The 53,205-nt window shown below is 42.8% G+C and overlaps 2 protein-coding genes and 1 long non-coding RNA gene across 3 annotated transcripts; all 3 read right to left on the reverse strand.

Annotated features, from left to right (window-relative positions):
* Positions 1-8,285: 8,285 nt before the first annotated feature.
* crbn (cereblon) lies at positions 8,286-27,460 on the reverse strand. The gene is made up of 11 exons (XM_064966250.1): positions 27,341-27,460; positions 26,653-26,759; positions 26,199-26,401; positions 25,794-25,943; positions 17,309-17,471; positions 16,874-16,936; positions 16,576-16,660; positions 15,904-16,019; positions 13,405-13,469; positions 12,155-12,286; positions 8,286-9,970 (listed from the first exon to the last, which is right to left on the reverse strand). The coding sequence occupies exons 1-11, from the start codon at positions 27,411-27,413 to the stop codon at positions 9,787-9,789; spliced, it is 1,341 nt and encodes a 446-aa protein (XP_064822322.1). The 5' UTR covers positions 27,414-27,460; the 3' UTR covers positions 8,286-9,786.
* A 2,914-nt stretch (positions 27,461-30,374) lies between these two features.
* Positions 30,375-31,905, reverse strand: LOC135539972 (uncharacterized). Its single transcript, XR_010455694.1, has 3 exons — positions 31,811-31,905; positions 31,219-31,241; positions 30,375-30,695 (listed from the first exon to the last, which is right to left on the reverse strand). It is a non-coding gene; the product is annotated as an uncharacterized LOC135539972 (long non-coding RNA).
* A 4,814-nt stretch (positions 31,906-36,719) lies between these two features.
* LOC135539973 (proliferation-associated protein 2G4-like) lies at positions 36,720-49,592 on the reverse strand. Its single transcript, XM_064966251.1, has 12 exons — positions 49,444-49,592; positions 46,204-46,332; positions 44,436-44,541; positions 42,425-42,494; positions 40,473-40,629; positions 39,813-39,891; positions 39,073-39,151; positions 38,802-38,935; positions 38,516-38,610; positions 38,293-38,420; positions 37,981-38,034; positions 36,720-37,882 (listed from the first exon to the last, which is right to left on the reverse strand). Exons 1-12 carry the CDS (start codon positions 49,526-49,528, stop codon positions 37,817-37,819), a joined length of 1,182 nt encoding a protein of 393 aa, XP_064822323.1. The 5' UTR covers positions 49,529-49,592; the 3' UTR covers positions 36,720-37,816.
* Positions 49,593-53,205: the final 3,613 nt, after the last annotated feature.

Genomic DNA, 53,205 nt, shown 5'->3' on the forward strand with positions numbered 1-53,205 from the left:
GCTACGGGGTGATAGTCATTTAGCTCAGTTACCTTAGCTTACTTGGGAACAGGAACAATGGTGGCCCTCTTGAAGCATGTGGGGACAGCAGACTGGGATAGGGATTGATTGATTATGTCAGTGAACACACCAGCCAGCTGGTCTGCGCATGCTCTGAGGACGCGGCTAGGGATGCCGTCTGGGCCTGCAGCCTTGCGAGAGTTAACACTTTTAAACGTTTTACTCACGTCGGCCATGGAGAAGGAGAGCCCACAGTCTTTGGTAGTGGGCCGTGTCGGTGGCACTGTATTGTCCTCAAAGCGCACAAAGAAGTTGTTTAAAAAGTCTGGAAGCAAGACAATGCCCGCAACGGGGCTGGTTTTCTTTTTGTCATCCGTGATTGTCTGTAGACCCTGCCACATACGTCTCGTGTTTGAGCCGTTGAATTGCGACTCCACTTTGTCTCTATACTGACACTTTGCTTGTTTGATTGCCTTATGGCGGGAATAACTACACTGTTTGTATTCGGCCATATTTCCAGTTGCCTTGCCAAGATTAAATGCGGTGGTACGTGCTTTCAGTTTTGCGCGAATGCTGCCATCAATCCACGGTTTCTGGTTAGGGAAGGTTTTAATAGTCACAGTGGGTTCAACATCTCCTATACACTTCCTTATAAACTCGCTCACCGGGTCAACGTATACGTCAATGTTGTTCTGAGGTACCCGGAACATATCCCAGTCCACGTGATCAAAGCAATCTTGAAGTGTTGAATCCAATTGGTCAGACCAGCGATGGATAGACTTAAGCACGGGCACTTCCTGTTTTAGTTTCTGCCTATAGGAAGGAAGCAACAAGATGTAGTCATGGTTAGATTTGCCAAAAGGAGGGTGGGGGAGGGCCTCGTATGCATTGCGGAAGTTAGAGTAGCAATGGTCGAGCATAGTACTTGCTCGTATACTGCAATCGATATGTTGATGGCATTTAGGTAGCCTTGTTCTCAAATTAGCTTTGTTAAAATCCCCAGCTACAATAAATGCAGCCTCAGGATATATGGTTTCCAGTTTGCATGAAGTCCAGTGAAGTTGAGTGTAGATCAGTTCCAAGATGGCGTAGCAGTCAGACGTCTTGTCGTGTCCCTTGTATATATCGTTTTTTTAAAACATATTTTTCTTCGCATATCTTTTAAAACATTTTGCGAAACCTCAACATCTAAATACTCTCCTGCAACCCGCCTCACCCAATGTAGCGTGGATCTGCTTTTTTTTCTAAAGTATTTATATTTACTTCGGATCCGGAACCCCTCAACTGAAGCTAACTACCAGCTATCAGTCAGCAAACCATTGCTAGCGGTCTTCAGCTAACCCGTCATCAGCTAACCTTTAGCTCGGAAATCTCTCGCCAGTTCGAACAACGCGACTCTACCCAGAGCATAACGGACCTATTATTTTTTATTATATTTATCCCCGGATTCCCACCGCAAACAGAACATTCTCATCTGGATCTTCACCACTAGCTAACTAGCTAACTGCAACCCCGGATGATTACTCCTGGCTAGCGTTTCCAACCACTTAGCTTGAAGCTAGCCCGGCCAGAGCTCCTGTGCTACCACCGAAGCATACTCCTGGGCTACAATATCAGGACCCATGAACGGTCTATCGATGTCACCGCATGAAGAGGCATAAACAGACTCAACCCCTTGCTATCTGCTTGCTTGCTAATTCGGCCTGCTAACTGCTAGCTTGCTCAGCCCCTGTCTACTAACTGCTAGCTTGTTTAGCCCCGGCCTACTAACTGTTAGCTTGTTAGCACAGGCCTGCTAACTATCTGAATCGCCGCGTCCCCAGCCAGCCCAACCACTCACTGGACCCATATTTACTTTCAATCTCTTTTCGATTTTTAATTCGATTATACCTCCCGGTAACCTGCCTCACCCAATGTGATACGGAATCTGCTGTTATTTTTAATTTTTAGAACACATTCAAGAACCTCCAGAAGCTAACCAGCTAACTAGCTACAAGCTATTTAGCTATGGTTAGCCACTGCTAGCGTCTTTTACCTTCTGCACAGCCAGACAGTTTTTATTTACCTGGATAATACTCGCCAGTCCAGCTTCCATGCCCCCTGGACACTGATCGCTTGGCTACATAGCTGATGCATGCTGGACTGTCCATTAATCACGGTACTCCATTCTGCAACAACCTGCCCGCTTGACCCTATCCCCTCCTCTCTTCTCCAGACCATTTCCGGGGACCTTCTCCCTTACCTCACCTCGCTCATCAACTCATCCCTGACCGCTGGCTACGTCCCTTCCGTCTTCAAGAGAGCGAGAGTTGCACCCCTTCTGAAAAAACCTACACTCGATCCCTCCGATGTCAACAACTACAGACCAGTATCCCTTCTTTCTTTTCTCTCCAAAACTCTTGAACGTGCCGTCCTTGGCCAGCTCTCCCACTATCTCTCTCAGAATGACCTTCTTGATCCAAATCAGTCAGGTTTCAAGACTAGTCATTCAACTGAGACTGCTCTTCTCTGTATCACGGAGGCGCTCCGCACTGCTAAAGCTAACTCTCTCTCCTCTGCTCTCATCCTTCTAGACCTATCGGCTGCCTTCGATACTGTGAACCATCAGATCCTCCTCTCCACCCTCTCCGAGTTGGGCATCTCCGGCGCGGCCCACGCTTGGATTGCGTCCTACCTGACAGGTCGCTCCTACCAGGTGGCGTGGCGAGAATCTGTCTCCTCGCCACGCGCACTCACCACTGGTGTCCCCCAGGGCTCTGTTCTAGGCCCTCTCCTATTCTCGCTATACACCAAGTCACTTGGCTCTGTCATAACCTCACATGGTCTCTCCTATCATTGCTATGCAGACGACACACAATTAATCTTCTCCTTTCCCCTTCTGATGACCAGGTGGCGAATCGCATCTCTGCATGTCTGGCAGACATATCAGTGTGGATGACGGATCACCACCTCAAGCTGAACCTCGGCAAGACGGAGCTGCTCTTCCTCCCGGGGAAGGACTGCCCGTTCCATGATCTCGCCATCACGGTTGACAACTCCATTGTGTCCTCCTCCCAGAGCGCTAAGAACCTTGGCGTGATCCTGGACAACACCCTGTCGTTCTCAACCAACATCATGGCGGTGGCCCGTTCCTGTAGGTTCATGCTCTACAACATCCGCAGAGTACGACCCTGCCTCACACAGGAAGCGGCGCAGGTCCTAATCCAGGCACTTGTCATCTCCCGTCTGGATTACTGCAACTCGCTGTTGGCTGGGCTCCCTGCCTGTGCCATTAAACCCCTACAACTCATCCAGAACGCCGCAGCCCGTCTGGTGTTCAACCTTCCCAAGTTCTCTCACGTCACCCCGCTCCTCCGCTCTCTCCACTGGCTTCCAGTTGAAGCTCGCATCCGCTACAAGACCATGGTGCTTGCCTACGGAGCTGTGAGGGGAACGGCACCGCAGTACCTCCAGGCTCTGATCAGGCCCTACACCCAAGCAAGGGCACTGCGTTCATCCACCTCTGGCCTGCTCGCCTCCCTACCATTGAGGAAGTACAGTTCCCGCTCAGCCCAGTCAAAACTGTTCGCTGCTCTGGCCCCCCAATGGTGGAACAAACTCCCTCACGACGCCAGGACAGCGGAGTCAATCACCACCTTCCGGAGACACCTGAAACCCCACCTCTTCAAGGAATACCTAGGATAAGATAAGTAATCCTTCTCACCACCCCCCCCTTAATGATTTAGATGCACTATTGTAAAGTGGCTGTTCCACTGGATGTCAGAAGGTGAATTCACCAATTTGTAAGTCGCTCTGGATAAGAGCGTCTGCTAAATGACTTAAATGTAAATGTAATGTAATGCTTGTTTATGTTTTATCTGTCGGCCCCAGCCGCACTCAGGCTCTGTGTGTAGTTAATCCGACCCTCCCTGCCTTGTCAACGCCATTTTACCTGCTGTTGTTGTGCTAGCTGATTAGCTGTTGTTGTCTCACCTACTGTTTTAGCTAGCTCTCCCAATTCAACACCTGTGATAACTGTATGCCTCGCTGTATGTCTCTCTCAAATGTCAATATGCCTTGTATACTGTTGTTCAGGTTAGTTATCATTGTTTTAGTTTACAATGGAGCCCCTAGTTCCACTCTTCATACCCCTGATACCCCCTTTGTCCCACCTCCCACACATGCGGTGACCTCACTCATTACAACCAGCATGTCCAGAGATACAACCTCTCTCATCATCACCCAGTGCCTGGGCTTACCTCCGCTGTACCCGCACCCCACCATACCCCTGTCTGCGCATTATGCCCTGAATATATTCTACCATGCCCAGAAATCTGCTCCTTTTATTCTTTGTCCCCAACGCACTAGGCGACCAGTTTTGATAGCCTTTAGCCGCACCCTCATACTACTCCTCCTCTGTTACGCGGGTGATGTGGAGGTAAACCCAGGCCCTGCATGTCCGCAGGCACCTTCATTTGTTGACTTCTGTGATCGAAAAAGCCTTGATTTCATGCATGTCAACATCAGAAGCCTCCTCCCTAAGTTTGTTTTACTCACTGCTTTAGCACACTCTGCAAACCCTAATGTCCTTGCCGTGTCTGAATCCTGGCTCAGGAAGGCCACCAAAAATTCTGCGATTTCCATACCCAACTATAACATTTTCCGGCAAGATAGAACTGCCAAAGGGGGAGGAGTTGCAGTCTACTGCAGAGATAGCCTGCAAAGTAATGTCATACTTTCCAGGTCCATACCCAAACAGTTCGAACTACTAATCTTAAAAATTACTCTCTCCAGAAATAAGTCTCTCACTGTTGCCGCCTGCTACCGACCCCCCTCAGCTCCAAGCTGTGCCCTGGACACCATTTGTGAATTGATCGCCCCCATCTAGCTTCAGAGTTTGTTCTGTTAGGTGACCTAAACTGGGATATGCTATACACCCCGGCAGCCCTACAATCTAAGCTAGATGCCTTCAATCTCACACAAATCATCAAGGAACCCACCAGATACAACCCTAAATCTGTAAACAAGGGCACCCTCATAGACGTCATCCTGACCAACTGGCCCTCCAAATACACCTCCGCCGTCTTCAACCAGGATCTCAGCGATCACTGCCTCATTGCCTGTACCCGCTACGGAGCCGCAGTCAAATGACCACCCCTCATCACTGTCAAACGCTCCCTAAAACACTTCTGTGAGCAGGCCTTTCTAATCAACCTGGCCCGGGTATCCTGGAAGGACATTGACCTCATCCCGTCAGTTGAGGATGCCTGGTCATTCTTTAAAAGTAACTTCCTCACCATTTTAGATAAGCATGCTCCGTTCAAAAAATGCAGAACTAAGAACAGATATAGCCCTTGGTTCACTCCAGACCTGACTGCCCTCGACCAACACAAAAACATCCTGTGGCGGACTGCAATAGCATCGAATAGTCCCCGCGATATGCAACTGTTCAGGGAAGTCAGGAACCAATACACGCAGTCAGTCAGGAAAGCTAAGGCCAGCTTCTTCAGGCAGAAATTTGCATCCTGTAGCTCCAACTCTAAAAAGTTCTGGGACACTGTGAAGTCCATGGAGAACAAGAGCACCTCCTCCCAGCTGCCCACTGCACTGAGGCTAGGTAACACGGTCACCACCGATAAATCCATTAGTATCGAAAACTTCAACAAGCATTTCTCAACGGCTGGCCATGTCTTCCGCCTGGCTACTCCAACCTCGGCCAACAGCTCCGCCCCCCCCGCAGCTACTCGCCCAAGCCTCTCCAGGTTCTCCTTTACCCAAATCCAGATAGCAGATGTTCTGAAAGAGCTGCAAAACCTGGACCTGTACAAATCAGCTGGGCTTGACAATCTGGACCCTCTATTTCTGAAACTATCCGCCGCCATTGTCGCAACCCCTATTACCAGCCTGTTCAACCTCTCTTTCATATCATCTGAGATCCCCAAGGATTGGAAAGCTGTCGCAGTCATCCCCCTCTTCAAAGGGGGAGACACCCTGGACCCAAACTGTTACAGACCTATATCCATCCTGCCCTGCCTATCTAAGGTCTTCGAAAGCCAAGTCAACAAACAGGTCACTGACCATCTCGAATCACACCGTACCTTCTCCGCTGTGCAATCTGGTTTCCGAGCCGGTCACGGGTGCACCTCAGCCACGCTCAAGGTACTAAACAATATCATAACGGCCATTGATAAAAGACAGTATTGTGCAGGCGTCTTCATCGACCTTGCCAAGGCTTTCGACTCTGTCAATCACCATATTCTTATCGGCAGACTCAGTAGCCTTGGTTTTTCTGATGACTGCCTTGCCTGGTTCACCAACTACTTTGCAGACAGAGTGCAATGTGTCAAATCGGAGGGCATGCTGTCCAGTCCTCTGGCAGTCTCTATGGGGGTGCCACAGGGTTCAATTCTCGGGCCGACTCTTTTCTCTGTATATATCAATGATGTTGCTCTTGCTGCAGGCAATTCCCTGATCCACCTCTACGCAGACGACACCATTCTATATACTTCCGGCCCGTCCTTGGACACTGTGCTATCTAACCTCCAAACAAGCTTCAATGCCATACAACACTCCTTCCGTGGCCTCCAATTGCTCTTGAACGCTAGAAAAACCAAATGCATGCTTTTCAACCGTTCGCTGCCTGCACCCACACGCCTGACTAGTATCACCACCCTGGATGGTTCCGACCTTGAATATGTGGACATCTATAAGTAAGTAGGTGTCTGGCTGGACTGTAAACTCTCCTTCCAGACTCATCAAACATCTCCAATCGAAAATCAAATCCAGTCGTCTTTCTATTTCGCAACAAAGCCTCCTTCGCTCACACCGCCAAACTTACCCTAGTAAAACTGACTATCTACTGATCCTCGACTTCGGCGACGTCATCTACAAGATAGCTTCCAACACTCTACTCAGCAAACTGGATGCAGTTTATCACAGTGCCATCCGTTTTGTCACTAAAGCACCTTATACCACCCACCACTGCGACTTGTATGCTCTAGTCGGCTGGCCCTCGCTACATATTCGTCGCCAGACCCACTGTTTCCAGGTCACCTACAAGTCCATGCTATGTAAAGCTCTGCCTTATCTCAGTTCACTGGTCACGATGGCAACACCCACCCGTAGCACGCGCTCCAGCAGGTGTATCTCACTGATCATCCCTAAAGCCAACACTTCATTGGTGAGGGAGACTTTTATCTCCCTCCTCAACTTCAAACATCTGCTATCTGAGCAGCTAACCGATCGCTGCAGCTGTACATAGTCTATCGGTAAATAGCCCACCCAATTTTACCTACCTCTTCCCCATACTGTTTACATTTATTTACTTTTCTGCTCTTTTGCACACCAATATCTCTACCTGTACATGACCATCTGATCATTTATCACTCCAGTGTTAATCTGCAAAATTGTAATTATTTGCCTACCTCCTCATGCCTTTTGCACACAATGTATATAGACTCGTTTTTTTCTACTGTGTTATTGACTTGTTTATTGTTTACTCCATGTGTAACTCTGTGTTGTCTGTTCACACTGCTATGCTTTATCTTGGCCAGGTCGCAGTTGCAAATGAGAACTTGTTCTCAACTAGCCTACCTGGTTAAATAAAGAAAATAGTGAAATAAAAATAAAAAAGTTTGTTGACGGCCATCTTGGCATCTGCTTGTGGGGGATATACACGGCTGTGACAACCGAGGAGAGTTCTCTTGGGCGATAATACGGTCGGCATTTGATTGTGAGGAATTCTAGGTCAGGTGAAATATAGGACTTGAGTTCCTGTATGTTGTTACAATTGTTACAATCGTTAATCATGAAACATACACCCCGACATTCTTTTTACCGGAGAGAAGTTTATTCCTATTGGCTGTACTGACTCCGACAGCATGTCCCAAGTTAGTTTGTTTCACGGAAACATGGCTATGTTACAATCCTGGATATCTCTTTGGAAAGCAACTCCACCTGATTTTGTTGACTTTGTTAACTAGGGACTGAACATTAGCAAGTAAAATACTCAGAAGTGGTGGGTGGTGTGCGCGCATCTGAAGCCTCACTAGAAGACCGCTCTGGCATCCTCTCATCCTCTCCTCTGGCAGCATTGTTTTGGGTCAGCCTCTAGAATCAGTTCTAATGCCCTGGGAGGTGCCAACAAAGGGTGCGCTTTGGGAAAGTCACATTCCTGGTCGTAATGTTTTGATATAAAAATGGCTGCATTGGACCTTTAAGGTTTACCAACTGGGACATCACATATAAACACTTAAAAAACAAAAAAATCTTAACAAAACTCAAAGGGAAAAAAACAACAATCTCAATCGTATTGTAGAACATTTCTTATTGCGTGGAATTACTTTTCTCAAATGTTGATAATCGAGCTGAACAAATCAATCATGTATTACATGTTCTAAAAATGGAAATACACGGCAATGGGAGGGGCAAGAGTGTTGAGGTTCTACATAGATAAATCAGCTATATCAGACCAGAATTGCTACATTGATTCTTATTGGTTACTTATAAACATGAGCCAAAATAACCTTGTACATCAGCAAGGAATACAATTCTTAATTTAAAACAAATACATTGATCTAAACAAAAATATAGTTACGTAGGTAACACTTGATATAATGTTGCCATTTTCAACCAATACAGGTTAATTAACACAATGTCCCATTTAATTGTGTGGCTCATTGGACCATAGGCACGCCATCCAGCCATGCCCTTAGTGCAGCATCATCACATATAGAACCATGGCGAAAGACTGAAATTCTAGTATCTCCGGCTCCACTGCCTTGTGCCCTGCTATCCAAGTCTATATTACACCAGGCATCAAACCAACTCTAGTCTTCACTAACCAGAGGTACTCCTTGTCTTCAGAGGAACAGTGTCTTGCAATTCAATGGGCCTCCACCTGTTTCAAAATAGAAACCTCTATCTCTACATGTGTATTACATATAGTGTACATTTTAGACAATGTGAAAATATGAAAACCAATCAAATAATATATTTCCACGCATTTCAAAATAAAGCAATAGCTTCCTTACATTGTTCATGTTCCGAATTCCTCCATCATATGCATTCAACGGGCATATGAAACAAAGGCATGATACATCCTTGTAAAAGCAGTATACTTTCATATGTACGTACACCGTCTAAACCATGGATTTGACATGGTTTAACTCTCTATGACCGATCCAGCTGAACTGAGCTTCTCTGAGAAACACATCAAGGACAAACAGTGGACCTGAATCACAAGTGGCTTTCTATTGATTGGTTTGTTTAGAGATAGATTATGGGTACTGAAGGTCCTCTTGATGGCTGTCTATAAGCCTATATACACCTAGCTGGATACCGCATGCAAAGTCACACCCACTATGTTTAAGAGCAAGTGGCAATGCACTGGTGCGTGCCGTGTCTGTGGCAAATAGCATAGAAGCTGGATAGACAGACCACAGTAGACAGCCATACAGACAGGTCAAGAGTAGCATGCTATGGGGAAAATATGCTGTGTTGCAGAACTAATCTCTTGCTCCATTCCCCACATCTATCTGTAGATGTGCAACGCATTCCATCAGCAGTGTCCCTGCAGTCAGGAACAAAACACCCCTCCCACCTCCTACTTGCCGCCCCCCCCCATGTTAGAAAATGCCATTTTAAAGCAGGATGACCTTTACACTAATATGATGAATGTGCTGCAATGGCTGTCAGGGGGCTGGGCGGGACGCATCGATTACTAAAATAGAGACCCTTGCCCAGTGGACAGGGTGGGGCGATCGAAGAGCCATTGGGGACATGTGGGGTGGGGAGTTCCCCATGTTGTCACAGGCAGAGCAGGCGGGAGCCCTCATCCCCCTCCTCACCCTCAGTCTGGGGGATGCGGGGCAGCATGGCCGAGCGGGTCAAGCCCCAGAAACGAGGAGGGGACAAGTCTTTCTTGGTGGCTGTGAACTTCCATCCCATGTGTGAAGCACAGGTACGACACTGAGCAATCGTCCAGGCATACCTGAGGGGGAAAGGAGAGAGGAAAAACAGAAAGAACATATTAGTCCTCATGCATTTGTGCTACATGCCACATGTCTTATTATTGTTGTCATAAAGCCTTTGTTGGCTTTCACGTGGGAACGGCGGCGGGAGATGGAAGCAAGGCACACAGACAAACCACTCCCCTCCAGCCACTCATCTGACACCTGTCAAATTAAGACGTATCCCAGTGTCCTCTTCTTGGCAACAGCATACCATTTGAAGCAGCTGCCTGACAAGTATCACCCAGCAGCACTAGCAATTCAAATCGGCTGTATACTGACAAACGCCAGTATACAGCCTAAAACTGCCATCTTATGGGTCTGTTGCTCTCTCTACAACAAGTCTTCTCAGAACACCTTATGCTAACAGGCTGTAAAAGCACCCTTCCCCAGAAAAGCAGTGTGGCACAGAGAGGTTGAGTGGAGCAAAAGCCCTTTCTTCCCCCTCCCCCTCCATACCTCCCCTCTGAGAGGACTTGAATAATACTCAGCTTGAACAGTGCCAGCCCTCAAGGAGAATAAGTGGAGGCCGTTATTACTGTCATTATTATTACTGGAGGCAAACACCGGCACAAATGCATTGTCTCAGGCAGAAAATGCATAATGGGGATCATTTTAGAGAAGAGCACTGAGGAGTGGCGCTGGTTGAAGGAGCCTTATGTTACAGAACCACTGAGAAGCCCATGGAGCGCTCCACTTCTCTCCAAACAGTTCAGGTTCTACGTCAATACCTCGGTCAAGCCTGATGTTATGTACCCAGGCACCCACACACACAGCTGCTGTATGTGTAATGTATCCCCGCAAGGAGAACTATGTAAAAAAAAAAAAAAAACATTTAGCATATTGACAACATACCAAAAATAACAGTACACCAAAGAGGCCAGACGCTTTCGTTTTCAAGTCTTTAGCAGCTTAGATTATTCCTGGACCAAATAAGGTATTAAAGCGCAAATTAACCCAAAAAAACTACTTCTCTGGTAGAAAACGGCCTGTGTGTATAATTTGAGTCAGAAACATGTATTCTTGTGTCAAAATTGACTACAAAATGTCAGTATTGTCCCAAACTGAGATTCGCGAGATGTAAGCTTTCTGTGGGTTGGGTTTATTTTATTTCAATCCTGCCAACATGCCCACAGATGGCAGCACCCAAGTAATCATCGATTGAAGTGTCCCCATAAAAACAAATCCAGCGCATCGGGGGTGCATTGCTATTTCTAGCTGTTCCCATAGACTTCCAGTCATTGAGCCCACGGCTTTCGCATCTTGGCAGAAATATATATTTACAAACATGACATGTTTTTTTATTTATTACATGCTTTACATACTTTTTTTGAGATGGCGGGAACAATTTAGCAGTGGTGGATCACCTCTGCCTAATGAATATAGGGAAACACTGAATTTGAAGTGCAGCTGCACACGACCCAATTGTAATGCCCACTAAACACATGGGTGTGGAACGCACACTGACCGTGCTAAATTTGATTTCACTTTGGATATACCTATGGGGCTAGTTAGGATAGGCTATCCAAAGTCAAACAACTTTTGCAATGGTCACACACCGGCCAACTGAAGCCAATTGGCGAAAGCTGGTTGGCCTAGGATACTTTCAGAATGTTACATCTTCGCCATACCATCTGATTTGCGCTTAGTGGGACTAAAATTTGTTTTTCAACAGGACAATGACCCAAAACACACCTCCAGGCTGTGTAAGGGCTATTTGACCAATGAGAGTGATGGAGTGCTGCATCAGATGACCTGGCCTCAACAATCACCTGACCTCAACCCAATTGAGATGGTTTGGGATGAGTTGGACCGCAGAGTGAAGGAAAAGCAGCCAACAAGTGCTGAGCATATGTGGGAACTCTGTTGGAAAAGCATTCCTCATGAAGCTGGTTGAGAGAATGCCAAGGGTGTGCAAAGCTGTCGTCAAGGCAAAGGTGACTACTTTGAAGAATCTCAAATATAAAATATATTTTGACTTGTTTAACACTTTTATTTGGTAACTACATGATTCCATATGTGTTATTTCCTAGTTTTGATGTCTTCACTATTATTTTACAATGTAGAAAATTGTAAAAAATAAAGAAAAACCCTGGAATGAGTAGATGTGTCCAAACTCTTGACTGGTACTGTTATTGTGCGTGTCATGTAAAGAGAGGCATTACCCTGGAAACCAGCTGTGGAGTGTGGACGGCCTACCGACCAGGTTGAGGTTGCTCGCTTTGTAGACGGTCAGGGTCTCATGGACGTAGCCGTGGGGGTTGACGTAGGCTGCCATGGGTCCGTACAGAGACAGGCTGCAGGAGGAGAGAGGAGACATGGTACAGATTTTTTAAAGTGATTGTCTAAATCACATTGTACAAATAGCAGCTGAATTGACATGCAAACATTTTTAAGTATAGAAATATACTAAAACTACAAATATTCTAAACTTATACAAACATACTACAATGACCACAGGCCAGGTGGCTACGGCTGTGGTAAGGTACAGGTCAGACCAACTGAATGGGACAGTAGACAGAGAGATGGTTATGAAACTGAACTAGATGAATGTCAAACAAGAGACAACTTCTGCTTAATCCTTCCTTCATCGCTCTCATTTGAGCAGAGTACAAATGCACCTACAGCATCATTAATCTAGTGTGTTTGAAACGTATACTGTATCAAACACATCAGTCATCAGTTATGTACACAGAGTATACCAAACATTAGGAACACCTTCCTAATATTGAGTTTCACCCTCCCTTTTGACCTCAGAACAGCCTCAATTTGTTGGGGCATGGACTCTACAAGGTGTTGAAAGCGTTCCATAGGGACGCTGGACCAGTTGACTCCAATGGTTCCCACAGTTGTGTCAAGTTGGCTGGATGTCCTTCGGGTGGTGGACCATTCCTGATACACACCGGAAACGGTTGAGTGTGAAAAACCCTGCAGTGTTGCAGTTCTTAACATACTCAAACCAGGGCGCCTGGCACCTATTATCATACCCCGTTCAAAGGCACTTAAATCTTTGTCTTGCCCATTCACCCTGTGAATGGCACATATACACAATCCGTGTCTTAATTGTCTCAAGGCTTCAAAATCCTTCTTTAACCTGTCTGATCCCTTCATCTACACTGATTGAAGTGGATTTAACCAGTGACATCAATAAGGGATCACCTGGATTCACCTGGTCAGCTTGTCATGGAAAGAGAAGGTGTTCTTAATGTTCTATATAATCAGTGTATAGCTGCCCGTTCCCAAGTAGGGCTTCAGAGAACCAAAAATGGGTCTGGAGAAGCTCATTGCCTCTGCTTTTGGGTCCCTGTGTTTCGCAACACTCATCACACACACTACCAGCTCACTCTGACAACCAGTGTTAGACTACCTGACAGACACAGAAACTATTCAGAGTCTAGGTGCATCTCTCCCTCACCTGAAGATCTCGTTCTTGGTGGTGATCTCTGTATCTTGGCACTGCTTGCAACACAGCGAGGTGCACTGTGGGAAAAAAAGACCACTATAATGTGACTTCATGTTCAAACCACCAGACCTCTGTAGCAGAAGCAAACATCCCTGTAGTTATTGTACTAACAACCACCTCAGAATGGCCAGGTGTTTCTCTTTATAACCCTCTTTCTCAAGGCAGCTGCATGAGAGTGCGTATTATCTTCAGTCAGAGGAAAGAAAGCCAGCTACAATAATGAAGCTAGAGAATTACCTCACATATCCATACTGACACACACATCCATCATCTCCTAACAGTCATGCCCATAGAGATTCTGCTGTTCTAATATTATCCCATTCTCATTTCATTTCTATGACCGTGCTGGAATCATGAGAGTACAAAATCTGGGAGTGTACAACAGGACTACATTCTCATGAGCCATGTCTTCGTGTGTGAGGGAGTCTCATGCTCAACCATCCTTATGTTTATGTATAGAAACTCCATGCACTTCCTCCCTCACTCCCTATATTTATTTAACCTTTATTTAACTAGGCAAGTCAGTTGAGAACAAATTCTAATTTACAATGACGGCCTACCCCGGCCAAACCCGGACGATGGGCCATTTGTGCGCCGCCCTATGGGATTCCCAATCACGGCCGGTTGTGATACAGACTGGAAACAAACCAGGGTCTGGAGTGACGCCTCGAGCACTGATGCAGTGCCTTAGACCGCTGCGCCACTCGGGAGCCCAAATATGAATGAACAGAGAGAGGATAAGGAAGGACATTCGGTATACTTGTTCCTTTCTTTACATTTAGACAATTGCTGTTATATTCCAGACATAATTCCACTTTCAATTCCCGCAGAAGTGGACACTAAGCCTCTCTGCCCAGTTTTCCTGCTGTGGCTGGTGAACGCAGTGCGGAAGCAGTTTTAGCCCTAAGTCCTGAGACTTATGCCAGAGCACCTTTTTCTGTTGACGTTGGAACTGAAGGGAGTCTTTGAGGGACAATGAGAGACAAGCAAGCAGTGGTGCAGGCTCGGAGTGATCAGAGATGAGGGTGATGATGGAGGTAGGGTTTAGGGAAGTAGCACTGTAACAGCTCTCAATGCTTCAGAGAGTTCACAAAAGAAGGCAGCATCTCCAACCCACCGACTCAGAGGGGAAATTATCATCACTATACAGTATATAGTCAGTGGCTAAATATATTGAACAAAAATATAAAACCAAACAAGTGCTGGTCCCATGTTTCATGAAAAGTTCCATACACACAAAAGGCTTGTTTCTCTCAAATTTGGTGCACAAATTTGTCTACATCCCTGTTAGTGAGCGTTTCTCCTTTGACAAGTTAATCCTTCCACCTGACAGGTGTGGCATACCAAGAAACTGATTAAACAATCATTACACAGGTGAACCTTGCACTGGGGACAATAAAAGGCCACTCTAAAACACAATGCCACAGATGTCTCAAGTTTTGAGGGAGCATGCAATTGGCATGCTGATTACAGGAATGTACACCAGAGCTGTTGCCAGAGAATTTAATGTTGTTTTAGACAATTTGGCAGTACGTCCAATCGGACTAAAAACCGCAGACCACGTTTAACCATGCCAGCCCAGGACCCACACATCCGGATTCTTCACCTGCAGGATCGTCTGAGACTAGCCACCAGGACAGCTGATGGAGCTGAGGAGTATTTCTGTCTGTAATAAAGCCCTTTAGTGGGGAAAAACTGATTCTGATTGGCTTAACCTGGCTCCCCAGTGGGTGGTCCTGGCTCGCAAGTGGTCGGGCCAATGCCCTCCCAGGCCCACCCTTGGCTGCGCCCCTGCCCAGTCATGTGAAATCCATAGATTAGGGCCTGGGAGGGGATAATTTTTATGTTCAGGGTATATACATAGCTTAGAGGGCAGTTGCACCTATAGCGTTTGTGGGGAGGGAATGAATTAATTTCAATTGACTGATTTCCTTATATGAACTGTAAATCTTGAAATTGTCACATGCTGCATATACATTTTTGTTCAGTATATAAACACTAGAACATTAGAGGAGAGGGAAGAGAGAGGAGAGGGAAGAGAGGGAGACAGAGGCGTTTGCCACAGAACAGCAGGGAGGAGTAGGGGGTCAGAGATTAGACAGATCAGTCGGGGAGTCAGTCGGTACAGCTGGATGGATGTGTGTTGTGCGTTTCGGGGTACATATCAAACCGTGTGTGGGTGGTCAGTGCCATCATTGATCCTTGGGGCGTCCCTACCCATAACCAAAACCCTAAACCATTTTAAATTTACCTCAACTTTAATGGGGTATGGACGTCCCAAGGATTTCTGATAGCACAGACCATGTGTGGATAAGGCTCTGTTTCTCACAGATGAACAAGTCCTTGCCTGGTCCATGTGTTGAGCAGTGTGCCTGGCCTTTATGTTGTAAGGTTTAGTGATGTGTATTTCTTGCTCTGTGTGTGGGCGCACATGTCTGTGTCTGTGCTCACCCGGGCCATGATGTCCAGCTCACAGCGCAGCCTCTGGATGGCACTGCCAATCTTCAGCAGCTGGAGCCGAAGGGCATCATCTATGGGCAGACAGGCCGCCACTCTATAGGAGAAATCTGACAGGAAGGAGGGGGAGCAGGAATATTACAGTTCAGGATTTGAATTCCGTGAGATTGTCAGTAGTACTCTAAAGATTTTAGGTGGCATAAATACTCTGAACAAAAATATAAACACAGCATGTAAAGTGTTGGTCCCATGTTTAATGAGCTGAAATAAAAGATCCCAGAACATTTCCATACACACAAAACGCTTATTTCTCTCAAATCTTGAGCAAAAATGTGTTTACATCCCTGTTAGTGAGCGTTTCTCCTTTGCCAAGATAACCCATCCAGCTGACAGGTGTGGCATATCAAGAAGCTGATAAAAACAGCATGATCATTACACATGTGTACTTTGTGCTGGAGACCATAAAAGGCCCTGCTAAAATGTGATGCTGTGACCAACAGATTCATATCTGTATTCCCAGTCATGTAAAATCCATAAATTAGGGCCTAATGAATTTATTCCAATTGACTGATTTCCTTATAGGAACTGTAAATCAGTAAAATCTTTCAAATTGTTTCATTTATTTTTTTGTTCAGTGTATATACATAGCTTAGAGGGCAGTTGTACCTATAGCGTTTGTGGGGAGGGAATCATCCTTGAGGTTCTCGTCCCACTCATGGAGCTGTCTCTTCACTCTCTTCATCAGAGTCTCCTGGGAGACAAACACAAGAAACCATGTTACAAACAGGATGTGTGTCATAACAGTCACTAAACTCACAGTATTTCTCTGCATTATGGAATAAATCAGCTCAATCAAGTTCCAATGGAAATGTTATGTCTGTACACACACAGTAGTTCTATCTAGCCCTGATAAGTTAGCACACTAACCTACAGAGCAGAGATGAGCAGGGCATTCAGTACTCACAGAGTCATAGAGGGCGTAGACCCAGGGAGGCCACGAGGTCATGTTGGCACAGTGGAACTTCCTCTGAAGAGAACAGAGGCAAACACACAGACAACAACACCTCAGCAAGAGGACTTCTTTATTCATCTTCATTGTTGAACACAAACACTGGGATGCAAGGTCGCATTCAGGAGTGGGCAACTGTATAAAGACCAGATATGTTTCCTTTTCCCAAATGACAAAGAAGCATGTCTGTTCTAGATAAAACAAGTTTATATGAACACTTCATAAGGTTGGGCCATGATTTGAATACATCTCATGTTTTGTATGTCTCGGCCTGAAGACCGCCACCTCTCCTCGGCATCTTCAACATCCAAACATCACCCTAACAAAGAATTAACATTGACTCCATCCCTCCCCCGTTCCTAATTTACACAAGAATAATGTGTGACGGACCTGGCGGTAGGTGGCCCACCAGCGCTGGGCCTGTTTGCAGTTCTGTGCAGGGGGTCTGGAGGAGGGGTGCATGTGGAGGCGGGACAGGGGAGTGAGCTGCACTGCAGTCAGGGGGTCTGGAAGAATCCGCTCGGGGAGGATCTGCACCTTGGCCTGTCTGATTCTAAGAGACAAGAAAAAGACAGAGAGAGAATTGGGGGCTAGATAAACAAAGATAGTGAATAAACCCTTAGGTACGTATACTATGCATTTCAATTACAGAGCAAAAGCATACTTCATCAGAGAGAGGAGATAATCTGGGGCCTGAGTGAAAAAAACATTACGTGGTGGATTAAAGCATGCAATTTGGTGCAAACATTCCTCAGGTGGGGCGGCAGGGTAGCCTAGTGGTTAGAGCGTTGGACTAGTAACCGGAAGGTTGCAAGTTCAAACCCCCGAGCTGACAAGGTACAAATCTGTCGTTCTGCCCCTGAACAGGCAGTTAACCCACTGTTCCCAGGCTGTCATTGAAAATAAGAATTTGTTCTTAACTGACTTGCCTGGTTAAATAAAGGTAAAATAAAAAAGGTGACATGAAAACATCCCAGAAGGGGTGTCCATTAACATTTTACCAGGTATAGTTTTTTGTTGTTGTTGTGTAAATCCAAAATGGCTTCCATAATATAGGTAATATAATATTTGACCATAAACTGTTATGCAACAGATAAAAGTACAAACATTGCTCAGATGATATAAAAACATCCTAGAAGGAGTGCTAATTGCAGATAGCTTGTGCGGATAGCTGCATAAACTGGACACAGAGCACAAACATACCATATTAGGGTGTGGTACCTGCAATTAAAAAAAATAGATATTGGCACAGCCAGTCCACAAGGTGGCGTAGCGCCAGTCTTACATTCTTTGGAGAGAACCCTGCCGGACATATTAACTCTCTGGCTTCATTCATACATTAGACCAGTCATCACAATGCTAGCAGCCAACCATATTTAGCTTAGGCCTAAATATTGGCTTAGGCCTACTCAACGTAAAGTCCCCAATAGAAAACATCACTTACGTGCATGACTTTAAATTGTATTGCTTACTATTATTTCCATGCTACACACCACCTCAACACATTTACTGAAGGCAATCTCCATCTCGCATTCCCAAATCTCCAAACTAGCTTTGTGACACTGGCAAATGCTCAAAATATAAATGGCAGCTACTCAGTGTTAACAAAACGGCAGTTACACGGTGTCCACAAACACGCTTGAGGAAATACACATCTGCTACATTGTTCCATGTTACAATAACAACAGTGAGTGCACAGGCTTGACTAGTCAGATTCAGTGATTTGATCAACCACTGCGCTATCCATGGTGCTGAATCTCTGCTACTAGGCCTATTTGCTTGTCGGTTTGTTTAGCAGAGAATTGGATATGTTCCCAGTGACAAAGTCATCACAAGCGGGTTACCATAAAGTAAAAACAGCCACAACCTTATGAAATTACACTGACAGCCAGGTGCAAGAGAAGAGAAAAGGGTCAACAAGCTGGTTGACATCTTTCAGTCAAAAGGTGAGCTACAATAAATGTCATTTTCACTAGGCTATAGGCTAATAACCTCATGTTTTAGGCCTACATTTAAACTAGGCTCCTTCAATGAAATAGTCTGGTGACTGACTAAATTGTGGAAAATACAACAAGATAGATTCAAGTCCATTTTCTCCATTTACAGTGATATAACCATGTCAGAGGAGAAAGGCTTGCCTTTGAGATGAATACATCCATGGATGTATGTACTCTATGATATGGATCGTCTTTTCTCTGTGTGACTGATGACTATTTCAATGCTAATAAACAGTAGACATACAGTGCCTTGCGAAAGTATTCGGCCCCCTTGAACTTTGCGACCTTTTGCCACATTTCAGGCTTCAAACATAAAGATACAAAACTGTATTTTTTTGTGAAGAATCAACAACAAGTGGGACACAATCATGAAGTGGAACGACATTTATTGGATATTTCAAACTTTTTTAACAAATCAAAAACTGAAAAATTGGGCGTGCAAAATTATTCAGCCCCCTTAAGTTAATACTTTGTAGCGCCACCTTTTGCTGTGATTACAGCTGAAAGTCGCTTGGGGTATGTCTCTATCAGTTTTGCACATCGAGAGACTGAAATTTTTTCCCATTCCTCCTTGCAAAACAGCTCGAACTCAGTGAGGTTGGATGGAGAGCATTTGTGAACAGCAGTTTTCAGTTCTTTCCACAGATTCTCGATTTGATTCAGGTCTGGACTTTGACTTGGCCATTCTAACACCTGGATATGTTTATTTTTGAACCATTCCATTGTAGATTTTTCTTTATGTTTTGGATCATTGTCTTGTTGGAAGACAAATCTCCGTCCCAGTCTCGGGTCTTTTGCAGACTCCATCAGGTTTTCTTCCAGAATGGTCCTGTATTTGGCTCCATCCATCTTCCCATCAATTTTAACCATCTTCCCTGTCCCTGCTGAAGAAAAGCAGGCCCAAACCATGATGCTGCCACCACCATGTTTGACAGTGGGGATGGTGTGTTCATGGTGATGAGCTGTGTTGCTTTTACGCCAAACATAACGTTTTGCATTATTGTCAAAAGGTTCAATTTTGGTTTCATCTGACCAGAGCACCATCTTCCACATGTTTGGTGTGTCTCCCAGGTGGCTTGTGGCAAACTTTAAACAACACTTTTTATGGATATCTTTAAGAAATGGCTTTCTTCTTGCCACTCTTCCATAAAGGCCAGATTTGTGCAATATACGACTGATTGTTGTCCTATGGACAGAGTCTCCCACCTCAGCTGTAGATCTCTGCAGTTCATCCAGAGTGATCATGGGCCTCTTGGCTGCATCTCTGATCAGTCTTCTCCTTGTATGAGCTGAAAGTTTAGAGAGACGGCCAGGTCTTTGGTAGATTTGCAGTGGTCTGATACTCCTTCCATTTCAATATTATCGCTTTCACAGTGCTCCTTGGGATGTTTAAAGCTTGGGAAATCTTTTTGTATCCAAATCCGGCTTTAAACTTCTTCACAGCAGTATCTCGGACCTGCCTGGTGTGTTCCTTGTTCTTCATGATGCTCTCTACGCTTTTAACGGACCTCTGAGACTATCACAGTGCAGGTGCATTTATACGGAGACTTGATTACACACAAGTGGATTGTATTTATCATCATTAGTCATTTAGGTCAACATTGGATCATTCAGAGATCCTCACTGAACTTCTGGAGAGAGTTTGCTGCACTGAAAGTAAAGGGGCTGAATAATTTTGCACGCCCAATTTTTCAGTTTTTGATTTGTTAAAAAAAAATTGAAATATCCAATAAATGTTGTTCCACTTCATGATTGTGTCCCACTTGTTGTTGATTCTTCACAAAAAAATACAGTTTTATATCTTTATGTTTGAAGCCTGAAATGTGGCAAAAGGTCACAAAGTTCAAGGGGGCCGAATACTTTCACAAGGCACTGTATGTTGAAGAGGTCACCAGGGTGTATAGATCGCAGGGTGGTCACAGTGTAGGGTAAATGACCGCCGACACATAATCATAGGTAAGTCACCAAGTGCACCAACAGGTCCAAATTGTTTTGAACTCAGGGGGTCTATGTACAGCTACTAATGAATAGACCGACTGAAGACGCGAGAGATATCATTATAAACACTATTAATGTACATGGAACACATGGGGTTTCCATGGCAATGAGGATCTTAGTGAATTAAAGTCCTAGAACAGCTTAATTAGTGAGCAATTGACCTCTATAATAACCAGGTGCAGCAGCCTGTTCTTCCTCCATGTCTCATATATGTTGGAATGTAATATGAACTGAACTGTGTGAGGTATTTAAATATTCAATGAAGAAACTGAAATGTCCGCACCTTCCCTATCTGCAGAAACTTTAGTTGCAGCAAAAATGTTACTCAATTTAAAGTTCCTCAGTTAAAATTTGGATTAAAATTATGAATTGTGTTACAGAACAACAATGCCAGTTTAAACCAGAGCTTCACTTTCACAGATAACATCCTGCAATTCTACCCACCTTGCCATGACTTATGTCATGTTAATATGACATCTGAGTGAGTGACAATGACTAACAAAATCAATGTAAATATAAATATAAATTCTGCCTCAACCAAATATGCACATTTTCCCACCAGAGATGTGGTTCAATAAAATTGGGCATGTTAAATGGATTTCCATCACAACTGATGGTTTTGTCACAATAAATGTAGCGTTAGATAGTGAATGTGCCCACTCCGGTATTGGCACGTGCTCACTTGCCAACAGCGCGCAAAAATAGTGTGGGTATTTTTGTATTTATTTAACTAGACAAGTCAGTTAAAACAAATTCTTATTTACAATGACGGCCTACCCCAGCCAAACCAAAACGACACTGGGCCAACTGTGCGCCGCCCGATGGGACTCCCAATCACGGCCGGTTGTGATACAGCCTGGAATCGAACCAGAGTCTGTAGTGATGCCTATTATGGATTATTAAAAGTGCGAAGACTTTTATTTGTCAAATGGCAGCCAAGCATCGATCATCATGTCAACAGGATAAGCCCCTTGATATTTATTGGAAACCACCATCAAGCTCATCAACTTGCACTTTGACCACTATTTGAAGTTCATCATAACTTATTTATTATGTAGCAGAATAAACTGCATGTTTTCCCAAGTCATAGTGGGATGACCACAACATTTCATTGCGTTACTCCAAGTTTATTTTGAATGATGATTATTATACTGAACAAAAATATAAATCCAACATGTAGCAATTTCAAAGATTTTACTGAGTTACAGATCATATAAAGAAATCAGTAAATCAAAATAAATAAATAAATTAGACCCCAATTAATGACTGGGCAGGGGCACAGCCATGGTTGGGCCTGGGAGGGTATAGGCCCACCCACTGGGGAGCTGACCCTGCCAATCAGCATGAGTTTTTCCCCACAAAAGGGTTTTCATTACAGACAGAAATACTCTTCAGTTTCATCAGCTGTCCGGGTGGATGGTCTTAAATGACACTGCAGGTGAAGAAGCCAGATGGGGAGGTCCTGGGCTGGAGTGGTTACATGTGGTCTGCAGTTGTGAGGCTGGTTGGATGTACTGTCTAATTCAACATGGGAGGCGGTTTATGGTAGACAAATGAACATTAAATTCTCTGTCAACAGCTCTGGTGGACATTCCTGCAGTCAGCATGCCAATTGCACACTCCCTCTAAACTTGAAACATCTGTGGCATTGTGTTGTGTGACAAAACTGCACATTTTATTATCCACAGCACAAAGTGCACCTGTGTAATTATCATGTTGTTTAATCAGATTCTTGATATGCTTTTTGTGTGTATTTACAATTTCTGTGATCTTAGCTCATAAAACATGAGACCACTTTACATGTTGCGTTTATATTTGAGTTCAGTGTGCATGTACAGTACCAGTCAAAAATTGACAACTACTCATGCAAGAGTTTCATTATTTTAACTATTTTCTAGATTGTAGAATAATACTGAAGACTATGAACTATGAAATAACATGGAATCATGTAGTTACATCGCCAGGCTGTGTAAGGGCTATTTGACCAAGGAGAGTGATAAGAGTGCTGTATCAGATGACCTGGCCTCCACAATCACCCGACCTCAACCAAATTGAAATGGTTTGGGATGAGTTGACCCACAGAGTGAAGGATAAGGAGTCAAGTGATCAGCATTGTGGGAACTCCTTCAAGACTGTTGGGAAAGCGTTCCTCATGAAGCTGGTTGAGAGAATGCCAAGCGTGTGCAAAGCAGCCATCAAGGCAAAGGGTGGAAACATTTAATTATCTCAAATTTAAAATATATTTTGATTTGTTTAATACTTTTTTGGTTACTAAATGATTCCATATGTGTTATTTTGTCATTTTGATGTCTTCACTATTATTCTACAATGTAGAAAATAGTCTAAATAAAGAAAAGGTGTGTCCAAAATTTTGACTGGTAATGAACTGGCAGCTTCATTAAATAGTACCCGCAAAACATCAGTCTCAACGTCAACAATGAAGAGGTGACTCCAGAATGCTGGCCTTCTAGGCAGAGTTCCTCTGTCCAGTGTCTGTGTTCTTTTGCCCATCTTAATTTTTTCTTTTTATTGGCCAGTCTGAGATATGCCTTTTTCTTTGCAACTCTGCCTAGAAGGCCAGCATTCCGGAATCGCCTCTTCACTGTTGACGTTGAGACTGGTGTTTTGCAGATGCCAGTTTGGGACTTGTGAGGCATCTGTTTCTCAAACAAGACACTAATGTACTTGTCCTCTTGCTCAGTTGTGCACCGGGGCCTCCCACTCCTCTTTCTATTCTGGTTCGAGATAGTTTGGATGGAAACCTGGTTAGTGACTGAAATACCAACAGGAGTTGCTTATGCACAACCAAATTTCGAAATTGCACCTTGTGTATTCTACTATTCTAACTCTCAACAACCATGTATTTGGGAAAGAAACACTGCTGTAACTATATACTGCTGGTCACAAAACAATTGGTTTACCACTGTCTCTGAGGATATATGATTGTCCACCCTTTATAGGGAATAGTGTCTTATGTGCTTTCCCACTCAAATAATACAAATAAAGTGAGTTTTCCATCTTGTGGTTACTTATGGTATCACTTACAAAATATTTCCTGCTCATACATACATAATCTCTACTTACTGTTGAAGTCGGAAGTTCACATACACCTTAGCCAAATACATTTAAACTCAGTTTTTCCACAATTCCTGACATTTAATCCTAGTAAAAATTCCCTGTCTTAGGTCAGTTAGGATCACCACTTTATTTTAAGAATGTGAAATGTCAGATTAATAGTAAGAGAGAAGTATTTATTTTAGCTTTTTATTTATTTCATCACATTCCCAGTGGGTCAGAAGTTGACATACACCCAATTAGTATTTGGTAGCATTGCCTTTCAATTGTTTAACTTGGGTCAAACATGTCAGGTAGCCTTCCACAAGCTTCCCACAATAGGTTTGGTGAATTTTGGCCCATTCCTCCTGACATAGATGGTGTAACTGAGTCAGGATTGTAGGCCTCCTTGCTCGCACACGTTTTTTCAGTTCTGCCCACACATTTCCTATAGGATTGAGGTCAGGGCTTTGTGATGGCCACTCCAATACCTTGACTATGTTGTCCTTAAGCCATTTTGCCACAACTTTGGAAGTATGCTTTGGGTCATTGTCCATTTGGAAGACCCATTTGCGACCAAGCTTTAACTTACTGACTGCGGTCTTGAGATGTTGCTTCAATATATCCACATAATTGTCCTACCTCATGATGCCATCTATTTTGTGAAGTGCACCAGTCCCTCCTGCAGCAAAGCACCCCCACAACATGATGCTGCCACCCCCGTGTTTCACGGTTGGGATGGCGTTCTTTGGCTTGTAAACATAACGATGGTCATTATGGCCAAACAGTTCTATTTTTGATTCATCAGACCAGAGGACATTTCTCCAAAAAGTATGATCTTCGTCCCCATGTGCAGTTGCAAACCGTAGTCTAGCTTTTTTATGCCGGTTTTGGAGCATTGGATTCTTCCTTGCTGAGCAGCCTTTCAGGTTGTGTTAATATAGGACTTGTTTTACTGTGCATATAGATACTTTTGTACCCGTTTCCTCCAGCATCTTCACAAGGTCCTTTGCTGTTGTTCTGGGATTGATTTGCACTTTTCGCACCAAGGTACGTTCATCTCTAGGAATCAGAACGCGTCGCCTTCCTGGTGGTATGACGGCTGCATGGTCCCATGGTGCTAATACTTGCGTACTATTGTTTGTACAGATGAACGTGGTACCTTCAGACGTTTGGAAATTTCTCCCAAGGATGAACCAGACTTGTGGAGATCAACAGTTTTTTCTCTGAGGTCTTGGCTAATTTCTTTTAATTTTCCCATGATGTCAAGCAGATGCACTGAGTTTGAAGGTAGGCCTTGAAATGCATCCACATGTACACCTCCAATTGACTCAAATGATGTCAATTAGTCTATCAAACATTTATGACATTTTATGGAATTTTCCAAACTGTGTAAAGGCACAGTCAACTTAGTGTATGTAACTTTCTGACCCACTGAAATTGTGATACAGTGAATCATAAGTGAAATAATCTGTCTGTAAACAATTGTTGGAAAAATTACTTTTGTCATGCACAAAGTAGATGTCCTAACAGACTTGACAAAACTATATTTTGTTAACAAGAAATTTGAGGAGTGGTTGAAAAACAAGTTTTAATGACTCCAAACTAAGTGTCTGTAAACTATCGACTTCAACTGTATATGGCTATGAAGATAATGCCGTTATGAACCTGAGAATGATGATGAAAGTCAGAGTGAAGCTCAACTGATAGACAGATTGGATAGATGTTGGTCTGTGTCTGATTAGCCGTTTTACTCATTACTATGCCCAGGTTCTACGAGGATTTAGGTCGTTCTGATCTGGTCAGTAACATTTAGTTCCACTCACCCATCTGCTTGGGTTCTGATCTCATGGACCTTGAACCGCTGCCGCCCGACTGCCTTCACTTTGACTGTCTCAATGCCGTACTCCTGCTCCTCCCGGTAAGCATAGATCTCAGCCGTCGTCCCAAACTCTGCCTGCACCTCGCCTGTTTCACTGGAGGTGGGGGGATACAGACACACCTATTTAGCAACACCCTACTGTGCTCTACTCTAGCCATGCTCAAACACAGCACAATACACACCAATCCAATGTATTCTAATACATGACGGAGAATGAGCAAGAGAAAACTTTGTGGAGAGGGGTAGCCAATTGAATGCAGCCCATTACGATTCCCACTCTTTCTGAACCCATACACTCTCCCCCCCCTGTCCCCCTCTCCCATTCTCCTCCTCCTCTCTCCCGCCATACCTGTGTGCAAGAACAGCAAAGGTGCGGTCTCTCTGGATAATGCTTCGCATCATGCTGACCTCCTGCGGTCTGAAAAGCTGCAGCGGCAGGGTCTGTCCTGGGATCAGCATGACAGCTGTGAACGGCAGCACTGGGATGGTCTGGCAGCTGTCGTCATCGTGCACTGTGCGCCCATGAAACTCCTCCATGTCTGAGCCCAGGTACTGGGAGGGAAGGGGGGCATTAGAGGGAGAGACATTATAAGATACATGAAGAAACAGCACTACTGGAATCAGTAGGCAAATCTAACTGCACTGCTTATTTGAATAAATTACTGACTAAGTGACTAAAAGGAAGAAGGGAAGCATTTCCCAGATACGGAAATAAGAATTAGTACTGTGTGTGTAGAAAACCCCATACTGAATGCTGATACAGCTGCACAACAATACTTTGTAGAAGTAAATATGAAACCCACAGCATGTGAAGTTGGAAGACTGGGGTCAAAGTTTATGTTTGGTTTTTCTGCATCCTCACTGTCACGGTCCTCAGTCTCCATCTCATTCTCCTCTTCCTCTTCATTTTCTATAATAGTGAGTGGCAAGCAATACATACTTAAACAAGCAAATATGTACTTTCTCTTTTACTTCAAATGACCCCATTGTTAAAAAAAAAATGTAAGTATTTCCCTTAGTCATCGTGTTGACAATAGCATAACCTGTTGGACATGCATTTAGATGATGATTACCAGTGATCATACACACAGACCAGAAAACCTAGCTCTAGCAAGCTAATGCATTTTAATGCCAAGTGTAAGTAGACTGACATGACTATCAGCTGGGGATTAAATTACATTAGCATACATGGTAGCTAGCCAGCTAAATAGACAGTTTAATTACAGTCTGATGAAACAATTCCATAGCTAGCTAGCAAGATATTACAAATGATACAACAAGCAATCAATCCGTCAAGATAAAAAAAACGTGCTTCACTGCGACAGCGATTGAGTGAGCTGATTATGCTCTGTCACTTGAAGTGGTGTGGCCTCGGTTCTTTGCAGAATACAAAACTGATTTTGGCTTGCATAACGAGGCTTTACCATTTACAATAACCAAAGTATTCAGTGCACTAGTCTACCAATGCAATTCAATTGAAGACACATTTACCGGGTAAGAGTTGTAGTTGGTTGCCCATGTTGTCGTTGATATTGTTGTCGCCTGCACCCCTCTCGTCGGCCATATCCTTCTGTTTACACCATAGACTGTACAAAAAAATGGTTTTGACTCTTCTTTCTCAGTGGTGTCTTATCGCAGGATATGCGTCGAAAACGACTCACTATCGTCCCTCAGTGGAAGGAGCTGGTCTTGTATTCCGGTTCTCATATTAATTATACATTTGGGTTAAAGTTTCAAAGTTTATTCGCCACGTGCACAGGACACAGCAGGTGTGAAACTGTACCTTGATAGCTCTTTCCCAACAATATAAAAAATGTCAACCACACAAAAACTACAATGTGAGTTAGAAACACGAGAATGCAAGTACATACAGGTTACTGCCAGTACCTTACTAAATGTTAAGGGGTACTGGAGCGGTTGAGGTGGATTTATAAATAAAAAGTGACTGGTAGTGGAATATACATGTAAAACAGACTGAAAAGTGACTGGTAGCAGGAATATATACATACTATGGTAATTTATAAACTGGGTGGTTCGAGCCCTGAATGCTGATTGGCTGACAGTCGATGGTATATCAGACAGTATACCACTCGTATGCCAAAACATTTATTTGTACTGCTCGTATTGCGTTGGTAACCAGTTTAAAATAGCATTAAGAAGGCACCTCGGGGGTTTGTGGTATATGGTCAATATACCACAGCTAAGGGCTATGTCCTGGCACTCTGCATTGCGCATAAGAATATACAGTACCAGTCGAAAGTTTGGACATGCCTACTCATGTAAGGGTTTTTCTTTATTTGACTATTTTCTACATTGTGAAGATAGTGAAGACATCAAAACTATGAAATAACACATGGAATCATGTAGTAACCAAAAAAGTGTCAAATCAAAATAGGATTTATATTTGAGATTCTTCAAAGCAGCCACTCTTTGCCTTGATGACAACTTTGCACACGCTTGGCATTCTCTCAACCAGCTTTGAGGTAGTATCCTGGAATGCATTTCAATTAACAGGTGTACCTTGTTAAAAGTTCATTTGTGTAATTTACATTTACATTTAAGTCATTTAGCAGACGCTCTTATCCAGAGCGACTTACAAATTGGACTCCTCTTTTGTATTTTGGTTTTTATTACGACAGTGGAAGGGCGAGTCCATAGACAGCAGATATATGTGATCCGGAGAAGGCTGTGCTGACCACTGATCTCTTAATGTTCTCTGATCTGTCCAGTCCAGTCAGGCCCAGTGGCTCAATTTCTTTCCTTCTTAATGTGTTTGAGCTAATCCAGTTGTGTTGTGACAAGGTAGGGGTGGTATACAGAAGATGGTATTTTACCAAATAGGGCTAAATCCATATGGCAAGAACATCTCAAATAAGCAAAGAGAAATGACAGTCCATCATTACTTAAAACGTGGTCAGTCAATCCCAAAAAATAATAACTTTGAACGTTTGTTCAAGTGCAGTTGCAAAAGCGCTGCGATGAAACTGGCTCTCATGTGGACTGCCACAGGAAAGGAAGACCCAGTTACCTGCGCTGCAGAGATAAGTTCATTAGACTTAGCTGCAACCCAAATAAATGCTTCTAAGTTTGTTATAAACACATCAACTGTTCAGAGACTGAGAGTCAAGCCTTCATGGTCAAATTGCTGCAAAGAAACCACTACTAAAGGACATCAATAAGGACTCTTGGGCCAAGAAAGATGAGCAATGGATATTAGACCGGTGGAAATCTGTCCATTGGTCTGATGAGTCCACATGAGATTTTTGGTTCCAACCAACTTTGCCAGATGAGTAGGTGAACAGATTTATCTCCGCATGTGTGGTTCCCACTGCGAAACATGGTGGTGTGATGGTGCTTTGCCTGTGACAGTGATTTATTTAGAATTTAAGGCACACCTGACCAGCATGGCTAACACAGTCTGCAGCGATATCCCATCTGGTGTTGGCTTAGTGGGACTATTTGTTTTTCAACAGGACAATTACCCAAAACACAATTCCAGGTTGTGTAAGGGCTATTTCACCAAGGAGAGTGGAGTACTGCATCAGATCACCCGACCTCAACCCAATTTAGATTGTTTGGGATGAGTTGGACCAGATTAACGAAAAGTGCCAACTCCCTCAAGACTGTTAGAAAAGCATTCCTCATGAAGCTGGTTGAGAGAATGCCAAATATGCAAAGTTGTCAAGGCAACGGGTGGCTACTTTGAAGAAATTCAGATACTTTGTATTTCTAACACTTTTTTGGTAACACGATTCCATGTGTTTAAACTACCAGTAGCAGGATAAATATTAATGACAATCAATGTGGACAGGAAAGCAGTAGCTAGGTAAGTGTTACTGCCTGGGGATAGAAACGGATGGACAGCAGCATCTTTGGCAGATTCAGGCCTTGCGCTGGGCTGTCTGGACCTTCGTCACAAGCAGTGCAGTTGCCATACCCGTCAGGATGCCATTAAGAGGAGAGGGAACATGCCAATCAGGGGTCTAAGAGAACTTGGCACGCTGGAAGACCACTGTTCAGGAACTTAATTTGAAGTTTCAAAGACGTGTTCCCATTAGCTGTTTGCCTCAAATTGCCACTAGATGGCTCCACAGACCAGTCCTTCCAGTTTGCACCAAACTAGATAGACCTGCAAGTGATTTTCATAGTGCCATTATTTCAGAAAGGGTTTGTGCAACTGAATGCAAGTCAATGGTTAGGACAGGCAAAATAGTACAAGGCCTCTTGTCGATGTCATCTTCCTATGTCACAGAGAAGTTAAGCTGGAACCTCAACTATATTACTGATCCCCCGGGCAGTTCAAAGTCCACAGCTGTACAAATGTAAACCAAATTGTACTGCAACGGGGATTCCAAAGCGTCAACTGGTTCCCCAGATATTAGTTTCCAACATTATCAAAAGCATTAAGTGTAGTGCAAGTTGGTTGGACCGAAAGACATGAATTTCACTACACCCGCAATATCAACTAAATGTGTGTGACCAATAAAATAAGATTTGAACCTGAATCAAAGTTAACAGACTAATGTGGTTAGTAAACCAAATATTTATTATGGTCTTTACAACAAATCAGCTGTGCAGGTGGTAAAAGGCCAGAGTAGAACGACAGGAGAGATTCTAGCAGAAGTCAACAGCCAGGAGCCATTGGCAGAGTAGAGGGCTGGGTAGGCAGAATCTGTCCTTCACACCAACGAGACCAGCTTCAGACCACCATGGTTCAGCTCTTTTCAAATCATGGACTGCTGGCTTCAGAGGGCTTGGAGTGGGTGGAGAAAAACAATCACAGCAGTAGGGGAAAGGGCCAGTCTACTTAGACCTCTGCCTCATCTTTCGCCTTTTACGCTTCAGCCTACAAAGACCAGAAAGTGTCAATTAGTGACCAGGGCTGCATCATTACACACCATATCAGTTTGTAAAAGTCCCAGCAATGATTAGCATTAATCCCACCATTGTCATGTACTATTTAAATGTAATGTTTATTTAAATAGGCAAGTCAATTACCATTTTTTTAAATCTATTTACAATGACACACGGCTCCCCAGTAGGCTGTTGACTGCCTTGTTCTGGGGTAGAACATATTTAAGTTGTCACCGTAGCGATTCGATCCAGCAAACTAGCAGTTAATAGCCCAGTTCTCTAACCACTAGACTACCTGCAGCCCCGAATGAACAAACATTCAACATACACCCGGAATTGAACTCGTATGAGCTTGAAAAACAGTCATATACATGGGTGTCAAATCTATTGTAGTAGATTGCAAATATGTGAGGTATCCATGTTAAACAGAAGACTGTAGTAGAATGCATATCTGAACGAAACTACAAAGTAGCATTAACATTCAGATGAAAATCCTTAAAGGAAATTATCCTTACCTGCGCATACGCTTCTTCCTCCACTAAAAACAAAATAACACTTAAGTCAATTTAAAGATTTACAACCAAACAAGGAATCATTCATGTTTACAGCACAAGCTGCGGATCTAAACAGGAAGACACGTGAATACCTGGCATGGCAATGCGGACCATGCGTCACAATGTTAAGAGTCAAGACAATACAAACACGCAGTAGGCATGGCACTGGTGAACAGTATAATTTATCCTGCTAATATAAGCCATTCCTGAAATCTACAAAATGCATTACAAGTAATATTGTTAGTACATTGTGCGCCATTGGGCCGTGAAACCTTGTTCGCCAACGTGATCAAGCTAGCAAACAACCAATACGCCATGTATGAAGCAAATTGTATATCCAACATTCAAAATTAACTCCTGCGCCAATTAAGCGTTCCCCCTTTAAAAAGTAATATTGGATACTGCCAATGTTTCCATAATATAATTGGAAGCCCAACTATTTAGACACGTTGTCGTTAAGAGACATGTTTGTGTAGCGTTAGTTAACTAGCCGCTGCTTAGAGACTGAGTCAAACAAAAGCCCGCTAATATAGTTAGATATTTATCAACTCACCTTTGCTCTCATCTTGTGGAGATGTGTCTGCAATTAAAGATAACACAGTTGTTGGATGTAATGGATGGCAAACAATTACTAGTGATTCAGTTGGATTTGTTTTGGGACATATTTCAATTTTTCTTACCTCAACAGCGAAGACACCAAATTGAAAGAGGACGTGACGAAGAAAGGGGAGGGCCTTTATAGAACAAAATGGAACGTCATATTCAATCGCCACATGCTCAGCTCATTGCTCACTGGGCGATGTAGGCAGAAATCGTTGAAATTTAAATCATATTTTATGTTGGAATTATATACCTATGTTCAGCTGCGTTCAGGCATGTCTACAATCACGTAAGTCTATGGGTGCTGTTTGTAATAGAAAAATGCCGTCCATGTAAGCTTCCTTTTAAATCTTATCAAGCAAATGTTACTTTTCCACCACACCTCCCCAATCCAAGTCATATATAATCTGAAACCTCTGATTAAAGTGAAACTGAATGGTCCAGACATCAATTATATACACTACATGACTAAAAGTATGTGGACACCTGTTCATCTCATTCAAAAAAACATGGGCATTAATAGGAGTTGCCCCCCCCCCCCCATGACATATCAGCCTCCACTCTTCTGGGAAGGCTTTCCACTAGATGTTGGAACATTGCTACAGTGACTTGCTTCCATTCAGCCGCAAGAGCATTAGTGTGGTCGGGCACTGATGTTGGGTGATTAGGCCTGACTCGCAGTAGGTGTTCCAATTCATCCCAAAGGTGAACCATGCAAAACATCCCCAGACCATTAAGCCAACTCCACCAAATGTTACAGTTGGCACTATTGCATTGGGGCAGGTAGCGTTCTCCTGGTATCCACCAAACCAAGATTTGTCAGTCGGAATGCCAGATGGTGAAGTGTGATTCTTCACGCCAGAGAACCCACTTCCACTGCTCCAGAGTCCAACGGGAGCGAGCTTTAGACCACTCCAGTCAACGCTTGGCATTGCGATCTTAGGCTTGTGTGCGGCTGCTCGGCCATGGAAACCCATTTCATGAAGCCCCAGACAAAACATTTTTGTGCTGACCTTGCTTTAGGAGGCAGTTTGGAACTCAGTGGGGAGTGTTGCACCTGAGGACAGACCATTTTTACACTCTACATGCTTCAGCACTTGGTGGTCTAACTCCTCTAGCTCCACAATGAAATAGGGTGCAGGCCAGCCAGCAGGCTGTTAGCCAGCCTGCCAGCATAGTGGAGTCTGCCACTAGCACAGTCAGTGTAGTCAGCTCAGCTATCCCCATTGAGACTGTGTCTGTGCCTCGACCTAGGTTGGGCAAAACTAAACATGGCGGTGTTCGCCTTAGCAATCTCACTTGGATAAAGACCTCCTCCATTCCTGTCATTATTGAAAAAGATTGTGATACCTCACATCTCAAAATAGGGCTACTTAATGTTAGATCTCTTACTTCAAAGGCAATTATTGTCAATGAACTAATCACTGATCATAATATTGATGTGATTGGCCTGACTGAAACATGGCTTAAGCCTGATGAATTTACTGTGTTAAATGAGGCCTCACCTCCTGGCTACACTAGTGACATATCCCCCGTGCATTCCCGCAAAGGATATCTTTTAGAGCTTCTAGTCATGAAATCTATGCAGCCTACTCAATCACTTTTTATAGCTACTGTTTACAGGCCTCCTGGGCCATATACAGCGTTCCTCATTGAGTTCCCTGAATTCCTATCGGACCTTGTAATCATAGCAGATAATATTCTTTGATATTCACATGGAAAAGTCCACAGACCCACTCCAAAAGGCTTTTGGAGTCATCATCAACTCAGTGGGTTTTGCCCAACATGTCTCTGGACCTACTCACTGTCAGTCATACTCTGGACCTCGTTTTGTCCCATGGAATAAATGTTGTGAATCTTATTGTTTTTCCATAATCCTGGACTATCAGACCACCATTTAATTACATTTGCAATTGCAACAAACAATCTGCTCAGACTCCAACCAAGGAACATCAAAAGTTGTGCTATAAATTCACAGACAACACAAAGATTCCTTGATGTCTTTCCAGACTCCCTCTGTCTACCCAAGGACAAAAATCAGTTAACCACCTAACTGAGGAACTCAATTTAACATTGCGCAATACCCTAGATGCAGTTGCACCCCTAAAAACTAAAAACATTTCTCATAAGAAACTAGCTCCCTGGTATACAGAAAATACCCGAACTCTGAAGCAAGCTTCCAGAAAATTGGAACGGAAATGGCGCCACACCAAACTGGAAGTCTTCCGACGAGCTTGGAAAGACAGTACCGTGCAGTACCGAAGAGCCCTTACTGCTGCTCGATCATCCTATTTTTCCAACTTAATTGAGGAAAATAAGAACAATCCGAAATTCCTTTTTGATACTGTCGCAAAGCTAACTAAAAAGCAGCATTCCCCAAGAGAGGATGGCTTTCACTTCAGCAGTAACAAATTCATGAACTTCTTTGAGGAAAAGATCATGATTATTAGAAAGCAAATTACGGACTCCTCTTTAAATCTGCGTATTCCTTCAAAGCTCAGTTGTCCTGAGTCTGCACCACTCTGTCAGGACATAGGATCAAGAGAGACACTCAAGTGTTTTAGTACTATATCTCTTGACACAATGATGAAAATAATCATGGCCTCTAAACCTTCAAGCTGCATACTGGACCCTACTCCAACTAAACTACTGAAAGAACTGCTTCCTGTGCTTGGCCCTCCTATGTTGAACATAATAAACGGCTCTCTATCCACCGGATGTGTACCAAACTCACTAAAAGTGGCAGTAATAAAGCATCTCTTTAAAAAGCCAAACCTTGACCCAGGAAATATAAAAAACTATCGGCCTATATCGAATCTTCCATTCCTCTCAAAACATTTAGAAAAGGCTGTTGCGCAGCAACTCACTGCCTTCCCGAAGACAAACAATGTATACGAAATGCTCAGGTCTGGTTTTAGACCCCATCGTAGCACTGAGACTGCACTTGTGAAGGTGGTAAATTATCTTTTAATGGCATCAGACCGAGTCTCTGCATCTGTCCTTGTGCTCCTAGACCTTAGTGCTGCTTTTGATACCATCGATCACCACATTCTTTTGGAGAGATTGGAAACCCAAATTGGTCTACACGGACAAGTTCTGGCCTGGTTTAGCTCTTATCTGTCGGAAAGATATCAGGTTGTCTCTGTGAATGGTTTGTCCTCTGACAAATCAACTGTAAATTTTGGTGTTCCTCAAGGTTCCATTTTAGGACCACTATTGTTTTCACTATATATTTCACCTCTTGGGGATGTCATTCGAAAACATAATGTTAACTTTCACTGCTATGCGGATGACACACAGCTGTGCATTTCAATGAAACATGGTGAAGCCCCAAAATTGCCCTCGCTAAAAGCCTGTGTTTCAGACATAAGGAAGTGGATGGCTGCAATCTTTCTACTTTTAAACTCAAGACAAAACAGAGATGCTTGTTCTAGGTCCCAAGAAACAAAGAGATCTTCTGTTGAATCTGACAATTAATCTTAATGGTTGTACAGTCGTCTCAAATAAAACTGTGAAGGACCTCGCCGTTACTCTGGACCCTGATCTATCTTTTGACGAACATATCAAGACTGTTTCAAGGACAGCTTTTTCCATCTACGTAACATTGCAAAATCAGAAACTTTCTGTCCAAAAATTATGCAGAAAAATGAATCCAGGCTTTTGTTACTTCTAGGTTAGACTAGAAGTCTAATGCTCTACTTTCCGGCTACCTGGATAAAGCACTAAATAAACTTCAGTTTGTGCTAAATACGGCTTCTAGAATCCTGACTAGAACCAAAAATGTGATCATATTACTCCAGTGCTAGCCTCCCTACACTGGTTTCCGTTTAATATATCCCTCTATTGGTGTGGGGGCTGTGCTTTGGCAAAGTGGGTGGGGTTATATCCTTCCTGTTTGGCCCTGTCCTGGGGTATCATCGGATGGGCCCACAGTGTCTCCTGACCCAACTGTCTCAGCCTCCAGTATTTATGCTGCAGTAGTTTGTGTCGGGGGGCTAGGGTCAGTTTGTTCTATCTGGAGTACTTCTCCTGTCCTATCCAGTGTCCTGTGTGAATTTAAGTATGCTCTCTCTAATTATCTCTCTTGAAGGACCATGCCTCAGGACTACCTGGCATGATGACTCCTTGCTGTCCCCAGTCCACCTGGCCGTGCTGCTGCTCCAGTTTCAACTGTTCTGACTGTGATTATTATTATTTGACCATGCTGGTCATTTATGAACATTTGAACATCTTGGCCATGTTCTGTTATAATCTCCATCCGGCACAGCCAGAAGAGGACAGGCCACCCCACATAGCCTGGTTCCACTCTAGGTTTCAGCCTTTCTAGGGAGTTTTTCCTAGCCACAGTGCTTCTACACCTGCATTGCTTGCTGTTTGGGGTTTTAGGTTGGGTTTCTGTACAGCACTTTTGAGATATCAGCTAAGGTACGAAGGGCTATATAAATACATTTGGTCATATTCTGTGAGCTTGTGTGACCTACCATTTTAACACTGATGCTCCTAGAGGTTTCCAATTCACAATAACATCACTTTGTTGACCGGTGCAGCTCGAGCAGGGCAGAAATTTGACAAACTGACTTGTTGGAAAGGTAGCATCCTATGACAGTGCCACGTTGAAAGTCACTGAGCTCTTCAGTAAGGCCATTCTACCGCCAATGTTTGTCTATGAAGATTGTATGGCTTAAATAGCCAAATCCACGAATTTGAAGGGGTGTCCACATACTTTTGTATATATAGTGTACTTTTTATGGCTGTGCAGTCTAAAGTAATCAGAAAGTATATATGTAATGTTGACTCATATCTGTGCAGATCAGATCATGACTCAATAGCTTTGTTGGAGCCTTCCAACAAAGAACAACATATTAGACATTAAAAGGTAATTTTATTTCATTAGGTACAAATAAGTATTGGGTACTGGTTATGCTTTAAAAAGTACATCTCAACATGTACTACTGTTGTCAATTTAGCTTTTTGCCATTTAATGACATTCTCTCACTTAGTTGAAAAACTGATTTGCATAAAATATGATTTCAAGCAGTTCTGAATGAAGACACTTTGTTTAAAAGCTACACTAAAATGTTTAATTTGGTTGATAAAAATGAGGTATTGTTGAAAATAAAAATCGATTTTTAAACTGAACAGCACGACACAATTCCCTTAAAAATCCCCTACCAGGAGGGGGTGGGGGGGTCAGTAAGTATAGCAGGGTTTGTTCCCATAATAGTAACTCTTCAGGTGTTGGTGCAAGAATTCTGTCTTTGAAATTCTGTGCTTTAACCTTTCAATACTGTCATGTTTGAATAACTGTAACACAAAATATGATTCGAGGCCAAAAGATTGAGTTGCTAACTCAAGTCTCATTCATGTACAATAGAAGTACCATGTCGGCTCATTTTGGATTTGGAATTATTTTAAAAAGTATGACTGGCACCCAACTATTATTTTCCAACAAATATCATCCAGTTAAAATTGAGTTAATCAAAACAAAACTTTTACTTTGTATTGACATTTTTAATTTAAAAAGTTTATAACACTTCACCTATAGATTGCAAAATTTCTGAAGTCAGGTACATCACCTAACGATAAGGTGTAAAAACACAATGCTAGAAAAGGTTTTTTATCCATCATATTCCAAAAATGTGTTTCCCCAATCTCATACTACAGTTAAAGTATCAATGTAAAATAAACTCCATATATATGCGTTACAAGGGTGTGACTCTTATTCAGACTCCAGATTCAACTGAATGGCTACAAAAAAAAATGTTTTTTTCAACAGATTTGAGAGCATTCCCCACAGGCTCAACTCCAAATCTATCAGATGTATTCAATGGGCCAAATACTATAAAAGGGCATGAGGGTCAAAAAGAGCTAACAGTTGGGAAATATTTAGATTCACTTTCTAAGTTTGTTATATGGTGTGTGTGTGTGCGTGTCAGTGTGGCTCAAGACAGGTAGGCATCTACTCTGCAGCCTTGTTGCTCTCCTCGGTTGGCTGTCCAGTAGTGGTTTCCACAGTCTTGGAGGCCTAGGAGGGAGGAAGCAAGGCAGCGATTAAGAATGGAGAGAGCAAACAGAATGTTTTGAATTAATTTGTTTGTTTTTTACCATTGTCATATAAAATACCTTCTTTTTCTTCTTCTTCTGTGTTTTGCGACTGGCTGTGCTCTGTAGCAGAGTCTGGTGGAGAAAGAGGGATTGTTTGCTGTCAATCAAGAAATGTCTTCAAGGAAGAGAGCCACAACAGAGCTGCTAAGTGTGGAAATAGACTGGTCAAAACATCAGATGCCATCTCATACCCTTATGCAGTTACTTAAAGTGTAGGCTGAGGTGCAAGTCCCTGTTCATTAATATAGTTATTCATGTAATACGAGCGGTGAAGAGCCATTCAGGTTGCCTGGGGCCATGGACTGGGAACCAGCTGGAAGCCCTACTTACCCTCAGTTCTGCATCCTGCACCTCGTGCTCTGACTTGTAGAGCTCTGGCTCAAAGGGTCCGCTGGTGATTTTATGGGGGCCGTTGGCCATTAGCAGCACTGTGAACTTAAACTGGGCCACAAACTCTCCTGAGAAGCAAAGAGAGAGATAAATGACACACATGGTTAGGAAAAAAAGAAACAGTGCACAGGGGATAGGAAAAGAAAGCTGCAGAGAGACTCACCCTCCTTCTCATTGAGCACACTGAAAGGCTGTAGCAACTCGTGTTTGGCACACTCCACCACACCCAGGCGGGCTTTGGCCTCATCCTCAAATGCCCTGAAGAGAGGAGAGGAACAAGACACACCTGTTAGCTGAGGTCGTCTCCAATGGACAGTCAAAGCACCTGACTCACAGCTTCAGAGAGATGGTTGATGAAAAAAAAAAGTCTGACTTTTATGATAAGATTATGGTGTTGATGAGGTTGGTTATAACAAGTCTCTCGGACACTTCTAATGAGGACATCCAACCTGAGAGTGAAGGGCATGGCGTCAAAGCGTCGCTCCACATCGCTGAAGAACATGCGGGAGGTCTTCATCTTCAGCCCGTACTGCTTACTGGGGTCCCTCTTATAAATGGTGGTCCTCTGGCCTCCATCCCTGGCCTGGGCAGGAGACAGGAGCATAGAAACATCCGTATTGGACAGTCACATTGAGCCAGGTAAGAAATTAAAAGTAATATTGCCCTTTTCTATCCATGTTACCACATGGGGGCATTGGGATCCCCCCCTCGCTCTCTCACCTTCCCTTCACCAGTGCTGATCAGCACATCAACAGCGTAGACCTCGTGCACCTCAAACTCTGCCTTCTCATGGTCCTTCCTGCAGATGGGCATCAACAGCAGCCAATCAGAACAACTCACATCTTTCATTTATCATTCAGTCCTAGTGACTAGGGCTGTGACGGTCATGGAATTTTGGACTGGCCAAATTACCGTTATAACTGTTCGAATAGCAAAAAAAATAAAAAAAACTTTCTCATGACTGCATGTGGTCCTAGGCGTTACCTTGGAAATCAAATCAGAAACTGTGTTTACTGACTGACGGATAGCTAACTAGCTGGAATTAGCTAGCCTAACTTGCTGACATTTCTTTGTGAAGTCACAGAGTGTGTCCTGTTTTTGGTATTCCATTGGGTGCATGTTTTTCCATGATCGCTACAATACTGTAACTTGCTGAAACAAGGAGCAACAAGGTTTCATCACGGTGTAAAGAGACCATGTTTGTACGGAAACTTGACTCAACTGCACATCTTGTCTTTTTGAATGCCTGGCCATTCTGTCTTTAGTTCCACACACTAAATTTCAAAACGGGCTAGTTTTGTCTCCTCTCGCCTCTTCTTATATTGGCTGTTAGATGTGAACCAGACTTACTTTCATACAAAACAAAAATATAAACTCAACATGCTGTCTGCCTTCGTGGTACTGCACTTCATCAAAACACTATTCTCTACATGTGTTCAAGTGCTTGGACGTTAATGTACCTTTGCTGGTCTGTGGGGTTCTGAATGATGGTTTTCTCTCCATCGATGACGTGTTGCTTCAGCTGATGAGATAACATACCTTAAACAGAAAGATACAAAGCCATTGCAACAGTTTTCTCCCAACATTTTACTGCAGTCACACAACAGTTAACTGCATAGACTGTTGGCTGACAATGTCTTGAAAATAATGCTTGTATTGTGCATTCGTTATCATTCTGAAAGGTCAGATGGCTAGCAACAATTACAATAAGCTGCCATGTGGGAAATTTTAGGTGGCTCATTTCAGCTAGTTTTATCATGTTTTTGATACCATGTCTTGTTGTGAGGCGTTTTGAGTGATTTCATGTCAATGCTAATATGACTAAAATTCACGAGCTAGCTAACCAACAACTGTAACAATGTATTTGAGAGACAAGTGCTCATTGCGCAAATGCATTTGTTTTCAATAAACATTTGGAGACTAACTATAGTTTACATGTTTTCAACAATCTAAGCCAACCCAGTCTGTTTTGCCCCATAGTTGCGCAAGTATCGGTTTTGTTGCTAAACAACCAACCCGTCTATATGTAACCCGTCAGCTAAAACTATCTTAGACCAATGAATCAGAGTCAACTCTCAGGGCAAAACTGACTTTCTGCCTCAACTAGTGAAGGCACTCACCCTCGATGGCTGTGCATTTGAATGACTGAGCGATCTTGTTCCAAGCCTCTGTCACCTTTGAGTTCTGGTTGCCAGGCTTGACAAGGCGTAGGGCTGCCTCCGCACACAGATGAGCTGCCTTTATCACGTCAGCTTTCTTCCCGGTCACTGGCGCCTCCTACATGTACACCGCAGAGGTAAGGTCAGGGCGCGACGTTTACGTTTTTTTTTTCAAGGAGCACGTGTGCGCCTAAATTAGAAAATGTAGATATACACAAAGACATTTATGAGCAAAATTGAAAATATTTGAGATATTAAAGCTAAAATCTTTAAATCTTTACCAACAAACTGGTGGTCGCACAGTAAAAATATTTAGGGACACATGCCAGAACCCTGAAGGAGAGTTAATGTGGGTGATTTAAATATATTTTCTGGAAGTTTTCTATAATTTCAGCCAGTAGTTTTGAAAGTAGTGCTCACGAGCCAAAACGGATCCCGAAAATTGTGCACAATTGTGTACAACGTCCTCACGTCACTGTACTCAAGCCTCTGTAGCGTGTGCTCAAAGGGAGTAGAAACAACTCTGTGGTGTTCATGTTGGGCTCACTCCAAAATTGGGGCTGTAATGAAAACACGAAGCGAAGCAGACCAACTCTTTGGTCCTTTAAAAACCTGCTGTATATAAAATATTGTGTGCTATAGCTTGGAAAATAAATACATGTGACTCTGGATGAAACCATAATGATGTTTGTTTCCATTTGGGCTGTTTTCCTTAAGAAGTTCCATCTGTTTCATGTTTTGTTTCCTTGCCAGTATCGAGATACTGGTATCATCCCGGCACTACCAGCAACCTCATTGGACAATACTGGGCCTATCCTGATCCCGCCTCCCACTTTAACCTGGCAACCTCATTGGACATAATTTTACCTGCCAATTAACATTGTCCGTCAGTTTGGTTGTCGCAGGCCAGTTCCCGACTTCCTGTATTTGCACCCAAGGTCTCATAGTGATGTGATAATGTAATTTCATACAATGGAAAGTTATACCTGTACCTATACGATGGCATCAACTCCTTGAAAGTTGTGTATTTATTATAAATAGCATTTGGCTACGTGATGAATAATGATCGCTGACAATGAACTGCAGTGTTGGATTATTATCCCAAATCATGGAATAATACCTTTGTGATTGTTTATGACGACAAAAGTTGGACACATGGAATTATTTGAATTGGATATCCATTGATAACAGAAAGGTAGGCCGATATTTTGTCTAAAAGGTGGGTGAAACCATGCATTTATCGAGTGCATCAACATGCGTGTTGTGTCATGATTGGCGAATGGGACAAATGGATGGACGCGCACCTGGTAAAAACCTTACAGCCTATTGTGCAATATTTTCCAAAATTCACCAGCGACACCATTTAGAAACTAAAGGTTGTCAGCACAATGTTTGATCGGGTAGACAATTACCTTCTAATGTATTTGTGTGGCTTACAGGGGCATCTTTAGCGCACAACATTCTCTGGTTTGCAGAGAAATGCTTTGAAAGAAATTAAACTTACTTAGGTCTAATAGATCTCACTTCTAATTCAGGAGGCTTTCTAACTTCTGATGCATGGAAGTTATCATGCATTGATGAATTCAATGTATTTTCGCTGTTATCAAAACAACTAATGGTAAGCGCATGCAGCCACTCATCCCACTTGCTTCAGAGCGCACGTTCACTGCATGACAGGAATGAGCAAGTACATCTCATGCACTAAATTATGGCAGGTTAGAATGTAAGCATTCTGTGCTTCTTTCCACTGGGAGAGGACTGTGGATAATTTATTATGCATGTATGAGCCATACATTTATACGTCAGGTCCAAAACGGGAGGCAAAAAAAATAAGGTCATTTTCAATCCTCCAGAATATATCTATTCAATGAGGGCTAAAGAAAACCAAGTCATTAGTTCATAACGGCACATACCTTGGTAGCTCCCACAACAAAGCTATGAGCCACATTTGAGATGAAGCCATCAACATGGACTCCAAGATCACTGCAGAAATAAAGGGGACAGAGATGGAGAGGATAAGAGAAAAGGAGAGATGGGAATGTTTAAGTTATGAAGGAAATAGAAGTTCATCAGACATTCAGAAATCGTTATGCCAACCATGTAGTGGTGTAGCGATGTTATATGATGACCTGTTATATCTTGTGTAATGTAAGTGTCTTGATGTGTTTGGACCCCAGGAAGAGTAGCTGGGGAGGCCTAATAAAATACAAATACAAAACCAGTTGCTGATATCTATGACATTGTGTAAAAAGACATATAGATGAGACGATTAAATACATTTAGACAAGGACAAAATGGCAGTCATGCTGTACTTCCAAAGATCAAATGGGAAAAAGTTTACTGACAAAAAAGACAAGGTCAGAGATAAATTAAACAGTCTAATTTGTGTGATTATATTACGGTAAGTGTCGAGTGAGGATATGCTCCAAGGGTAAGTTGTTATTGGCTTGTTCACCTACAACCATACTGCAGGGGGGTCATAATGTCTTCCAAAGACAGCACCCATGACAATGAAATTGCTAGTGAAGGATACACCCAGCCTTTTGTTATAGTAATGAAAAATGACTTTTCAACAGATTCCGAGAATGGCACAGCCCTACAGTGATACAACACATTGGTTGGCATAACTATCTACACCGAACAAAAATATAAACGCAACCATTTCAAAGTTTTTACTGAGAGTTCATATGACCAAATTGAAATAAATGCATTAGGCCCTAATCTATGGATTTAACATGACTGGAAATACAGATATACATCGGTTGGTCACAGATTTCAACAACAAAAAAGGTAGGGTGTGAATAAGAACCAGTCAGTATCTGGTGTGACCACCATTTGCCTCATGCAGCGCAACACATTTCCTTCAAAGAGTTGATCAGGTTGTTGATTATGGCCTGTAGAATGTTGTCCCACTCCTCTTCAATGGCTGTGCCGAAGTCGCTGAATATTGGCGGGAACTGGAACACGCTGTTGTACACGTCAATCCAGAGCATCACAAACGTGCTCAATGGGTGATATGTCTGAGTATGCAGGCCATGGAAGAACTGGGACATTTTCAGCTTCTAGGTATTGTGTTCAGATCCTTGCAACATCAGGCTGTGCAGTATTATGCTGACACATGAAGTGATTGCGACGGATAAATAGTAGTAACATTAAAAATTATCTGGCAACAGCTCTGGTGGACATTCCTGCAGTCAGCATGCCAATTGCAGGCTCCCTCAAAACATGAGACATCTGTGGCATTGTGTTGTGTGACAAAACTGCACATTTTAGAGAAGCCATTTATTGTCCCCAGCACAATGTGCACCTGTGTAATGATCATGCTGTTTAATCAGATTCTTGATATGCCACACCTGTCAGGTGAATGAATTATCTTGGCAAAGGAGAAATGCTCACTAACAGGGATGTAAACAAATTTGTGCACAAGATTTGAGAGAAATAAGCATTTTGCATGTGGAAAAGTTCTGGGATCTTCTATTTCATCTCATTAAACCTGGGACCCAACACTTTACTTGTTGGGTTTATATTTTTGTTCAGTATAGTTGGCTCTAACAATATTCCAGACAGTGAAATCCTTATATTGCCAGAAGACAGAAACAGTCAACAGAGAGATGACAAAAGTGGCAATCCAACAACTAAGATGAAAAGGCTTGTTCAACTATACAATGGCAATAGTGACAATTAGACACCATTACCAGATGAACAAGGCTAGTAATCCAATCTTTACTTATCGTTTGCCAAATAGACATACAGGCACATAGACATACAGGGAGACAAGACCTAACAAAGACGACAAGTCAACAGCCAAGGAGAACCCATCAGATGCATGAGAACACAGCAAACAAGATGACAGACAACACATACTTGGGAGACTGAAGACACACAAAGTGAAGGGGTAACATTACTGTAGATTGAGGTTCATACATTTTGACCAGATCTCCATCTTTAAGTGTGTAGTCAGGGTCACTCTTCAGGGGAGAGAAGTGGCAAACACAGTTATTGACTGAGACGCTGGTGGGGAAGGCAATTCCTGGAAGAGGGAAGAGAGAACCACCAAATCTTCAATTGAAAATAATATGCAGTATTTATGAGCGACCTGACTGACGGCAAATAATGTCCCCCTTTTCAACCAATATCACTCCTCATAATTCTGTCATCTCACTGACATATTCAATAACTCATCCCATGTTCAGGCCCATTGTGAATGTGTGGCATGTGTTTCTGATCTGGAGACAGTATGACAACATACTGTCCCCCTCACAAAAGAAGGCATGGCTTTGAACCACCTGCCCTATATAAACATTTATGGGAGATTGTTGGTCCTATCTTATGTCTCTTATAACTACATAGTAGGGGTGTGAACGTTTAAATGACATTGGGATAGTTAACGGTTATAAAAAAAAAACTACTACCAACAGGTCCCAATCAATCAAATGTACTCATAAAGCCCTTCTTACATCAGCTGATATCTCAAAGTGCTGTACAGAAATCCAGCCTAAAACCCCAAACAGCAAGCAATGCAGGTGTAGAAGCACGGTGGCTAGGAAAAACTCCCTAGAAGGCCAGAACCTAGGAAGAAACCTAGAGAGGAATCAAGCTCTGAGGGGTGGCCTGTCCTCTTCTGGCTGTGTCAGGTGGAGATTATAACAGAACATGGCCAAGATGTTCAAATATACATAGATGACCAGCAGGGTCAAATAATAATAATCACAGTGGTTGTCGAGGGTACAACAGGTCAGCACCTCAGGAGTAAATGTCAGTTGGCTTTTCATAGCCGATCATCTACAATGTAGATTCTACATCATTAAGGGAAAATAGAAATTAAACAAATACCTAAAGCAACAATTCTGTCATGTTAGTAGAAGGAGATATGCATCTTTCAAATGATTTGCCAAGGATATAAATCGCTCCACACCCTATCGCAGTTAATAGTTATCAAAATGGCAGAGTGAGGCAGGGAAGTCCTGTATGGCAATACTTTGAGAAGTTAAACGAGAAGCTGGTGAAATAAATACAAACTGTGCAAAGTGGAATTGAGCTACAGTGGCAATTACAGGTGAAATATTTAACCATCATCTGAAAGGGAGGCACCATGGAGTGAGAATCACAGCACTGATTACAGAAATTATTACAGTTGATATGCATCCATTGTCAATGGTAGAGAATGTCAGCTTCACTGCCCTGATGGCATATCTAGAACCAGTCTATAAGATGCAATGTAGAAACAGATGTAACGACCTGGATGGTGAAATTGTACAATGATTGCTCTGCGAGTACAAAGCGCGAGCTCTCAAACACCATACGTGGTGTTAACAGCAGATTGTTGGATGTCTATGAACATGCCATCATACGTCACTGCAACGAACCATCACATTAATGAAAAGTGGGACATGCACTGACAATTGAGCACATGGAGGAGAGGGACACAGCAGGGAACCTAAAACAGCATTAACTAGCAGTAAAGTGAGCGTCTTCTGTAAGTAGCAAGGACTGCGGTAGATTGAACTGTACTGCCCCCTAGCGGTTATACGCAGGATCATATCTGAATAGTAAAAGTAAAAGATTTTTTTATTTTCATTTAAACCTTTAAATGATTTAAAAAATTGCAGTTTAAACATTAAGAACAATTGTAACACTATTCCGCTTGCACTTCTCATCCAGCTTTTACCCCCCTTCCACCCCGGCCCTTTACCTTTCTTCAAGTCTTTCTCCTTCCTGAAGACCTTGCCAGTTTCTGCCATGATGTGAGCGTCTCCCTTTTCACAGAGACTGAGCACAGACACCCCTGACTTGGCCGCCTCAATCACCATGCGCAGGGCCTCTAGGGAGAGCGAGAGGGGAGGGGAATAGGAGGTGGAGAGGTATGAGACATTTGAGAGGTGAAAAAGAGTGTAGTAGTGAGACCAAATATGTCATCATCACATTCAATCAGAACACGTGCGTTCTCTATTAATAAGACTATCCATCATGGTTGTATTATGTCATGATGAATCAGCTGCCATTGAACTGAGTTCAATGTTAGGGTATGAATCTTGACCCTAGGCCTGGGGTCAGTTTGAAGCCTGTCCATAGAGGAGTAAGGAGGAGTCTACCGTGTCCGGAATTTACTTCCCCGCTCATTTATTGCATTCGGGGTTCATTCAAACATAATTTAAATTTGTTTTTTACTATTGACAGTTACAGCGGATTTCAATATTGTATACCCATTCGCATATTTCATCATATATCATATTTGTTTGTCTCTGAATTGTTTAAATCAAACTTTTCTCTGCCAGCTCCTGATATCAGTGCATAAAAACTTAGAGGTCTACTGAATTAGCCAGGTGCGCATGGGCACACATGCACACTAAGGCTAAGCTCATTTTCCCATTTGAACTATGCTAGTTTCCGTCCTCATTTACCAAACTTCACAAATACTCCCACCCTCGACTCCTTTGCTAGTTATACAATTATGTAAATAAGAAATTTGCTGGAAAGAAACCTAAAGTATTTGTTTTATTGAATAGTCATGACCGGTTCGAGATGTCGTAAGATGACGGCGGTGAAGAATATCATTGCTACTTAACGCGGATCCAAGTTCAGTTTTGAGATCCATCGGCATCACCCACCGGCAGGGTTAGCTGGATGTTTCTGACTGGTCTTGAAACTGTGACAACGGGCAGCTTCTCCAACACAGCATCTGTGTTGCCAAGGGCTGAAATAGAAGTCAGTTCTATTCGTGATACAGATCGGGCTACAAGTCCTGCCTCTCCTATCTCCTCATTAGTTTATAGAAGCAGATACCCACGTGCCATCTCCACATTGGTTATACCCATGTGGGTGATTGAAAGACGAACTGTGTTGTTGGTTGTCGTGGTAACTATGAAAGTTTGGATGCCAATCATCATATAATTTCAAGGAAGAAAAAGCCTGGAAGGAGGCGAGATGACTAGAAACGATTTGGTTGACCGTTTTATGTTTGGATTAATTGTCGAAGTAGAGGGCCATGTGCATTTCAGGTAAAATAACAACATAATATTTATATCCCAGGACAAATTAGCTAGCAACAGCAAGCTAGCTAAATAGGACAAAGTAGCTAGCAAGTGCAAGCTAGCTAGCTAAATTTACATAAATGTTTAATGCTTTTGATCTGTCCCCAAATGATTGTAATTGGTTCAGAGTTTGTTTTGATATTTTAACCTGCGTGTCATGATCGTGTTTGGTGTGGGGGGAAAAATAAATTTATTCACGATGGTGCACGAGTTTGGGTCCGCGTTAGCCCTTGGCAACGTAGATGCTCATTGGCGCGCGCGAGCAGTGTGGGTGCAATAATTGATCAATATAGATTTCTAAATTTATTTTGCAACGCGAGCGGTGTAGTCATCCTATTAACCTTTTATTAAACTGATCGTATCTGTTGATTAAATCTGACTTACTATAATGAGTAATCCAGTAATGTCACAAGTTACGAGAAAACAGCAACTCTACAGAGCGCTAACACTGCAATGAATGGCTAAATTACTTCCGGATACAAATGGTCTGCAGAGCACCTCTTACTGCCCAACACCGCCACCGATCTCGCTGTGTCATGTCTGGAAAGGAACCAGCTTTGTCAAATTATCATCAACAGTGGAATTTTGGGGCATTTTAGCTAACCTAACCCAATTCTCCTAACATGCCAAGTTATTTTTTGTAATGTCAATTAAGGTGGCTCAACAAATCACAGCACAGATTGAAGGGTAAACTTCCTGCTTTTACTTCTTGCTATGGTTACACTCAAAATGGCTGCCAGTCCACCCATTATGTCATCATTGACTTGAATGAAGAGCCCCTACTAAGGTCATGGCAACAAGCAATGTCAGCATTTTTGGCCCACTTGCTTTGGGTAGGAAATGAGCTGTCCATTTATAATACCTGTGAAAAAGTTGTCAGTGAGGCAGCTAGCTAGCCAAATCACGTGTGGTTGGAATAATATTTCCCTGTCAAGTTAAAGCCTTTCCCAGTAAAATTGTCTCAGTTGACTACAGCTAAGCAGAACAAACGTACACATATATAGCCAGACCTATTTCACTTTACTTGGATCTAGCTAAATTAGCTAGTTATGACTGCTAGTAAGGGACAATTCCATGACAACAGAATTATGCGGAGGCTAATTTTTCACTTTAAATGTATGCCAAACAAAAATCAATGATTGCAAAGTTTAAAAAACCATACAATTCTATGCACAAGCCAGCATTTTTACAATTTCCACCGAATTTTACAAAAACAAATTTAATTTAACAGTACAGATGCAAAGTTTGTTAACAGAATACTGGCACAAACAGCATAAACCATCATTCTGTTACAAAACTTTGCATTGTTTGTCAAGTAAACGTATTTTTATAAACAATTTTGTTACATTTTTAAAAGTAATCTTTGTGCATAGAGTTTTTGTTTCTTGGTTTTTGTTTGACATAACTAACCAAATTTCCCCAAGGCCACTTCCTAGCTGTGTGGTTGACATGGAAACATGAATGCCGTTAACTACTGTAACTCCACAAAACAGTGAACTAAGATTATGACAATACAAAACATAACGTTTGCTAGCTAACTACATCTACCTAGCAAATACAAGAATGGTTACTACTGTCTGGTGTGACTTGATAATTAATGTGTAGGTAACGTTTGCTAGTTAGCCATTATGTTCACGGTCCTTGACAAAATAACCGTTAACCATAGCTAGCTGGCTTACTGAATTTTGCTCACAAAATAACATCGTGAAGTCCGCTTGCTAGCACTAGACTGGGATACCAGGGCTAGGCCAATTTCCATTCCACGTTTCTAAACTGCGCCTACTATGTCAAAGCACATGGTTGTGTTGGTCTGTGCCTACACATCAGGCTGGTGTTGTACGAAAGGCCGCCAAGTGCAGATCACCTCATTTAAATGCAAGTCACCCCGATCTGACACTTACGGTTGGCGATGTCACCTCCCATTTTGTACTTGGTGACAACCAAGTCCTCAGCGATAGTCTGTTCTTGTTCTTCATTGTCAGACATCTTGACAGCGACTCTCTTGACAACACACCTCCTAATGTGTCGGCACCAAGACCGACACCTGTGTGAAGCTAGCCACAATAGTGGAATTTGCGGTTCGACTCCAAAATACAAGTCACCAATTGAAAGTGATACTAACTGATACAAATAATGGAATCATGTCATATTTGGAGTAGATAATGCTAAACAAGTTTGGAAAGTTGTTATATACATTTGAAAAAAGTCCATAATTGCTGAACAATGAATCAAATGGCCACCCGGACCATTTACATTGACCCCCATACTTTGTTTTTACACTGTTGCTACTTGCTGTTTATTATCTATGCATTGTCACTGTACCCCTACCTACATGTAAAAACTAACTCGACTAACCTGTACCCTTGCACATTGACTCTGTACCTGTACCCCCTGTAAAACAGCCTCGTTATAGTTATTTTATTGTTTTACATTTGTACATTTTTTTACTTTATTTTATTTAGTAAATATTTTCTTTTTCTCTTTCTTGAACTGCATTGTTGGTTAATGGCTCCTAACTAAGCATTTTATGGTAAGGTCTAAACCTGATGTATTCGGCACATGTGACAAATAAAATATGATTTGATTTGATAATTAGTCAATATATGCTAATATTTGTGAAACTCTTCACAGTTGTAATCTGTGGATGTCACCGAGTAGGCTGATACCCCATTTCAAAATCCGTAGGTAAGGCTATACGTTGCAATATGAACATCAATACGCACAATAGGCTATCTAGTGAGGTGACCTCCCACAGTTAAATTTCCCAAATATTAGCAACAATGGTAATATTTGTGTAAACTCTTCAGAATTGTAATCTGTGGGTGTCACCGAGTAGGCTGATACTCCAATTCATGGACCGATGATCAATAGTTAAGGCTGTACAAAGGAAAACCCAGCCGCGAGCTGCCCAGTGACGCGGGCCTACCAGACGAGCCAAATGCCTTTTATGCTCACTTCAAGGCAAACAACACTAAAGCATGCAAGAGAGCACCAGCTGTTCTGTATGACTGTGTGATCACGCTCTCCATAGCCGATGTGAGCAAGACCTTTATACAGGACAACGTTCGCAAGGCCGCAGGGCCAGATGTATTACCAGGACGTGTATTTAGAGCATGCGCGGACCAACTGGTTTAAAATATATATTTATTTATTTATTTATTTATTTGACCTTTATGACTGACTATGCAAGTCAGTTCTTATTTACAATGATGGGAACTGTGGGTTAACTGCCTTGAAACATTAGACCCACTCCAATTTGCATACCGCCCCAACAGATCCACAGATGACGCAATGTCAATCGCACTCCACACTGCCCTTTCCCACCTAGACAAAAGGAACACCTACGTGAGAATGCTGTTCATTGACTATAGCTCAGTGTTCAACACCATAGTGCCCACAAAGTTCACCACTAAGCTAAGGACTCTGGGACTAAACACCTCCCTCTGCAACTGGATCCCAGACTTCCTGAATGGCCTCCCACAGGTGGTAAGGGCAGGCAACAGCACATCTGCCACTGATCCTCAACACGGGGGCCCCTCAAGGGTGTGTGCTTAGTCCACTGCTGTACTCCCTGTTCATCCACGACTGCGTGGCCAAGCATGATTCCAGCACCATCATTAAGTTTGCTGACAACACAACAGTGGTTGGCCTGATCACTGACGACGATAACACAGCCTATAGGGAGGAGGTCAGAGACCTGGCAGTGAGGTGTCAGGACAACAACCTCTCCATCAACGTGAGCAAGACAAAGGAGCTGATTGTGGACTACAGGAAAAGGAGGGCTGAACACACCCCCATTCACATTGACGGTGCTGTAGTGGAGCGGGTTGAGAATTTCAAATTCGTTGGTGTCCACGTTCTCTCTGCTACCACACGGCAAGCGGTACCGGAGCGCCAAGTCTAGATCCAAAATGCTCCTTAACAGATTCTACCCCCAAGCCATAAGACTGCTGAACAATTAATCAAATGGCCACCCGGATTATTTTGTATTCACAACCCCCCCCCCTTTGTTTTTAAACTACTGCTATTCGCTGTTTATTATCTATGCATAATCACTTATGCTTCCACCTACATGTACAAATGACCTCGACTAACCTGTACCCCGGCACATTGACTCGGTACCGGTACCCCCTGTTTGTAGTCTCGTTATTGTTATTTTATTGTGTTACTTTTTATTTTATTTTTTACCTTAGTTGATTTAGTATATATTTTATTGAGCTGCATTGTTGGTTAAGGGCTTGTAAGTAAGCATTTCACATTAAGGTCCCCACCTCTTGTATTCGGCGCATGTGACAAATCAAATTTGAGTATGCCACCAATGCAATTCTAATACATCCACTGATTTTTACTTTTTTTGTGTCAAATTAATAAATAATTGTCTTTTGGTGAATTTATATAATTACATTCCGACCTTGTTTACTGTTATCTAGTCCAAATATGGAAAGATTCCACTATTTATTTCTGTTTAAATTACTTTTATTTTGAAGCCAAACCGTCAAGTCCACAATTGTGGTTAATCCTTATTGTGGCTAGCTTCACACAGGTACCGCCACTACCAAGCCAGAGATACTTATTAGGAGATGGTAAACTCGTTCAAGACGACAATGAAGTGCGCGGTGCATTCTGGGTGATTTTGGGACAAGGAGAGCTCTCCTTCAAGGTTTGAATGGGAGTCAATTTGACGCTGGCTCAAAAACCCAACATTAGCATGAATTTCGTCAACAAGAAGTGCAACATTACCAACATTTTCAAAGATGTGAGGTCAATAACTTGCTCTCTGTAATATTGTATAGCTTTGGAATCGTGAGATTACGTACTTTCGATGAAAATAGGCACGTTTCTCCACTCATACCCTGACTTTGAGAAGGGATTGCGTGACAATTAGTTTAGCAACCGTGTGATGCAGCATGATAACGTGAACGCGATTGGTCGACAGTCTGCTGGGTGGGGCGTTGTATATTATCCATTCATTGCCCAATGTGATTCCTATCTCCTCCCTTCTGTAATATCAGTTACATTTAAGGGGTTTTATTGTCATGGGAAACATATGTTAACATTGCCAAAGCAAGTAAAATAAACAAGTAAAATAAACAGTAAACATGTAATGTACAGTAAACATTACACTTACAAAAGTTCCAAAAGAAAAAAGACTATCTCTGACCAAACTCCACTTCATGTAGCTGCTCAAGCCCCTGATTCTCCAATATCCTCCTATGTTCTTGCTACGTAAGAAAAAACGTCACAACCAAATAGGGCTTTATGGTCTAAATCAGGGATGGGCAACTTGATCGGGATGGGGGCTAAAAAAAATCTGAACTCATGAGGGGCCACAGTTGCTCGCGGGTCTGTGTACACACTTTGTTACATCTGCCGTTGTAAAAAGGGCTCTATAAATACATTTGGTTGATAGAAATTGGCAGGGTTTATGATCCTTGGGACATTGCTACCCTAAACCCTAAAGCACTTTTCATACAGCCAGCGGAATATCGTTGAGTTACGACTTGATAACTTGTAGAAAAGGATCTAGTTTCCCATCTGGGAAGTTTCAGAATCAACCAGTATGAAGCTCCACGCAAAATAACTTAAGTTCATTTTAATGCAGAGGCTCCAAGTTTCCATTAGAATGTGAACACGGTGTTAGATCAGCATCTTTGATTTCCTTG

This window comes from Oncorhynchus masou, chromosome 5 (assembly GCF_036934945.1).
Source record: "Oncorhynchus masou masou isolate Uvic2021 chromosome 5, UVic_Omas_1.1, whole genome shotgun sequence".
In the NCBI taxonomy this organism is placed as follows: Eukaryota; Metazoa; Chordata; class Actinopteri; order Salmoniformes; family Salmonidae; genus Oncorhynchus; species Oncorhynchus masou.

Bases quoted from the DNA above. Each gene is read 5' to 3' on its own strand.
- crbn (XM_064966250.1), bottom strand. From the start codon at position 27,413: ATGGCCGACGAGAGGGGTGCAGGCGACAACAATATCAACGACAACATG. The intron at 16,937-17,308 runs GTCCGTCACACA...TGTTCTCTTCAG, and splicing joins GGTGGGCCACCTACCGCCAG to AGGAAGTTCCACTGTGCCAA. The intron at 16,020-16,575 runs GTACAACTGCCC...CCTTCCTGTCAG, and splicing joins CCTCCCCACAAACGCTATAG to ATTTCTCCTATAGAGTGGCG.
- LOC135539973 (XM_064966251.1), bottom strand. From the start codon at position 49,528: ATGTCTGACAATGAAGAACAAGAACAGACTATCGCTGAGGACTTGGTT. The intron at 46,333-49,443 runs GTAAGTGTCAGA...CGCTCTCCCTAG, and splicing joins GGGAGGTGACATCGCCAACC to AGGCCCTGCGCATGGTGATT. The intron at 38,936-39,072 runs GTGAGAGAGCGA...TCTCCTGCCCAG, and splicing joins TCAGCACTGGTGAAGGGAAG to GCCAGGGATGGAGGCCAGAG.